The sequence below is a fragment of the Coloeus monedula genome (genome assembly GCF_965178545.1).
Source record: "Coloeus monedula genome assembly, chromosome: 12".
Lineage (NCBI taxonomy): Eukaryota > Metazoa > Chordata > Aves > Passeriformes > Corvidae > Coloeus > Coloeus monedula.
Window position 1 is genome coordinate 4029952 of NC_138792.1, and position 60948 is coordinate 4090899.

The 60948-nt window shown below is 55.5% G+C and overlaps 1 protein-coding gene across 1 annotated transcript; it reads left to right on the forward strand.

Annotated features, from left to right (window-relative positions):
* Positions 1-28186: 28186 nt before the first annotated feature.
* Positions 28187-59173, forward strand: FRMPD3 (FERM and PDZ domain containing 3; the record flags this gene model as incomplete). Its single annotated transcript, XM_082289632.1, has 15 exons — positions 28187-28305; positions 31692-31849; positions 32092-32194; positions 32553-32598; positions 33736-33840; positions 34874-34981; positions 35507-35638; positions 36171-36290; positions 36421-36557; positions 37356-37479; positions 38085-38174; positions 39562-39741; positions 49553-49697; positions 54683-55504; positions 56310-59173. The coding sequence occupies 15 exons, from the start codon at positions 28187-28189 to the stop codon at positions 59171-59173; spliced, it is 5253 nt and encodes a 1750-aa protein (XP_082145758.1).
* Positions 59174-60948: the final 1775 nt, after the last annotated feature.

Sequence of the window (60948 nt, forward strand, 5' to 3'; positions counted from 1 at the left end):
CCAGCCTTGTTTCATGACAACTGCCAAGCAGGCATCAGGTAGTCGTGATTTCTCCTACTCCCTCTGACTTGGAGCGAGGGACAGAGTAGGAGGGGCCTGCTCTGCTTTTCTTGTGGAGGAAAGAAAACCCAGGTGTGCACAGATCTCCTTCTCATCAGTCCACCTTACACAAGTGTGACACCCGTGCTCCCCACCTTCTCCCCTCATCTGCTCCCCCCTGGGTGCTGTTCCTGGGGCAGCGAGGGTTGTACCATGGCAGGTGTTCTTGCAGCTACAACTGGTACCACCAGCATCACTGGTTTGATCCGTGGCTGTGCCCATTGACTGGCTCCGTGATACCTCTGCCACATGCTGGTGTTCTCTTCCTTTACCCGAGCCTCCAGCACTGGGGCAGCCACGACTGCTGTTACTCATTTCTTCAGAGAACAGGAGCCCCATGGAAGTGTGTTTCTTGCTTGCCATGAGCTCTGTGGTGTACATTTGTTGTCTTGGTCTCACCTCCATTCTGCTGCTCTTTCTGACTATCAAAAGCCCCTGCAGAGTGTCACCTGAGGTTCTCCCAGTGCTGCAGTGAAACTCTCACCTTGTCAACACGGACAGCAAGAGTCCCTGGGGGGAAGGCAATAAAGCTGCTGACTCCCTAAGGGCTCATCCAGCACGGAGCAGCAGCGTGGAAGAGTGGCAAGTGCTGCAGTGCAAACCCAGCAGTCTTTGTCCCATCCTGCAGCACGGAGCTGGGGACACGCAGCAAAGGGCAGGGCACCCATGGGAAGGCGGTGTGTGGTGATGGCACTGTGAGATTAGGAGATGCCAGTGGACGGTCTCTGAATTAACTGTACCAGGTAGGGAGTCTTAAAACATTTGAAGAGGGCAACATATAACCACAGAGGAATGATTCAGGTGCCCAAGGAAAAGAAGTAAATTTGTGTTTCCCTCGCAGGAAGTGCACAGGATAAGGAGCAAGTTGCTCATGTTACAGTTTCCCACTGCTTCCCAACTCTCACCCAACACCAACTGCACAACAGTTGTCTGGCAAATAAGCTATGCAAAAATAAGGAAACTTTGCCAAAAACGCAGCCGAAAGAGTAAAACTCTCACAGATGATACTGCTGCTCAGAGGCACTTGCCTCTTGCCTTTAAGCAGGCTTTATACCAGCATCCAAACACAAAGAAAGAAAATCTAACAGGTGTATATAAGCAGTTGGGCACAAATGAACAAATCCTCAAACTCCACAGGGAACAAGTTATGTTTTGTGGGGGATGTCTTCATGTACAGACATTTAGAGAGAGGGGTGTTTTATTTTGTGGAATAAGTTCTGACATTGAAATCTAGAAAACCATTTGAGCTTTGCTATATCTTCCCAATCTTCATTCTGGGAATACTCTTTTGAATTTCACAGTTGTATCTGTAAAGGGCCAAAAAATGCAAACAGGTTTAAAATAGATATATAAAGGAGACAATTAGATGTCAACAGACAACCTTCAAAGGTGCGTGCTGTGTCAAACAGGGAAAACAGGAGAGGATATAAATTTGGGATGAGACAAGTTTTAAGGTGTGACATGCTAAAATCATAACATGTATTGAAGACTATGCCAAGGTCATTTAGAAGAAAGGCAGCCAGTGCTGTGCTAGATTCTTGTGTTTCTGTGGCTGCAAAAAGCTCTGACATAAGGGCATCACATAAAACTGAAATTAATCCCTTTACAACAGAATCTGCCATGGACGATGTTGGAAAATTCACATACTCTGCCCTTTCCTATAGCAGATAAATCTAAAGAACTCTCCTAAACCAAAATGTCAGAAAACGCTTTTGGAAAATACTGATGAGATGGAGAGCAAGAGATTGCCAGGACTAGGCAGGATTTCCCTACAAGCTCTAGAGGAGGAGCAGCGTGGAGTTACTAAACTACCAATGGGGCTGGGTGCCCTGCTCCCGGGCTGAGCACTGAGATCATAGAGTCAGGAGGCAGCAATTGTGACTGCAATTTCTGTAAAAGCTTAGAGCCAGGAAACTATATCCAACTTCTGTACAGAGCAAGTGAGTTGCTTAAAGCTCTGATAAAGAATAGAATGGGAAGATGTGGCAAGTCATATGATGGAAGTCAGTCATATTTTCAAAGGAGGAATTCGTGGCTTGCAAATCTATTATTCTTTCTTGAGTACGTTAGCCAGCTAATAGTGTACTTGAATTCCCCAATTCCATGGTAACCTAACTCCCAGCCCTTGCTTCTCAATCTATTTGTAAGAAATGCACACAAGCCTCCTTTCATGCATTGATAATGTAGTTTCCTTAAGAGGTTTTGTTTATTTTTTTTCCCCGCCAAGACTGGGAGGGTGGTTACCATGGAGTTACCTATGGACGGGCGGGCAGACAATCCCATGCCTTTGGAAAAGGGCATGAAGAGTATGGTGACAAGGTTTGCACATCATACATGATGTCTAAAGGTAATTAACAAAAAAGCTAATGAAGCACTGCAGAAGGGGTTCATGACGTTTAGCGATGACAACATGGCAAGCGGCATTCAAGGAGAAGTGCCACAGGCAGAGGGGCTTGCAGGGCAGGCCAGTGGCGGCCCGAAACTGGCGGCCGCTCGGGGAAGGAGCCCCTGCCGCGGCAGGCGGGCGCCCGGGCAGGCTGGGGGAGGCACTCGGCTGCCGGGAAGGGGCGCGGGAGGTGCGGGGGTTTGCGGTGCCTGCCCGCCGGGCCGCCTCCAACGCCGCGGGGCTGGAGCGAGGACACCCGGCGGGAGACACGGCAGAGATGCTGCGGCTGGGGACGGGGCGCGAGGAGGTGGGCGAGGGGCTCCTCCGATGACCGCTGCCGAAATCCCGGCCCTCCGGTAGCCACCGAGAGCGCCCGTCCGTGCGCACCCCGCAGGGAACTCGGGGGCGATGCCCGCCGGTCCCGGGCGGGGCGGGCGGGGGCGGGAGGGCTCCGCAGCCCCCGGCCAGGGGGGGGGGTCCGCCCGCCTCCGCCCGCCCCGCGTCCCGCCCCGCCCCGCCGAGCCGCCGCCCGCCCTCGCCCCGCAGAGCCGCGCACCGCGCTCGCCGCCGCGGGCACGGGAGCAGCGGGCCGGGCCGGGCCGGCATGGCGGGGACGGGCGCTGCGGGGCGGCGGCAGCAGCGGCGGAGGGCCCCGTCCGAGCGCTGAGGGCGGCGGGCCATGGGGGCGGCGGCGGCGGGGGGCTGCGGGAGCCCTGCCCTGCCCGCCCGCCGCGCCGCCCGCCTCACCCGCGGGGCTTCCTGAGGGAGCGGCGGCGGCGGAGCCCAGGTGAGCCCTTGCCGGGGGCGAGCGCTGCCCGCCGCGGTGCCGCGGGCTCGGGGCGGGGACACCCGTCTGTCCTGCGCGCCGCACGGGGAGTTTCGCCGGCTGCCCCGGGATGCTCCGGCGGGACCGAGGGGATGGCGAGAGGCGGGCGCCTGCCGCCCCCTCCCCGGCGCCTCCTCGCGTCCCGGTGCCCGGCCGCTCCGCTTCTCCCGAGGCGTGTTACAAGGGATGCCCAGCTCCCCGGGCGCGGGCTGCCCAGAAAGCCATCGCTGGCGTGGAGGAGCTGGAGCAGAGCTCTGTCTCGTCCTCCGCTGGGAGCTCAGCACGCAGGGTCAGCTGGAGATGTGCCTGTGGCCTTCTGCTGGTGCCGGGGTGGTGATGGGGTACCCCGTTCCTGGCCGTGCCGTTGCTCCGTCTCCCTGTCGCTGTCTCGGTAGCCCTCGAGCGGTGCATCCGCGGGAGGTACGCGCCGAGATGCACGGGAGGAGGAATCTGGCTGGAGGGGCTCGCGTGATCTGGGTCGGATCGGTGCGGCTGAGCACCGCACGCACTTGAGATGGCTTTCCCAATCGCGGGGCCCTGGGCAGGGCAAGGCTGAGCAGAGAAAGTGGGGCTCGGGGCAGGGAGCTCTGCCACTTCCCCCTCAGGTCACCTTGGCATGCTCCTGGGTGACAATGTTCTTGCTACTAGTCTGGTATCATGGCAGTTGCCATCATGAAGCGTGCCTGATTGAGCTGAAAGAACAGAGACGAAGGCACTTGGCTTCTGGCTTGAGGCTTGTTTGGGTTTGGTTTTTTTCCCTCATTTTCCTATTTTAGAGCAATTTGGATGGGATGAGTTTTCCTCCTTGTCGGCAGCAGTACTGGTAGAGGGATGTGGCTTGCTTTTGAGGAAGTGCAGTTTGAAAACATTCTCACCTTTCTCTTCTCTGATGACAACCAGTGGGCTGTGTGCCACCTTCAGCCTTCCAGTGCCTCAGTTTCCCCATGTCTACAGTGGAAAGGTCGAGGAGAGAAATGCTGGTTTGCACCATGGGATGTGTGTTCTGGTGTGTGAGAACCTCTGCTGGCATGAGATTGCCTGGAGGGCAGAGTGGTTCTGGGTCAAGCCCAAGGGAGGCTGAGCCCGTGGCCCCTCTTTGGGAGGAGGAAGGTGCTGAGTGCAAGGGAGGGCTGGCACTGCCTCTGATCTGGGCACAGACCCTGGCAGGGTGCTCCCCAGGTTTAGCAGCCCTCCATACCCATCTGTAAGCTGCTGGCATCCATGTCGTCCTGCAGTGAGGAGTTCATGCTGCACCTGAGCAGCAAGAAAAACAGCATCCTTTTTTTATTTTTCATAACAAGTTGGGGGTTTTTTGGCTCCCACATCCCCTGTGGTCATTTCCTGCCCAGGCAGTGCCCTGTCCCTGTGCCTTAGAGCACCAGCGTGTGGCTGAGCCTGCAGCCTCCTGCTCTCTGGCTGCTCTCTGAGGACCCCCATGATGCTGAACTTTCTCTGGCGTTTGCTGCCATGCTGCTGTCTCCTTCCACTGTGGCTGTCACCTCACAGCCACCAGGACAGCAGGGACCAGCCATTGCTCGTGTGTGTAAACAGCTTCTGGCTGGAGCCGGGCTGTGACAGTGCAGGGCTGTGGAGTGGTGGGGAGCATCGGGGAGTGCCTGGTGCTGAGAGCAGCTTTGCTCCTCAGGCTCTGTGATGCTGCTGCAGGAGCCCGTGGGGGAAATCAGCCCCTTGGGACTCCCTGGCATGGGTTGATACTGTGGCTGCTCTCCTGGTTTGACAGTTCAAGGTGCCAGCTGGCCACTGGATTGGCATGGCAACAGCTACTGTGCTGCAGCTCCACTTGCAAGCCACAACTTCAGCATTGCTGCAAGACCGACCCATGGTGGGGGCACAGGGCACTGCTGGTTGGGTGCTCCACCACAGATAGCACTGAGCCACCAGCATCCCACAGCTGGAGCACATCTGCCCCTTCCCAGGGCTTCAGCACTGCTGGCACCGAGGGCTGTCCCTGCCAGCTGACAAGCTGCTGTGGCTTGTCCTGGTGTGAAGTCCCCAATCCTGTCCCCAGGGACCAGTGCTGCTGGCTGCCCAGCAGCTCACTCGGCTGCCCAGGAAGCTTGATCAGCTCAAGGGAATTGAGATCACTTGTTGCGGATGGATCCGTGGAGCAGACGCAAACCCACGTCCTCTTTGCACAGGGGCAGGTGTGGGGAGCACAGTGAGGATGCAACTGAAGTGGGCTCAGGCCTGGTGCCTCTCTGTAAGCCAAGGGGTGCAGTGCTGGGGATAAGGCTGGGGAAGGGAAGAGGTGCCACAACATGTATTAGGGAGCACAAGGGACCTGTTGGCCTCAATCTTCCTAAGGCAGGAGGGCAGCCACATGCTTACAGTTAACAGCAGTGAGCCTTGGAGCTCATTTCTGCCTTAGAGCAGGCCGGTTGGAGCTTTGAACTGGAACTGAAAAGCATAGAGCCCTGTCTAGCACAGGAAAAGTCCCCGAGAGGGAAGAAGTCAGGAGAGAAGATGCTGTTTGCACCAGCCACCTTCATGTTCACCACCTGAGCTCCTGGGAGCTGACCTGCAATGCTGGGGCTGAGCAGAGCTCCGGGACTTGCCTGTGGATCTGCAGAGCTGGGATTTTACCTCCAGTCACAGCCCCAGGATAGCAGGAAGATGCTTTTATCGTTTGCTTGGTGGCTGCACCCTGACACTGAAGGACAAATCCTCAAATCCTCAGCTTTGCCTTAGCACTGGTCCTTCCTCCATCACACTGAAATCAGTAGCAAGCCTCTTTCCTGATTCATACCCATGAGTTCTGTGTCCTTTTCCAGGGCAGCTCCAGCACTCAGGCTCCATGGTTTCGTAGTGAAAAAAAGATAAAGATATCTTTTAGATAAAGATCAAGTTGGGTGCTGCCTTGAGGAGCATCCAGCCTGGCTGGAACAAGGCTGAGATCATGGGCTGAGAGCGGGCCCCCACATCATCACTGGGGCAGCAAGGCTGCTCCCATCTCTCGCACCGTGGGGCAGAAACAGCCCACATCTCCCAGGGCTGAGATGCTCTTCGATGCCATCCTCCTCTCCCAGGACATCCCTGGGTGATGTCTTGGAGCCTGCAAAGGGAAGAGGGTGATGAGCTGATGTAACGGGGCCTTTGGCTCCCTGACAGAGCAGGGCTTGTTTGGGTGTGCTCCTCCCCAGTCACAGCACCGATGGGTTGCTCCAGCTTTGAAAGTAGGGGACAGAGGCATGGATCCACATCAGCCAGGGAGAAGCACTTTGGAATGTGCAAGGAAAAATGGCACCATCAAGTCGTGCAGCTCATCTAAGTGGTGGCTTTGGGGACTGGAAGCTGCCTCTGGCTTGTTGAAGGACACACCTTTTTCCACTTGATCCACCTAAAACAGAGTCTTTCTTCTTCTGTGGCTCCTTCTGGGGGTGTGTTCAGCTCCATGCACCTTGGAGGGCTGGAAATCTCTGATCTGGCTGAATTTTAATCCTTGTAAGGGGTGGCTGTCCCCACAGGGAAGAGAGGGATGGCTGCTTCACAGCCTTCTTCTGTGAGGCTGAGTGAGCTCTGCTCATCCTCTGCTCTCACCTGTTATGGTGGGACTTGTCTTCCCTGAAAATGGAGAGCCAGGAGAAGGCTGGGGAAGGCCCTACATGTACCTGAGCAGAGACTTCTGCAGCCAGGACAGGAACATGATGGCCAGGAGCCGTCTCTGAGGACTTGGCAGTCAAGAAGCTCTTTCATGCCACTTGAAGTGATGACCAGAACACCATGGCTGGGTGCAGGATGGTTGAGGAGCCTCAAACCTGGCTCAGCCACAGCCAGACTGAGGGAGCACCATGCTCAGTTTTAATTTCTGCTCGGTACTGCGAGTGCTCACACGCATTCACAGATGGGCCTTTTGTCTCCCAGGAGTGCACAGATCCTCCACTGTGTAAAATTCACTGTGCTTCTGCCATGCCATACCTCCATCCCTGACCCCCCCATCCCTGCCTGCACAGCCTGAGCACGCACACGGATGCCTGGTGACGTTGGGAACGCTTCCGAGCTCCCTCGCCATTCTCCCTCTCTTTTAAAGTAAGCAGGAGCTGGGCTCAACAGCCAGTCAATAGCAAGACTTACCTCTTAAATAGCATTATTGATTGCCCAGGAAGCCTGGTTTTGTATCAATAGATACATACACACACACAGGCGAGTCTTGTGCCAGGTGCTGGTGGTGAATGGCACAGAGGAACGTGCAGAGATGGCTTGTTGCAGGTGGGGACACACGTGTGTCTCCATGTGAGGCAGATGCAGCTCTCCACTGGAGAGCAAGGTGAGGCACCCTGGGGTCTTTGATTATGGGCCTTTCACATCTGACCAGCACTATTGTGCTGCCTTGACCACACTTGAACGTGTGTCCCTTTCTTCCTAACACGTGACACTGATGCAGGACCTCTGCCAGCTTGCTTTGCCTCTGCGTTTGCAGGGAGGCCTCTGCACTCTGCCTTCGGAGAAGATGTGCAGATGTCTGCCCACAAATTGCGTGGTCTCCTCAAAGGTCACTGACCCAGCAGGGATTCTTCACGTGGGAGACTTGGGATAGATGTGCAAAACTCAGTCTGCTGTAGACTGTTTGGAGAGGAGGATGGATGAGACAGGCTGGACCCGTCCTGCCAGGGAGGGCCTTGCCTTGTGTCCTTGTGTCTGGTGGTGCAGGCTGTGAGCTGACACATGTGGGGAGTGTGGTAGGACCTGGCTGAGCTCCAAGCAGGTGGAGCCATGGGAGTGTGGCAGGGAGGACAGCTCACTGCCATGCCTGCTCGGGAAAGGCAGTGTGCTGCTGCTCTCGAGCTGTCTCCCTTCAGGTAATGGACAGTGGGTGCAGGAGAGCTCCCATGGGCTGTGGGGCTTCACTGGCTTCATCTCCTCAGGGCTCAGAGTGGCTCTTGCCCCTCAGAGGTGGCAGGGTGCTTGCAGTAGCCAAGTTGTGGCTCGCTGCTCAAAGCTTGAGTTGCCAAGGCACTGCACGTGCCTCCATAGCGTGGAGCCAGCCCCTCATGTGGGGAGAGATAAGAGAGAGCCAGGGGCTGGAGCTGAGTGTGAACAGAGCTGCGTCCCTCCTTTTGTGCAGCACACTACTCTCCCTGGAGCGGCTCGGTGTGCTGGGAGCCCTGGCTGCTCTGTCCTCCAGGGTCGTGGAGCTCAGCCAAGGTGCAGTGATGCTCGTGAGAGGAATTGCAAAACCTCCTGCCAGGTTTGCTGTAGCAAAGTTTGGGCTGTGGCAGTTTGCACTGGTGCTGCAGAGCCCCGTTGCCCAGCCTTGCCCAGGGCTGCCACAGCAGCCAGCCTTGCTCGCCTGGCCACGTGTGCTAACTCACACTCACTCTGTGACAGAGCACAGCCCCATGTCCCATACCTGGCGTCCAGCCTTGCTTTGGACCGTGCTTCCTGATGCTCTGCTCTCTCCTGGGATTAGCTAAGGCCGAGGAAAGCATCGGCTGCATTGTCACAGGCAGCTGAAACAGCTCAGATGATCCGTGGGGTCGGCTCGCCGAAGCCTGGCAGGCAGGGGCTTGTAAACCTTTGTGAGTGTCACTGTTGAGCTGATCAGTGGGCACGGGAAGTTCTTGGGTGTCACTGCTGTGTGTCCATGCATATAAATGTGTGTGTATATGTAGCAGTCTGAGATCTTGCTCCTGTTTGGACCCTCTCAGCGTTTTTCTAGACAATGCCTGCCCGCAGCGAGCGCCGGTTGCTTGATCTTAGCCAGCCAATCTATGCAGGGATCTCGGGAAAGAACAGTTGGGGTTTTATGAAGCTGGCATAATTTACAGCTAAAATAGCACACCAGATATATGTCCAATCTAATCTCCTTTGTAATCTTGTTTTCATTTAAGCCTCCAGGGTGGTGATGGGGGGAGTAAGGCAAGCAAACTGCGAAGGGAGTTTATTACCCGTGCCAGGGAGATTTGCGTGATGCTCTCTACCAAGTGACCTCAATTTGCAGAGGTTAAAGCTGGCTGTGGTGGTCTGTGGCTTGGAGGGGTGTCTCCTGCCTGTGCTGGGGGCACTGAATGCAAATCCTTCTGCAGATGGCTGTGGGTGTGTTCAGGACCATGCACACTGTGAAGCCATCCCAGTGCCTGCTCCCGTGACCAGGCAGGAAGAGCGATGCGATGCATCCGTGTCACCCTGACCAGCTCCACAGGAAAAGGAATGAAATTATCTCTCTGCTGCTGCCTTTGCGGGTTGTATTTCTCTTTAGTTTTCAAACCACATATTGTCCCAGATCTCCTGCCAATAGCAGGGAGCAAACTGATAATGCAGCTGCTATTAATAAAGCAGCATCGTTACATATTCATATCAATCAGACTTCTAATTCCACAATATTTTTTCAAGAAGAAAAGGCAGTGCTTCACTGGGGCGATGGAGGAAGCTGTCAGGTGGGATGGTGTTGGAGATGCCTTTCAGCAGCACTGGCAGAACCTGCTCCCCTCACATTTTTTCTCTTGGGGATTCCTGTACTGAGCTGGCCCTGGGGTTCTCATCCACCTCCCCTTCAGCTTTCCTTCTCCCTGGGAGTGCTGAGCTAAAAGGTGGGATCCCCAAGGCAGTTCCAGGATCCCTGGAGCACTGTCACTGTGGGGAAACACGAGCGGTGCGAGACGGAGAAGCACTGAATTCCAGCGGCTGGATTTGGCAGGAGAGGCTCCATGCTCTTCTCCATTTTATATAGAAATTTTCGCATATTATGCAAATTTCAAAGCAAAGTATGGAAAATCTGGGTATAAATCTGGGATGTATGTGTGTTTGTACAGCCATTAGAGAGGGAAGTATACCACAGAATCCTGGCCGATGGATAAATAGACTCACACTGCCATTCCTGCAGTAAAATATGCTTTTTGTCATTGCTATAGTATAAAAAAAAGTACAGTCTCCAAAACTGTAGCAGCACTTTATGGTATGCTATAAATTGGAAGAGATACCTGATTATTCGTAGAGTATTATGGAGGTCTCAGTGACTTCACCATTAAGCCCACACCAATACTTTGACCATAAAGCAAAATCCTCTCTCTCACTCCTTTATGATTGAATTCAACATCCAGATTTGACCAAATAAATCTTGTGAGGCTGAGCACGTTTTTCCATGAATGTTGTTCTGGAAACTCGCCCTTACCCTCGGGCTGGGAACGTTTTGAAGCCTTAGCTGTGGGATCTCCAAGTCCTAAACCAAGCCTCGCAGCCCTCGAGCCTTTCTGAGCTCTCTCATCCCTGGCGCATGTCAAAGCTGCTCCCAGCTCATCCCTGCTTCCTCTGGCTCCTGGCACATGCCAGGGAAGGGAGCGTGGCTGTTCCACCAGGTTCCGTGGTGGCAGCCCTGCGAAGAGGGCTGGCGTTGAGCCCTCCCGGCAGCAGCTGCCGGTCGCTGCAGCAAACAGTTTCCAAGCAACTCAGAGGCTGCCGGTCTGAAAAGACTCCTGCTAGAGGCTTGTAATATTAATGGGAGTTATGGAAAGGAGGAAAGCTAAGAGATGTGGGAAGGGCAGCCGGTGTGGTGTCCCCAGTATCCTCCTGCCGTCAGTGATGCTGCGATGGGATGCAGGGCGCTGCTGTCCTGCCAGTTCTTCAGCTGGTTGCTGGGGCAGATGTGGAGGAGGCAAAAGGTGCAGTCCCTGTCCCAAAGAGCTTGTGTCTCAAGCCTCCATCCAGCTTTGGCACCTTCTCTGAGCAGATCTGTTCCCCAGCATTGCTCGGCTGTGCCACAGCCTGCGGCGAGTGCTCTGCTCATCTGGCCTGGGGAGATGGGTGGTGTGTGGGCAGCTGAGGGGTTCAGGTGCAGAAAGCTGTGTGGTCATAGGAGGAGGCAAGCAGGATGTCTGCCTTCATCCCCATCAGCAAAAGCATGGAGAGGAGTGCAGGGACAGCTCCCTGCAGCCAGCTGATGTCAGTGGAAGAGGCCATCAGGGCTCCTGCCGAGGTTTCTGGACTCTCAGAAACCTGAGCCCAAGGGAGGAGAGACACCATGGTAGGGCTCATCAGGATTTGAGCTTTGACACCCAGAGCTAAGCCCTTTCCTTGGCAGAGTGAGTGTGTCTGGAGTGTGACAGACAGCTGGGAACAAGTCCACTGTGTCCACACTGGAGGCTGGACCTCCAGCCACCAGACAGGTCTGCACAGTCCTCCAGAAGCAGTCTCTGGTGTGCAGCCATGCAGTGGCAGCATGCAGGAGCAGTGTCCTGCTCTCACAGCACCAGCCATGCTGAGTGGATCTGCCACCTGGGTAAGGTTCTGTGCTAAGATAAAGGCTTGGCAACTCCTTGGATTCATCCCTACGTTTGGATGCAGGGGTTGTCACAGCAGCAGGGCTGGGATTTTGGGGGGAAGGAAGGTGGTGGAGCAGCCTGTGGGGTGTTGGATGGGAGAGAGGAGAGACCAGGCTGTCCCACGTGGTCACTTGGTCCCCAGCACAGTGTAACAGTGGAGGCCAGGCTTGTTCCATGCGAAGTGGGCAGAAAGTGAGGTTAGTCCTGTTGGTTGGGCAAGCCCCTTGCCCCTATCAGAGCACGGGATGCTTGATTTTGGGGAGGAGTAGGAGATTAGAGCTAACTGGGAGAAGTCAGGAGTTGTGTTGGTAGCAGGCAGGATTACTGGTGTCACAGGGGAGCTGCAAAGTGCCTGTGCTGTTTGCTGTGGTTCTACAAGCAGGAGGCATCTGGCTTTTCTTACCTTGTCTGTGAATTTAACTTTCTGTCTCTCCTGAGGTAGTGTGAGCTCAGGATGGGAAGGGAGATAAGGAAGAATTGTTTTTTTGCTGAGCAACAGCAAATCCAACACATATATCATTGTGAGCAATTACTGGCCTTGCAGGAGTGCAGAGGCCATGAACAGCTTTCTGTGGAAGAGAAGAGCTGCCTGGGCAGCCAGGCAGGGGCTTGGGGGTACCTGGGGAGGAGATCCATCTCTCCCTGTACATGGGAATAAACTCCTGGATATACCATTGGGGCACTTAAATCCAGAGATGGATTTCAAGAGAAAACAGCTGTCATGGTCCAAATGGGTGAAGTCCTGGTCCTCAGGCAGGCATTTCACCCTGGAAATGGAAAACAGCTGACTTGGCAGCTCTTCTGTGTTCTGGTTTGGGCTGAGCTCTCACCTGCTACCAGAACCCCCAGGGTGGCCATCTACACAGGGCACATAACTCCTGGGCAAGTGATGCCACCAGACTGTATCTGATACTGCCTATGTGTGCCAGAGCTGCACAAGGCTGTTTGCAAACAGGCTGAGCTGGGAAGGTGCCCAAAGAAGGGCTGTGCCAAGAGGAGGGAGGACAGGGTCATCCTGCAGGACTGGGAGGATGCAGGGCTGCCTTGCAGCACAGGATCCCACGTGCTGGGACAGCCAGGCCGTCAGGAGCAGATGGGCTGTCTGTCTGCTGCAGTCCAGCATCTCCTCTGGTGCTCCAGCAGGGCAAAACATGGGTCCCCACCTGCCCTGGAATACTGGATAAGTGCTGGGTGTCACCTCCCACCGGTGGGTGACCAGTGGCAGGGTGCTGCCCATGGAGACACTCTCCCTGGGGACTGGCTCCTGCCACAGGCTGCCACAGCAGTGCCTGTGCTATCATAAATCCGCCTGGCATCAGCGCAGAGAGCATTCCCGCTGACTTACGGCCTCTCTGCTCCACGAGGATAGGAAGCGGCGTCGCACGGCTGGCTCTGCTGGCATTTACTGCGTCACGAGCTCTCCTTCCTCCCCGTGCGACGTCAGCGAGACACGGAGAGCGGCTGCTAAGGGCAGGGATGGTGTGCTGGCAGCTCAGACCCCTGTGAGGGGCAGGTGGCTCCAGCAGCATGGTGAGAAGCAGCTGTTCCCACACCGGGAAGCACTGTGGTTATGGTTATCAGCTGCCACTCTTACCCCCGCCTTGCGCTGAGGAAAAGGTGGAGGCCAGGTGTGAAATGGTGCCACCCCTGCTGTGCTGCCTGATGGCTCTGGTCTCGTGTGTGCTACCCTCCACCCTTCCAAGTCACTGCTTGATCCTTCCGAAGCTGCCTTGCGTGCTGGGGTCCTCTGCCACCACCAATGATGGCACCACGCTTGTGGCCTGCTCTGCTCTCAGCAGTGGGGCAGCCACGTTCACCCCTGGCACCAGCTGTGCAGTCCACTCGAGGCCTTGGGGCTGCAAAACTGACCCATCATGGCAGTGGATAAGGCTGGGAGAAGCCCAGAGCAGCAGAGCACAGCCAGGGCTGTGCAGGGTGGCACCCTGAGCCCTGCTCCTCTCAAGCCAGTGATGCCAGGCCTGGGGAATGCCGTTGTCCCCATCCCAGGGAGGATGTGCTGAGGCAGGACAGTCGCTGCCTGTTGAAATGACACTCAGGGGGTTCCCCTTGAGCCCTACCCTAACCAGCCTTGTGGCTGCTGCTGTCCCAACCCATTCTGAGTGTTCTACAGAGGTTTTTGCCCCCAGTGCCATTCTCTGTTGTTGCCTCTCTTCACACTTCTGCTCCACACAAAGCCAGCTCTGGGAAGCCTGACCTGTCCCACCCCAGTGCAGTGAGTGTGGGGTACTGGGAAGCAGTGGGATACCCTGCTCTGGTCTTTGCAGCGCCTCAACCTCTTCTCTGCACTCTGGGTCACATTGGCCAAGTGCCTTCTGCTTCTGTGCCTCAGTTTCCTCGTTCTTGCAAGGGCAGTGATAGTAATGTTTCTGAAGTGCTTTGGGAGGAAAGGGAAATGCCATGCCCCATCTCTGTCCCTCGTGTGATGGTCACCAGGCTGTGGTGTTCTCCTAAAGCCCCTTTGTCCAGGGAGGTCCCTCTCCACCTCTCAGCACTTTAAATAGACATGATGCAGCTCTTGGCTAAACAAATTTTCTCCACAGCTCTTTTCTTTCCTGCTCAGAATTCAGGGAACATCATTTTGGTAACCAAGGTATTTGCATAATCAGTATTTTGTGGTAATTGCTCCCTTTCAGAAGAGGTGCTTATCATCCCATCGGGTTTTGAGGAGCTTGTGCTATCTTTGAGGCCAGGCAGGGAGGTGGTTTCCAAAGGGGAATGGCTGGGCTGCTGCCCTGTGGTTTGGGGGACGCCTCCCCCAGGATGAGGAGGATCAGAAGAGCCTTTTGCCTCTGGGCTTCTGCACCATCAGCGATCTGCTGCAAGTCCCTTCCTCCCCCTGTGCCTCAGTTTCCCCTTAGTCCCAAAGTCTCTGAGCTGGGAGGGAGGAGCTGCCTCAGTGCAGTGGGACACAGGGTCTCCATCTCTGCAGGAGCTGCCTTCCCAGGGCTGCTCCTTCTCTCCCTGATTGCATGGCATGGAAAAGCAGCCTTTGGGAATGCTTTGCAGTGCTTGAGCAGCTACCAGCCCGGTGGAGCAGGGTGGGAGGCATGGGGCTGTCATCCAGCTGCAGGAGATGCCGCTCCGTGGGGAGACCCTGGCTCTGTGCCCCGTGTCACTGTCACTGCAGCTCTCGGGGGGCGAGTGGTAGCCAGTGCCTGGCGTGCCAGCAAGCCACCCTCGCCCGCCCGGCAGCGTGACTCACTCCCTGAGTGGCAGCTCCCACTCGGCAGCGTTTCCAAGGAACCCAGGAGATGTCTCCCCATGGCAGCGGCTGGAATGGGGACCCCGGGACCCCGACCTCGGGGCTGGGCAGGGTGTGAGCTCCCTCCCTGCCCAGGAGAGCCGGGAAGCAGCCTGCACTGGAACAAAAAGCAGCAAAGCCTGGTGTTTCCCAGCACTGGCAAAGGCTGGAAAGGCCGTGAGGAGGGCGGCTGCTAGCCGGCTGGGATGTGGCAGCGAGCAAGGGAAATGCCCAGCTCTGAGGGCTCAGCCATCCCCAGCCCTGGAGGAGAGGCAGGCAGCCAGCTCTCTGCAGGCTTGCAGGCTGGCTCTCAGGTTTGCTGCCATTCCGCCTCTTCTGCTCTTCAACACTTCTGCCTTGCTCTTGCAAAAGCCCAGGTGTGCTGTCCACAGGTGCTGGGGTGCCTGTGGGTCTGGGACAGGCAGCGATGCAGGAACCAGCCCGGGCCGTGGTGCAAAGGTTAACCCATCCCTGTGCTCCCTGACTGCAAGAGGAAAAACAGCGTGTCCTGTTCCTGCGCCTGGGCAGCGTTGGTGCTGCCTGACCTGACTGCTAAGCAGGGGCTGAGGCTCCTTGCAGCACTGATCTCAGTGCTCGCCGAGCCATCCCTGCTTCCTTCTCTGCATCTGTCCCTGGTCCCCCTGTCCCCCCATCATTCCCGGGATGGCTCTGCTGTGCAAACCCAGCTCCTCTCTTGCCTTGCTTGTGTGCTGCCATCAGCCAGATAGCAGAGGCTGCTCCTGCCCCAGCACCGACTGTTTCCCCAGCTGTATTAAGTCTCTATTTATCTATATAAAATTTCATCGTCCTAAAAGGCTGGCAGGTAATTGTGTAATTACCATCCCTCCTATGGTGCTGGCCTCTCCTCTCTCCCTGCTAGTTGGGTATCCTCTTCAAGTTTAATCCGCTGGGAATTTACATTGTCTTTGCAATCCCCAAGGGAACGATGCTGCTAAATCCAGGTCCCAGAGCTGGCCTCTCTGGGAAGCCCTTAATTCCCTTTGCCATTAGCAGAATGCCCAATTAACAACTCCTTGTGGCTCCTTCTCACCACGGAAGTGGTCTGGGGCTGCCAGTGTGGGGTGTGTGGGCTCAGATACGATAGAGTCCATGCCCTCTTCCCAGACAATCCAGCCTGGGGTGCTGGGACGTGTCAGCAGTCTTTGCCCCACACCCTGCAGACCCCCTTCAATTCCTTCCAGGGGTAGGGAAGGCTTCAAACTGCTTTTCACCCAACACTTTGCCTCAGAGACTCCACAGACCCCCCAGACCCCATGGATCTTTCTCATTGCAGCCCCCCCAGGCCATCTCACGAGCAGGGTGGGTGGTGGGAAGCAGGGAGGCTGCACTGGAGCTTCTCCCAGGCTTGGGGTCTCGGTGTCAGAGAGCCTGTGCCAAGGGTCCTTCCTTCTGGTGACGTAGAGGATGCTTTGAAGCACTTCAGTGCCTGGTTGGTTTTTGTGCTTTGCGCTTTTTTTCCCCTTTAATGGGAATTGTATTCTGTGCATGGAGCAGCTGGTGATTCTTCTGGCTGCTGCCGCATCACCTTTGAGCTGCTCTCGTGAGACTCCTCTTTTCACCTGCTGTACAGAGAACTTGAGCCAATGAGCCCTGGGTCTGTTCCTGCTGTAACCCTGCTGATGAGAGAGACATTTCTGAGAAGGCAGGAGACACCTGGTCCTGCCCGGGGTGGGGACACAGGGAAGAGACCTTGGGAGCTGCATCCCCACCCCGTTAGCTGTGAGGGTTCACACGAGGGTCTGTATAATCACAGCCAGCAAAGCACAGTGCGTGCCCCACTGATGTGTAACAGCAATAAAATGCTGGGTTTTGATTTTTATTTTTTCTTTGAAAAGGTGCTTTCCTCAGTCAGAATCCTCTCGTTCCAAAGGGGAACAAGGCCTGAACTGGGGGAGGGAAGAGAGCATTCCCCAGGGAGTGGGGGCCTTTCCCGAGCTGTGGGTTCCTCCAGGAAGGAGGAAAGGCTGTGGGAGAGAAGCTGGATGCTCCAGTCTCAGCTCCCATCCCTTGGCTCTGTACGAGGAAGACGCTGGGATTTGCTTTGTTTCAGCTCTTCAGAGGAGATCTTTTTGAGGGAACACCTTCCCTTTGCTACCTGTTCAGGCAGGGGAAGATCCTAGTTAGATACTCTCTGCTGATGCTGATACTGATGACTTGCCTGTGTTTACCTGCCCCTGGCAGTACTCCTGCAAATGAGGTGTCAGCAGGGATGCTGGCGTGTGTGGGTTTTACAGGACCAATAAAGCAGGGCTGAGGCTTGTGGTCAGGAGGATTCGTGCTGGCATCCCGCCAGCGGCACGTGGGGACGTTTGAGCTGGCAGTGTCTCATCACTCGCTCATTCACCTGGCGCCTGTTCAGCAGAGGGGCCTCGTGGAAATGGCTTGAGCACCAGGTGTGCTGAGCACAGCTCCTGCAGGCCCCTCTGCTGATGAGGCAGCACTTTGTCACCCAGGCTCCAGCACAGGCTGCTTTCCCAGGAATCACCTGCTTGCCATGGAGAGCAGAGGCCAGGTATGACACCTGTGGGTCTCTCAGCCCCTGTGTGATTTGGGGGCAGAGCCCTGCTCCTGCCTGTCCATGAAGGAGCAGAGAAGTCTCTATCTCCCTGTCTTGCACAGGGTGCAAGTGATGCCCCCAGGACAGCTCTGAGGGGAGTGGGAAGCACATCTCCATCACCTACACCGTGTCTGTGCCTCAGTGGACCCAGGCATTATTTGGAAACTGCCCCAAGACCCTGAGCCTTGTATTGCCTGTAGCTTCCAATGTATCCTGACCACTCTGTCTGCAGCAGCAGGACTGATGGGGCTGTAAAAAGGTGACCAGAGACTTGGGAGCATCTCATCTCTGTCCTGCAGATTTGTGGTACAACCTGTCACTACCAAAATGCTGCTGGGTAATCCATCCCCTGTGTGTGCACAGGCTGGCACAGAGCCATGGCTCTGGGAGATCTGCTCCTCATTCCTCAGCCCCTGGCACTGGCGTCAGGATTTGCAGATGCTCTTGGTCAGAGGGCTTTGTCTCTCCTCCCTTTTAATTGCCACAAGGATAATTGGTTTTGTGGTTGAGCAGGGGGAGTCCATGAGCTCTCCTTCCTCCACAGCACCCATGCAGCTCCCTGCCAGCAAGCTGAGTGCTGAGAGGGCGCCAGAGCATCCCAAGGTGGGAGCTGAAATCCTTTCCACTCTTGCCCCACGAGCCCCCCAGCTTTCCCAGATGGATGTCCATCCTAGCCGCAGGATGGAGCTTGCAGCTCCTGTCCACCCATGACAATGAGCTGCTGGCAGCCAGGAGGAATGAAGGACCAACTGGCTCATCTGCTGAGAGCATTTGATTGATGTTGTTATCGTTTTAATTACCTTTTTTATAGGCTAACAGAAGGATTTTAACCTGAACAGTGAAGTAGAAAATGGGAGAAGCTGTGCCTGGAGCTTGACGAGGAGGTAGCAAGGGCTGGTGGCTCCTTGTCCACATCCCTGGGAGGTGGTTTTGGTGCTGTTGGCCAAACTAAGAGTGTCACATAGAGGCGTTCCTGGCCTGGTCTTACAGGAACTGCAGCTGCCTCTTGTGTTATGTACAACCCAGCTGGTGCCCAAGCAGCTTAACCCCAGCCTCACAGCTGCCCAGAGCCAGGCACTGCCTCAAAGCATCGGTCTGAGCCGGCGAAGGAAGGGGCAGCGAGCTCTGAGGCCAAGTTCAGCTCTCTCTGCCACTTCTTGTGACACAGGACAAAGTCATCTGATGTGTTGCCACCAGCGACTACGAATTGTCATTCTCCAGAAGTGCCAAGGTGACAGCTGTGGGGACCACGGGCGGTGGTGCAGATGGGGAGCGGTGTCGGTCCTGGCTCTGCGATGCTCTCTGGATGTGAATGTGGTGCTGTGAACACGCAGGGTGGGTTAGAGAGCTGCTGCTGCTGTGCTAACTGGGCCACCTCTCCTCTGGGGCTCTACCAGTGCCCTGCAGAGGGTTCAACCTGCCCCCAAATTGATTTGCTTGGGTCTCTTGGTGAAGGCAAAGCAGTGGTGCTGTAGGCAGATCTGTTTGCTTCACTCTCCAGCAGCTCGAGGGCACAGGCCAGGGCTGGTACAATGTGGCAAGGGAGGGGATGGTGATGGGAAGCAGGGCTGTGTCCCACGGGACTCACACAGCCCCACCAGTGTCTTGCCCCATGAGGAGTGTCTTGCCCCATGCCAAGCTCTCCATGCCACCACCAGATGGTTCCTGGAGGGCTGTCACGGTGTGGGTGTGAGGTGGGCTGGGGCTGTAACACGGTACCTCCATCTCCATCCTTCCCACCGTGCCTGCCCCGGCTCCTGGTGCTTGAGTGGCAGCCAGGTGGTTGTTTCAGCCTGATCCCATCAGCCTGTCATGGTCTGCAAACCCATGGCAGCAGTGTCCTGCTGCAGGAGAAGATATGCAAGGGGCCAGGTGACAAAAAGCAGTGGCTGGTACCCCTTGGCCAGGGGACTGCCCAGGGAGGTGATGGAGTGGAGGCAGCGCTCCCACACCCCAGGCTCCGAGTGCTGGCATAGCAGGGGTGCCACAGCCCCATGGCAGCGTGGGTTGCAGGGTGTTGTGCAGGAATGTGTTGCAGCTAATGCCGTGTGACAGTTTGACACGTCCTCCCGGGACAGCCAGAGCTGACATGTCATCTTCAGAGCTGTCACTCTGGCTGCCGCGCCACGGCGTCCGCTGTAAACAGGCGGCGCGGGGAACGTGTGTGAGGAGGGAGAAGGGCTCTGGTTTTATTTGCATGTCCTCAGAAAATGATCAAGTCCATGTCACTTGGCACTGGGATGTATTCTCCAGAGAGATGGAGCCAGCTGGAGCGAGGGCAGAGAGGAGGGGGAGGTCTAACATCCCCCTAATCCAAGGAGGTGATGCCGAGCATTTCCCTTAGAAGATTCTGGCATGAGCAGAGCATTGCCTGCCAGCCCCAGCCAGGGGTTTCACACCACCCCAGGCAAGCTATGGCTGCCACAGTGTGTGGTGCTCACAGTGCCTTGGCTGGGGAGCCAAGGGGATGGCACAGGCTCTTTGGGACTGGGATAGCCACTGACTCCTTGGGGATGCTCATGTGGGGCCCAGAGAAGGTGCTTGAGGCAGCTCCTGCCCAGCCCCATGGTTAAACCTGGAGCTGGATGTGGCAATTCACAAGTAAAGTGCAGGAGCAGAAGGACACCGTGCTGCCTTTCCCAGCCCCCTGAACTTCACCCAGGTTGTGCACAGTGTCCTTTATGAACAACTGTCCCCATGGCAGGAATTCTGGGGCGTAAGGTGCCCTCATGGACCAGCCCTGAGGGATGCTTGTGATCCCGTTTCTCTGCTTTGCCTGCTGCTTTTGATGCTCTTCAAGAATATTGAGGCTCACAGCGCTGAAACCCTTTCTCTCTCAGAGAGAAACAAAGGTGGCACACGCACAGTGGAGCAGAATTACCGGTGTGTCTGGAGAGGCAGGGAGCTGGAACCAGACAGGCTCTGACAGCTGCTTTCAGGAGGTCTGCAAGAGACCAAGCAGCGTGTCAGCCACGCACAGCTTGCCCTGCACAGCATCAGCCCCTGTTTTGCCTGGCTGCCTTTTGGCATGATCAGCCTGTCCAGGTACCAGGAGCTGCCTGGCTTTACCTGTCCTGGCTGTGAAATGTATGTGAGGCGAGTGCTGGGGTGGCAGCCATGGGCTGCTTCCTTGTGGGATGAGCAGTGGGGACGTGCCAGTCCTGGCAGTGGGACTGGGAAGCAGCATGTGTTTCCAGGCTGAGTCATGCTGAGGATTGTGTCTTGTTCCTCGTTACGAGTCCAGTTGCAATATTCACTTGGCAGAATCGGCTCATCCTCCCTCTCTCCACAATTGTGTGTCTGTCCGTCCCTCCCTCCCACCTCCTTCACGTAGCAGCAGAGTAGTACTTGTAGGGGGAAAAAAAAAATTAAAATCTACCTGGAAGCTCTGCAGGGCTGTAAGGTCAGGACAGCAAACACTGGTGCTTGCTGTGCAAAGCACAGAGCCAGTGTGCCGGGCAAGCAGGTACGCACTCAGCTGCAGCTGCCAGGGTTGGCTTTGCACTGGGATGGGGACTTGGATCTTTGGGAGGGGGGAAATGATGCCACCAGGGCCAGAAAGGGGTGTCAGGCAAGTGGGAGATCGAGACACACAGCTCCTGAGTGGGACTTGCTGTCCTCTCTGCCAGCCGGGCTGTGGGAGCTGCAGAGAGGGACAGGGCACCTGCACTGCTCTGTCCCCCCTCACTGAGCTATGTCTGCTCAGCTGCTCTGTGTCTAGGTTATTTTAGCTTTGATTCAGCTCTGAAATTGCCTTGGCTGAAACTCTGTCTCTATTGTTTTCAGTCTGCAGAAGCATCATTGAACGTGTCAAAAAGATAAATTAGAGGAAAAGAAAGGAAGAAAAAAAAAAGAGGAGTGCAGTGCAGTTGGTGAGGAGAGCCATGCTGGTTGTGGTTTCCCAGAGCAGCTGGCTGCTCCAAGCCCACACTCCCTTTCCAGAGGCAGCTCCTTGCAGCCCTGTCCCCTTCTCTGCAGGGCTCAGACACCCTTCCAGACATCCTCCTTCTGCCAGAGGGCTTTTCCCCCTTGGCAAAGCTCGTTTAGGCTTAGCATCTGCCCTGCCTGAGCCTTGTCAGGGAGCATCGTGAGCACAGTCTCCAAGACCTGCTCTCTGTCTCTGCCTTGGCTGGGGCTGAGACACCGAGTCCAGCCTGGTGGATCAGCCAGAGCCCCATAGCAGGGCTCTGGAGAGGAACAGAAAAGTAGGATGGGCAAGAGGGGTCCTGGGTGTGGGCAGGGGCTTGGGGCAGACCTGTGTGTGTCCCCAGGGGTTTCACTTGCTGGTGGCATTGTGCACACCTTGGGGTCCAGCACCAACACCTGGTCCAGGGTCCACAGAGCTGGGGAAGGTCTGTGCAGCACTGACCAGTCTGATGGTCAGCTCCAGCCCAGGCTCTCTCAGGAGTTCAGGGAGCCTCTGTCCCAAAGGTCTGAAGAGGGCTCGGGCTTCTGCATCCCTGGAAGGATCAAGCCTGAAGGATGAGTTTTGGGGTCTCTTTGGGGTATCATTTAGTGCTGGAGGACATGGTGCTGTCCAGGGGCTCCTGGAGCCAGCACTGGGGCTGTGGCATCAAACAGCATGGGGTGGGTTGCTGTGTAACACCTTCATAGTTGCTAATTACCTCCGGGAGGAGGAGGAGGCACCCGGGAAAGGAACTGGCAGTGTGAGTTATGGGAGGTTGCAGGAGTGGTTGTTGCTGCTGCTGCTGAGGACGCTGGGGCAAATGAATAACCTGTTAAATAAAATGTCAGCCAGGAATGGATGGGAACTGGCATTGCTTTTTCCACTTGCACTTTACAAAATGAATCTCCCTGTGCGTGGTTGATTTGCTTATTCAAAATAGGCCGTGGTGGAGGGGCTCTCCTGCTGAACCCACGGACACCAGGGGCTAAATTGTGTAAATTCCATTATCCAAATGCTCCTCTGAATGGCTGCAGTGATCTAAGGACATAATCCATTGCCACAGGAGAGGGGTTTCCAGAAACGATGAGAATGTGAGAAATGAAGCTGAGATTTGCCACTGAGCTCCAAGCTGCATCTGGTGCTGGGGCAGGTGAAACCATTCCCTGCCCCAATTGCCTTTCACACCTGAAAGGGGGAAGATCAGCCTGTGTGAAAACTCCAGGAGGCAAATACTGAGTGGGTTCCATTAGATAAGGCTGGTTTCAAATGGAAACTGATTTGCATGGGCTGATTAAGCTCATTACTACAGCAGGAACTCAGAAAATCATCAGATCCCTATGCAGCAGGAGTGCTGAGGTCTGCTGCGATGACGCTCTGTGTGCAGCACTCGCCAGCACTGCTGTGCCTTCAGCAGCATCTTCTGGGAGTGCACACAGGACGTGGCCAGTGGTCACTCTGGTGCCAGCACGAGCCTGAGCTGCTGCTCCCCCTCTCCTGGCAGGGGAGGCAAACTCACAGCACCAATATTTATAAATGATTGGGCCTTGTTTAGAAACCTATCGGGGTGTTTGTCTCCATTACAGGTGCTTTGAAAGTGCCGTGGTGAGTGCAGTGCTGCAGCCCCACAGAGCAGGGATGTGGGCAAAGCAAAGCTGTGGGCACCCACACTGCACGTGGGGAGTGAGCACCTTGCTCTTGTTGGTGCTCTGGTCCCATCTGGTACCCCAGGGACCAAAGGGCTGTGCTGGCAGCCCCTTCTTCTGCCACAGCCTGGGTGAGTGTGACCTTGGGTGCTGCGTGGGAGTTGTGGTAGGGGGGGACCAGCATGGAGTTTTCCCTTGGGCTTTCCCCTGGGGACAATGTGTGCGTGCATCCCACAGGGACCCTGGAGCACGCCAGTCAGATCATGCTGTGCCAGGAGCAGCTCTGTGTCCCCAAGTCTCTTTCAAACTGAGAGACAGTAGGTTTAGATTAGATACTAGGAAATAATTCTGCCCTGTGAGGTTGGGGAGGCCCTGGCACAGGCTGCCCAGAGAAGCTGTGGCTGCCCCATCCATGGAAGTGTCCAAGGCAAGGCTGCAGGGAGCGCTGAGCAACCTGGTCTGGTGGAAGGTGTCCCTGCCCATGGCAGGGGGATTGGAAATGGATGAGCTTTGAGGTCCCTTCCAACCCAGGCCATTCTGTGGTTCTATTCCTGCAGCATTTCCCCAGGTGAGCGCCCTGTGGTACCCTGTGGGTGAGGAGACATGGGGCTGTACACCAACAGGTGCCGTCTTCCAAGGCAGCTGCTGCTGCTTCTTCGATGCAACATTTGTACACCCACGTGTTGAAAACAGAGCCCACGTGGGCAGGTGTGCCTCTAAATTTATATACCTGGGAAATACACCGCGCTCATGAGCACTGCACGCTCCGGTTTGCAGAGTCCCCTCCTCGCCCTGCACCCCCAGGGGCACCCTGGCACAGACAGCTGAGCTGGCAGCTGATTATGAAGAGATTATAAAGAGGTATCAACTAAGCCTCTCTGCTAGAAAGGCCAGCAGCCTCAGGCTGGAGGTGTCACACGCAAAGGCTCCTCTGCTCCTGTGCATTTTCTCTTTTTAATGTTTTTTGCCTTTATCTTGCATCAGCTCAAGAGCTTTACTAAGCCCCGGAGCACGGAGAGGGAGCCTAGAAAATGCAGGGGTGGAGGGGGACTCCGTGAGGCTGTGTTTGTCACCTCCCATAAGCAGGTTCCTGCACAGCTTTTGTCAAGGCTGGTGACAGTATTGGGGGCTTGATGGGACCGTCCCTGCTGCCATGCAGGCGAGCTTGTGGGCCAGTTCTGTCACAGCTTGGGGGGCTCTCTTACCAATATTGTACTGCCAGAAGTGCTCCAGTGTTTGCCACCTGCTCTCTCCCTGGATGGGCTGGCAGGGCTGTGGGTTGCTGGAGCTGCTGGGTGAGCTTTGAGTCCAGCTCATGCTCCCTCTGCACCCAGGGGCTGTCACGCAGCCGTCTGGGCTGGGGATGCTGTTATCTCTCCTGCTGTCCTGCCTCCTCTGCCATTCCTTCCCTCAGGTCCCTTCCCTGCCCTGCTCTGTGCTGTGCTGGGTGGAGATAGAAGTCCAAGCCATCCACTGAGGAAATTGCTCCCTGTAAATCCACAGTGAAAGTCCTGGGATTCCTGAAGGCCCAGAGGAAAGTGCTTGATTGGATTTTCAATCCTCTCTGCCAGCTGTGGGAGAGGAGGGCTGACAGCCTCCCTGAATCTTCCTCACTGATGCCTGGGAGGGGATGCAGGCTGTGCCTGCTTGCTAATGGAATGTAAAGGATGTGTAAATCTCCTGCCTTATTTAACTCCCCCCTGAACTTTATATGCAGCGATAAATTTCTCCTCCTGCGAATCTGCTGGAGCAAGGTGGGCCTCGGGTGCCTGGTGCCCACGCAGGTGTGGGGGGAGCCATTCTGCTGCTGCTGGAGAGGAGCTGCTGTGCCATGCAGCAGCCAGACCCTGTCCCTGAGGAACACGAGGCTCTGGGGACACGCTGTGTGCACCTGGGGGCTCAAGCTGACCGTGCCAGCATGAGAGGTGCAGGAGCACCTGGGATTGGTGTAATCCCCTTCCTCCCCACGGGGCCAGGGGTGTTTGCCTCCAGTGCCACCAGAAAGCAAAGTTAGTAAAACACAGAGGTTTCCTGAGTTAAAACTGTAGCAGTAACAGGCAGGCTGAGAGTGGCCAGGCTGTGGTGGGGAACTGGTATCACTCCAAGCCCCCATCATGCAGCTGAGCATCGCACAAATAACGGAGAAAAATGCTGCAAATCTTATTCTGTTGCTCCTTATCTCTGATTAATCCTCTTATGTGTTCATCTCATTTTATCCCAGTGTTGACTGTCTGTTTATTGTATTTCTGTAGTCCTCACAAAGACAAAAATCCCTCCGAGTCTTGCCCAGCTGGGCAAGGGGGGGTTCCTGCCTTGCTGGCACCAGTGGAGCACCATAGAGGAGAGGACCAAGGTAACCTACCCATGGTCACCAGAGCAGATGCTGGCAGAGGAGGGGCTGGAAAATCTCCCAGGCCCTCGATTAGTGCCCAGCTGCTTGGACATCCCCAAATGTAAAGAAAGATAACCTAAAAGAACTGTCCCGTGGTGTGGCTTTGCAGCCCGTGCTCAGGGCATGCTCTCAATGCCCGAGAGGAGACAGGCTTTCCTCTTCACACCCCTCTCTCACTGCAAGCAGATTCGTTAGAGCCCTGCAAGGGAAGCCCTGCCTGTCTCAAGTCCCTGTTCTCCAGCTCAGGCTCTCTCAGTTTTGCCAGCAGCCCCGTGATCCTCTCCTTGCTGCTGGGTGAGTCAGGAGCACGAGCCTTCTGGGCCTGATCCTGTTGCTAAAGGATTTTGCTTTGATCCTTTTCTCCAGCTGGGGAGATCAAAAATCCTTTAAACAGCCAAAAATCGTAGGGAAGACTGGAGGAGAAATTTTTTACCTGAGTGGGAGCCTCTGGTTCAAACAATTTGGTGGAGGAGGATGGTGTTTGTAACAGCATAAAACAAGTTGGAGGAGAATGGTGTTTGTAACGTGGTGAAAACCTGCACCAGTGAGGGAACCTGCTGTCTTCAGGGGGCATTCAGACAGGTTCCACAGCACCCCAGCCTGTCCCCAGTTTGTGCAGGCATGGCCAGGCTGTGTGAGTGAACAACCTGGAGGTTGTCATCGTCTCACACTCAGCATCCTTCACTCCTGCAGGTGCTGAGTGATTGCCCTGGAACCCGAGGGCCTCCTGAAGGCATCCAGTGGCACACTCAGGCATGTGCAACTGGGGTCCCATCTCTGCCACACTCATGGGCACCTCGGGCAGCCCACGCACATGAACTGTGCCAGCAAGGTGGGCTCAGGTCCTCTCTCCTGCTGCACATTGATCAGATGACTCTTGGTTTAAATTCTCCCAAGATCTGGCAAGCTATAGCACGGGAACTGTGGAGGCTTCTGGCTTTAGTAGCTGCAAATTGCTTTTCAAACCCAATTGAATTTCCAGCCTCCCCAGCATCCTGTGGCAGGGAGCTCCTGGGATTAGCTGGCTCCTGTGTGCAAAGCACTGCCTTTCCCATGCATCAAACCTCATTCCACAGGTGCCTCCCAGTTCTCATGCAATGCCAGCCCCCTGCCCAGTGTCAGGCTGGTTTCAGGGACCATCACGGTCCCTCTGCTCCTTTCTAGCCTGGACATCCCAAGTCTTAGCTGGGGAAGGCAATGTCTGTGAGTGTTTTTGTGTGGAAGGTGGCATGCAGGCTGAGCTTCAGATTCTCCGTGGCGCATCTGGCCGTGTCTCACAGGGCTTGTTCCAGGACAGTCTCTCCCTGTGCAGAAGCTGTTTTTCCTGGTGACCTGAGCGTGGCTGGAGATTGTGGTGACACACAGGGTCTTTGCTAGCCATGCTTACACTGTATTTTCTGCAATAGGCATCATTACTTTGAGAATTTTTGGGCCCTTCTTGCCCCCCAGCACCTTGTTGAGCTGGCCAAGGGGGCAATAAGCCTGTCTCTGCCACCCCCAGGATATAACAGGTGCTGGATTTCCAGCTAGCCCCCAACCCTCCTGGCCCCTCTGCCTGTGTTTATCTCTAGGTGAGATGCCAGGACCATTTAAAAAGCTGCAGGCTGAGCAGCAGAAGGCTGCAGCTGCTGCCCGGTGCCAGGCTGCGGCTGCTGTTTCGTTATTTACAGCTGCCTTTGGCCGCTCATGAGCTTCTCCAGCAGCTCTGCTGGACACTGCTCACTGTCTGCTTGTCCCTGCACTGAAAGCCAGGGGTATTTGGGCCCTCAAACGGGTGCCATCTGGCACCCCACCTTTGTACCAGCAGCATTCCTGCCTCACCTGCCAGCTCAGGACAGAGCCAGCACCAGCAGCAGAGCTAACCCCTTTGAGGAGCTCTGCTGATTTTAAACTGCTTCCCAATATTGACAGCAAATCCAAGCTGGAGCACAGGGGGTGAAGTCGTGGGCCATATGGCAGAGCCATGTGCAGGCTGCACTCTCCAGGCTGGGTCCATGAAGGACTTCGCCCATGAAGGCCAGGGTTATTCTGCTGCCTTTAGTGTTGGTCTCAGCCAGGCTGGCACCCCTCAGTCCAGCTTTCCTCGCTTCAGTCAGCTGTTAACACTACCAGGGCAGGGGCAGCCTTCCCAGGTTGTCAGGCTCCGTGTGACCGAGCAGCTCCTCAGTGCTCTGGAAGTGCAGCATCTGTTTGCCTGTGCTGGGGACGTCTGACACGTAAACCTGGGCCAAATAGCATCTTCCAAGGTGACCAGATGCCTGCTGGGTGCTGGGTGCAGATGCAGGGCTGATGGAGCAGAGATGCACATCGTGGTGGGTCCCGTGCCAGCCAGCTTTGCCTGCTCTGCTTTTGTCCCCGCTGTTGGTCCCCACGCGCCCTGGCAGCTCCACGGCTCCATCTGAGATGGAGACCGGGGTGTGAGGCTGGAGCTGCCATATGCTCCCCATAAAAACACTTCTTGGCCCGTTCCCCGGCGTTTCCTGCCGCTGCCACACGTGCTCAGGATCCCACATGCCTCACAAGCCGTTCACCAACTGCAGCCTGGCAGATGGAGGAGCCGGGCATGGTTTTGCAGTAGGAGAGGCAGGAATCCACGGGCTCTGTTTGTTCTTGGGTTGTTCACGGCAGCAGACGAAGTGGGAGGAGAGCTGGCACCCACCCCTGCAAACTGCCCCTCTGCAGAAGGGGCAAGACCTTCCCATACCCACTCCCCATCCTGGAGCTGAGCTGTGAGCCCATCTTCAGCTGCAGAAAGTGTTTTCACCTGGTGCCACACTGTTTAAAGGCAGTTGGAAATGGTGTGAGTGTCCTGGGTAGATGGAGACCATCATTCCTCCCAGGCAGGTGGTACTGGTTTGTTTTGGTGGCAGATGGCCAGTCAGCATTAAGAGCAAAGGCAGAAAATCAGTCCTCAGAGGGAGCAGAGATTTATTGCAGTAGGAAATTAAAAATGTATGCATCAGCTTATGGAGCAGCTCCTGTTCTGCCTTTGTCTGTTTGGGGGGGATGAGGCTCCGTGTTCAGCGCTGCTCCGTGGCAGGGAGGTCTGAAGGTGCTCAGCAAGCTGAAGGCACATCCCTTGGCAGTGTATCATGATGGGCAGTGACTGGACAGAGCTGATGTCTCTCTTACCTTGGGTGGCAGAGTGTGACCAGATCAGTGTCAGCTCTGAGCACAGCAGATGAGTGTCCAAGCCTCAGCAGTGGGATATCTTCTTGCCATGTCAGTTGAGATGCCATGAAGAGCCAGGTGCTCCCACAGGGGTATGTCTGTGGTGGGCTCCTGCTGCTGCTGGGCACAGAGGGGTTTCTCCTGATGAGTCCTTTCACTTTGTGCTGAGCTGTTTTCCAGTGACTTTGTGCCTCGGTGGCATTGTGCCATGGTGGTCCCCGAGGGGATGCAGAGCAGGCTCTGGGGCTAAGGGTGGGCAGCAGGCAGGGTGGGGACATGGACATAAACAGCCACCTGCTCCCTGCAGTGGGATGGGGTCAGTGCTGCTCTGTGCCCACCAAGGGGGTGGTGGGTGTTCCCCGAGCACTGTGGCCCCAGGGTGAGGCTGGGTTTGGGTGCTGTTGATGGCACGGAGCTGCTGAGCTCCAGGGGTTGTTTCATAGCCTCAGCTCCCTGCTGTGAGAGCTTTGCAGCCCAGTGCACCTCTCTGCCCAGAAATTAAAAGAAAAAACGCAAAAGAATCAGGCTCCAGGGAAGTGATGGCTCCTGGGGTGCAGCCAATTACCAGAGTTAGGGAGAGAGTTACCTTACCCCGCGCTGCTGCTGGTTTTCTCTGACCTCTCGCTCTGGTCCAGGGTGAGCACACGTTATTCCCCAAGCCTGGCATGGGAGAGCTGCCGCAGGAAGGATGTTCAGAGCCTCAGCGTGGAGAAGGCATGTTGTACCTGCTGCTGAGCATATTACTGCTGCTCCAGCAGTGGATAAGTCCTGCTTACGAGGACACTCGTCCTCTTTTATTTAATTTCCTGGTAATGCTTCTGCAGCGTCCAAGTCTTATCAGGAGAGGAGCAGCTTAAGAGCCCGGTAAAGGAGTTTTTATTGTCAGTATCCATCTCTTTATTCCCCTCTTCCCTTTGACGCTGGATGGCAGGCTGGTTGTGGCTGAAGTGAGGTGTGCTTTCTTTTCCTTTTGTCTGTTAAAGCTGCCGAGATTTCCCGGCCAACCAATTCTGATGGTAATTGGGCTGCTGTCCCTGGTCCCTGGGCGGTCACCGGCTGTGGCTCAGCCGCGGGTTCCGAGGGGAGGAGTGAGGGTGACCCCGACTCCCAGACTGTACACAGAAGGACAGATCTGGGCACGCACCAGCCCTGACTGGGCAGCTCTGGTCTGGGACTCGCCATCCACTTTGCTGTGACTTGGTGAGCAAACCCCTGCCTCTGTTTCCCCAGAGCCATCGCACTGAGCTCAGCCCCATCTCTGAGGCATCCTCGCGTTCATCTGCTGCGGGGGCTCGTGGATTTGGGGGGGCTGGAATGGCTGTGGGCAGCAGGGGTGCGATGAAATAGGAGTGTCCCCTGGGAAGCCAGCAGCTCGGTGACTGCTGTCTCGTGGCAGCCAGCTCTGTCTCCGCGTTCTCCCTGGCCGTGCCGGGCGTGTGGAGACGCAGTGCTGCATTCAGCCGCCTTTTCAGCTGCACACAGTGGCCTTGGATAACGTTTGTTTGAGAAAATTGGTTGAGTCGTGTGATTCCTTTTGTTGTAGTTGTTACTGTTGTTCTTTTAAATGCTCATGGGAGTAGCAGAGCAGCTAATGAGGCGGCGCAGAGACAGTCGCTGGGGAGATGGTCTCGCCTGTGCTTCCCTGCAGCTGCATTCTCCTGGTGATGGAGCTGGCTGTGCTCCTGCTGGGAGCGCTGGTGGGTGCGGCATTCCTGTGCTCAAAAGGACCCTTCTGCTCCTCACCAGTTCCCTTCCCCAGGCCTCAGTGTTTTCTTCTCCAGCCATGTGCTGCTGCGTGAGGGAGGGGAAAGCCACGAGCACCCATCCAGCTGGGCTCTGGGAATGGGTCACCTGGCTGCGGTGACATCCCATCACCACAGAACACAGCTCACCCATGGCCAGTGCTGTATCCCTGACCCTGGGCAGACTCACCTGGTGCTCAGAGCTCTCCTGGCTCCCATGGCAGACATGGCATCCTCCTTTAGAGGATTTTGGGTGGTTACCTGGGGATCAGGCTCAGCACAGTGATGTCCTCAAGCCCCAAGATGTGTGTACTGGTGTGGAGCTGCCAGGAGCTCCTGTCCTCTTCCAGCCCCACGTGCTGTCCCTCTTGGCTCTGCAGCAGGTGACAAAAGTGGCACTGGGAGCAGGTGGGAGTGTCAGAAATGCAGACAGATAGCATTAGATGGATGATGCATCAAATCCTAAACTGATAAGAGATGGAACCATTAGTGTGTTGTCAAAAGGCCGGGAAGGATCTCTTTTAAAGAGACTAAATAGTCTGGACAGGAACAAGCAATGAGCAGCACAGAAACAACAGCACGTTCACCACTTTGCTTTTCTGGCTGGGCTGTGTGTGCTGCCATCTGTGCTGTGCTCCATGGCCACCCCGTGGTGCTGGGATTGCTCCCCCAAAGCAGGCTCACAGCCCTGCCCAGCAGCCTGGAGCCACGGCTGGCATTGCTCTGGGATGCCAAGGGCAGCTTTGACACGATCTTGCCCTGGGCTGGATCTCCGCATTTTCTGGTTGCCTCGACTCCAAGGAGTCCCTGGGCTGATGGTGCAGATTTGGTTGTACTGGCACAGCTGAGCCTGCCTTAATCCCAGTTTTTAGACTGGCTAAACTTGTTTTCACTCTATCTCTGATGTTGTTCAGCTGTGCTACACAGCACGAATAAGCCAGCGCTTGAGTTTGCTGTTAAAGCCCTGCAGAACAGCAGAGAGAGCTCTCTGGCTGTGCCAGGGCTGCTGAGGGTCTCCCCTGACCCTCATGGCGGTGCCATCCCTCAGGGAATGGCCAGAGCCACACCACCAGTAATTCATCCCACACAGATCTCCCATCTAATGAAGTGCAGTGCTGGGGCAGGGATGGGACAGCGAGGTGCTGGGAGAGGATGGGGTGATTTACCCTCGTGTGGCATCTCCGTGGATGTCCCCCTGCCTGAGCTGCTGGTGCTGTGGCAGGGACAGGCACTGAGCAGCACCGCTCTGAACGGGAGGACGGGGCCGTGCCTGTCCCAGGAGAGGACTGGGAGTGCTGGGAGCACTGCAGGGAGAGTGGGGCTGCCCTCCAGGTCCCCGAGGGCTCAGTGTGACGGTCAGGGCTGCGTGTTTGGGTGCATTACAGCCTGTCCCTGTGATTCCAGCGCAGCCATGTGATGCCGGAGGAGCGCGGTGGCGATGATATGGAATGTGGGCAGCTGCCTTCGGACACGCTCCGACAGGTGACGGTCCAGCGCCACCCCCTCTACGGATTCGGCTTTGTGGCTGGCAGCGAGAGGCCAGTGGTGGTGCGGTCAGTGGCAGCAGGTAGGGTGTGGGGGTGCTCCTGGACACAGCTGCAGTGTGCCGGGAAATGCAGTGGCACTTCCCCCTGGTGGGACCCCTCCCTGGGCTCCTGTCCTCTCCTGTCCCCTCTGGTGGGCCTGCAGGGTGTCCTCTACAGCCACGTACGTGGGCAAATGCTTTGGGGGTGCTTGGGACCCTCCTGCTTCCCCTCCACCCCACAGCTCCGGGATGCCTGGGTTGGCCCTGACCCTCTCTCCTGGCAGGCGGCCCCTCTGAGGATAAACTCCTGCCAGGAGACCAGATCTTGGCCATCAACGATGAGGATGTGAGTGAAGCCCCCAGAGAGAGAGTCATCGAGCTTGTCAGGTGAGGACAACACTTGTCCCTCATCGCCTCTGGGGAGGGGCTCATGCCAGGCTGCTGTGCCTGTACCAAAGCCTTGGGGTGTCAGTGCACACCCATGTCACCAGTGGTCACTGCTGGGGTGGGGAATTCTCAGCCTGAGCAGGGGAAGCGCCTTGGAGCAAGTGCCACAGCCATTCCCAGCTGGCCAAGAAGTGGGAAAGTATCCACAGCCATGTTGTCAAGCACCCCAAGGAGCCCACAAAGGTCCCGGCCACCACTGGGCTGGGAAGGGTGGGATGTGCTCTCAGTAGCCAGTTGCACGTGTTGAGGTCCATCACCATAAGGTCCCATCCATCTTCATCTCTCCTTTCTGTCACAGGAAGGCCAAGGACTTCATCATCCTCACGGTCCTGCACACCCACCAGGTGAGACTGGCAGGGCTATGGCCAGCTCCAGGGGAGCCAGGACAGGGGTGAAAAGGCCTTTTGGAGACCGAAGCGGGGTCCCTGGAGACCCCAGGAGACCACTCAGGCAGCTCAACTGATTTGTGACCCCTGTCCCACCAGCCCATGGCTCTTCCAAGCTGTCGGCTCTGAGAGCTGCCCTGGCCCCTCGGGGTCAGTGGGCGTGCAGCCATCTCCCTGTCCTTGTCACCAGGAGGGAGGGAGGCAAAATCCCCCCAAAGCCATGCGGTTTGCTGAGGGCGTCACATGTGTCTGATGGAGTAACCCATCGTGCCAGACGTGGCAGGGAGGGGCAGCTGCTGGCTCGGGAGTCCCTGGGGAGCTGGGAGGGCCGGGCTGCAGGTGGGCTGGAGGTGCTGCTGGTGCACTGGGGCTCGGTGCCTGTGGCCCTGGGGCAGAGTGAACTCTCACACCAGAGGCACCCTTTGTGCTTCGCCGAGTCCTTTGATGTCGGGGAAGGAGAGAAGTGTGAGAGCTCCCGTGTGCTCCTCTCTTCTCTGGGAAGGAGATGCCCCCACCCAGCGCTGCCACGCTCCAAAAAAGCTTTTTTCCTCCTGGTCTGGGACGGCCGCCAGCCAGGACAGGCGGCTCAGCTGGTGCTGGCACCCTCAGACACACGCAGCTCTGTGGCACGACTGTCTCTGTGCTGGAGTGTGTGCAGGCACTGCCACCAGAACATCCTGCAGGGATGCCCGGGGTCCTGCCATCTCCCTGTGGCTGCAAACCCACATCCAAGGGGTTCATCTCTCCCATCCAACCGGTGCCAGCGCCTCCAAGCAAGACCTGGCTGACATCTGCTGCAGCTCGGCCTGCACAGCGGTGCCAGGCACAGGTCCTCACTGGGGTGCAGCCTCCCTGTCACACTGATGCTGCTGGTGTGACTTCAGGGGCTGCTGCTCATCATTCTGGCCCTGCCTGCAGCGCTGTGTAACCACAGCCAAGGGGATTTGCTTTCCACCCTCCCCATTTCGTGGTTTGCTGCCCACTCCCCATCATCACGCTGGCTCCAGAGGGGTTTCCTCTGGGCCCCATGTCTGGCTTTCCCCACACCACAGCTCTGAGGGCAGGCAGGTGATTTACCCAGTGCTCTCTTTCCAGTCTCCCAAATCTGCTTTCATCAGCGCAGCCAAGAAGGCGAAGCTAAGGTCCAACCCGGCCAAAGTCCGATTTTCAGAGCAGGTGACAGTCGGCGAGACAGACCCAGTAAGTCCTGCCCTGCCTTCCTCCATGCTTCACTCCCCTGAGGTGTCCCCAGGGCCATGGGGTGTGAGGTGGTTGGGGCCCACAGGACTCCTCTCTTCCCTGCTTTGGGCTCTGCAGGTGAGAGCAGCTGTCTGGCCTGGGGAGCCCCACAGGGCAGATGCCCTTGGGCACAGTCAATGTGTTGGGTCACTGCTGGGGAGACTTTCTGTGATCCTCCCCTGTCCCTCTGATGGAGCCCCAAAAACTGGCCTTAGAAACCTGGTCTCAACTGAGTCCCCCTGCGCACCCGGGGAAGGCATCCAGGCAATGCCAGTGCCTGCCCTAAGGAAGGTCTGTGGCTTCCAGCCCGATGCCAAAGGCTTTGGAGTGCCTGTATTTGGGGCAGGGTGACCAGGGCACAGCTGCATGGCTGTGGAAGCTGAAGAGTTCCAGCCCAGTGCCTTTATCTCTTAATTGCAGAAAGGTTTTATTAACAACAAAACAAAATTGAGAAAAAAACCCTGTAAAGCACTTCTAGCACGTTCTATTTTTAAGCAAAATCAATTAGGTAATTATCTGATTGAAATGCTTCTCACTAAATAAAATCAGCCTTCTCCCCAACTTCCTGCTGAGGGGATGTGCAGGGTTGAGGGGGGATAGGTTCGGGGTAAGGGTCAGGAAAGGGGGATCAGCTCTGAGCCACCCCAGCCATACCTCCCCTCTGGGACACCAGCTGGGGAGCAGGACAGGCTGCCAGGCATGGGCACTGGGATGTGCTGGACAGAGCAGGATGCTCTGTTCCCGCTGCAGCTGCTGGGAGCCGAGGAGGTGAATCTGTCAGGCAGCTTTGGATTGCCTGAGCTCTGTGCTTCTTGATGGCTCAACAGAATGCTGGGTTTTCAGGGGAAATGTGCCTCTTAGCACAAAAGCCCAGAGCAGCAGAGGATGCCACGAGTGCTCCATCACTGACACTCATTCTCTCTGCCCACCTTCCCTCCATCTCTCCGTGCCCCCCACCCTCCTCACCTCCCCCTTTGCTGGCCCCACATGCCAGGACATGTTGAAGAAAGAAGCTCTCCTCCTCATTCCCAACGTGCTGAAGGTTTTCCTGGAGAACGGGCAGATCAAATCCTTCACGTTCGATGGCCGAACCACTGTGAAGGTGAGCCCCTGCACTCCCCCCAAGGCACCGTGGCACTCCTCTCCTCCCACCTGCCCAATCCATTTTTCCTCTCCTGCTTCCCGTGCACGAACACCACAGCAGCCCTGGGCTGGCTGCGAGCCGCTCTGGCATGATGGATGGCCCGTCTGCCTCCCCAGGCAGCACGCTTTGCAGCTGGCAGGGATCGGGGTTTGCTGGCTCTCTCCCTTCTCCTGACTTCTCTCCTTGCTCTGAGCCTGCCCTCCAGCCAGGGTGGATGCTCCTGTGAGTCCCCCTGTGAGGACCAGCTCCCTGCAGCCCCCCTCGGCACCACCATGGTGTTACCCGAGGCGCTGGGGGCCTGGCTGCTGGTCACCTCCCACTGCAAGGGCACTGGGTACCATCCCGTGGTTCCTCTCAGCACTGCTGGGCCTCATCCCAGCACTGCCCTGGTTGCCAGGGAGAGGTGGGCTCTCAGTGAGGTCCCAGCTCCCCCTCGGGAAGCAGCCAGTGCCTCGCACCCAAGCCTGTCCGTGGCGTTTGCAGGACGTGATGGTGACATTGCAGGACCGCCTGTCCCTGAGACACATCGAGCACTTTGCCCTGGTCCTGGAGTATTCCAGCCCGGAGCAGAGCCACCGCTTCCTGCTGCTCCAGGACAAGCAGCCGCTGGCCCACGTGAGCTGTGGGGTGTGGGAGGGTGTTGGGATGGCCATGGTGAGGGGCTGGGCACAGAGAGCCTCCTCTTCCCCCAGTGTGGGGCTTGGCTGGGGTTGTGCTGTGGGGTGGCACAGCCTCTCCTTGCCTCTGGCATGGTCCTGCAGGCTCAGGGGTGAAAAGGGTGGCCAAAGAGGGAAACAATCAGGGTTTTACCCATTGCACACTGACAGCACCATGGAGCTGCTCTATGCTCCAACCTGGGCAGCTGCAGACAGCACTCATGAGCATCCTTGGCTGGGAGATCCAGGAAGGTGGTGCTGCGCAGAACCAGGGATAAAATGGGGATCATGGAGCAAACATTAGGCTGAGTGGCATAAATCCTACAGCACCAGGCAAAGCTTCACACCAAGGAAGGCTGGGATGTTCCCGGGATGAAAGGTGATGCGTGGAGGAGAGAAATCAAATATCACCCCAGAAGAGAGGAGAGGGGGTGTCCAGCCCTGCAGTCAATGGTTCCTGGGCTCACTGCTCCCCTCTGCTCCTGCCACAGGTTGTGCAAAGAACACACTACCACGGCATGAGATGCCTCTTCCGTGTGAGCTTCTTCCCCAAGGACCCAGTGGAGCTGCTGCGCCAGGATCCTGCAGCTTTCGAGTACCTGTACATCCAGGTAGGGGGCTGGGAGCTGGTGGTGGTCATGGTCCACATGTCTGCCAAGGCTGGGCCCTGTGGAGGCACCCCTCAGGTGGCAGTGCCCTGTCCCTGTGGCTGTCTGAGGATGCCTCTTCTCCCTCCCGCAGAGCCGCAACGATGTGATCAGAGAGCGCTTCGGCACAGACCCCAAGCCAGAGATGCTGCTGGGGCTGGCTGCCCTCCACATCTACATCACTGTCTCTGCCACCCGCCCCAGCCAGAAGGTCTCCCTCAAGAACGTGGAGTGAGTCCTCCTCCCTGTCCCCAGGCTTCAGCACAGCCCTCCCTTGTGTCCCTTCCTTGTGCCCCTGCGCCCCTGGGGTGCTCCCAGCAGCATTTTGGGGTGCGGAGCATGAGATGCCCTGAGAGCCCCCCCTGGGCTGGGCAGTGGCTCAGGGGCTTGGCAGCAGTGCCACGCAGCCCCTGGGGTTCTGTAAGACCCCCTCACACTGACACCCACCTGCATGCAGCAGCCAGGGCTGGGGACATTTGCTGTGAGCCCAGGATCATTTCCATGGGAACCCCGGCTGATATTCCACCTGCATCCAAGGCAAGGAGAAGGCTCTGTGGCTGTGTAAGCTCAGCCTGTCACCAAGCTGTGCAGCCCTGGCTCAGCCCTCCCGCGGCTCCTGGGGGACCTGAACCCATACCCAGCCCACGTGTGTGGGTTTGCCTTGCCCAGTCGGCACAGGGAGGAAGAGGGAGGGGTCACCCCGAGAGGACCCCAAAAGAGGTTTGGGAATTTGCCCTGGATCCCCTAAGCTTCCTGTGAGGGTGAGTGGGAGCTGGGATCTGCTGCAGAGCCTGGCACTGCTGTTCCCCACCCTGATGCTGGGGAGCTGTGACACCAGCCCGGGGTCCCATCCCCTTGGGGACCCTTGGCTGGGAGCTGCTGCTGCTCTGTCTGTGGCACCAAGGAAGTGCTGGTGTGGCTCCAGCTCCCTCTGACGGCAGGAGCATGCTCTGGGACAGTTTTCTGTCCCTCTCTGCCCGCTGGCAGTGTCTCCGACCTGGCAGCTCATGCAGGCTTCCCTCCCCACAGGAAGGAGTGGGGCCTGGAGCCCTTCCTGCCCCCCTCGCTCCTGCAGCTCATCAAAGAGAAGAGCCTCCGGAAATCCCTCTCGCAGCAGCTCAAAGCCCACCAGCACCAGCCTGGCGGCACCAAGGTGAGCCCAGCCCACACAGCCCCTGTTCAGCCACCTGCCCTCCACACCAGCCTGTTGTCCCCAGCTGCTCGAGAACTCTTGTCATTAAATCCCCTGGGATGGGAGATCAATCCCAGGGAGCCAAGTAGACACTCTCTCTCCCGAACCTGCTTTCAAGAGCTGATCTGGATTGCAGGGAGTGCAGCGAGGATCAGGGCTGAGATCAGCTGAAGCTCGGCTGAAGTGGCACACATCAGTTCATTGTTATCTCTGCTTCTGGGCTCGGAAAGTTCTGGAGGCGGCTGCTGAGCCACTGCCTTGGTCCCTGCAGCCTTCACAGGGAGTGAGGGAGGGTTGTACATCTCAGGGGAATTATACATCAAGCACTGGGGCTCCTTCCTGGCTGTGCCTCTGCTCTGAGTTACCTCCCAACAGCTGCCCAGGATGGCAGGGGAGTGGAGATCTCCCTCACTCACGACTCAGACTCGCTGCCAGCACAGCCCACGCCCAGAGCTGTCTGAGAGCTTGCTGTGCACCCCTACTTGAGAGCCCCCACGTCCACCCCAGCCTCTTGCAGCTCTTCCCCCTGTGCTCACGGTGATCACCCCTGTGATGTGTTTTGTCAGGTCTCCACAGCCCAGGCAAAGCTGCAGTACCTGAGGATCCTGAACGAGCTGCCGACCTTTGCTGGGGTTCTCTTCAACACAGTGGGACTGGTACGGTAATTCAGGCTGGGCTGGGAGGTGCCTGCTCCTGAGTGTGTGCTGGGGGCGAGCCAGGGGGCATGTGGCTCCCACAGAAATGACTTCCCTCAGTCTCTTGCTCTGCCCTGATGAGCTCCAAGCCCACCCAGAAAAGCCTTTGGAGCCTCTGCTGTCAGTAGGTCAGATTTTCAGCTCTGCAGGGTCAGGATCTGCTCTGTTCTTGCCAGCCTGGTGGGCAACGAGATGACCTGCTCAGTGAAGTTGGAGTAGTTTCAGGCATGTGTTTGTAATTCCATCGTGCCCTGGGACATCCTGCCATCCATCCCAGAGGAGGGCCACTCCTGGCAAATGCCACCGTGTTCCCTGCTTGCCCACAGAGCCCTGGCTGGGCTTGCTGCCTCTGTCACAGGTGGTCCAGCCTGATCACTGCCACAGTGACCCTTCATCTCCACTGCTCACCCAAGCCACCTCACTTTCTGCACAGCAGGAGGAAAGCCACCAGCCCAAACAGGACCCACAAAGGCTCCCCACTGCCTGGCTCACCCCTTCATCCCTCTCACTCCACCTCCCATCCAGGGGTCCCCATGTAGGTGTGACCTCTCTGCCATCCTTCCCTTTACCCCTGCTCATGGTCTCAGCACTTCTCTGGCTTCCCGTGCTTTGCCTACTGGGTTCCATCTCTGGCAGCCTTCGGTCTGCTCTGCCCCCTCACCTCACAGCTCTAAGGGCTGCCTGCAGGAGATCAGTGCAGGCACAACCTCGTGGTGCCTGGTTGGTGCCGTGGCAGAGCAGTCAGAGCCTGCTCCTGACACTGAAAAACGGCATTTTTTTAAATCTCTGACACCAAAGCAATGCCTGTGACCCAGCCTGTGAGCTGAACTGTGCTGAAGTGGTAAAAGTATTCCCTTATTATCTTCTGTGATGGTCTGCCCAGCTCCTCTTCTCTTCCACTCCTGGCTTGAAGCATCCTTTTAGACCAGAGCAAGAAACATCCCAATTTCCAGTCAAGGCTTTGGTCCTTCTTTCCTGAAATACATTCACTCCCTCCTTTGCTTCCTTCTCTCGGAGGCAATGTGAGATCAGACAGGTTTGTAACATGCTCTTTCGTTAGTGTAGTGACACCAGTGAGCCTGAATATTTCATGTGAACAGTCAGTTCAGAGCTTTCCTTTTAAATAGCCTTGGCATCCTGCACACCACTCCCAGCTCTGCACAGGGGCCCAGGGAGGCAGGTTCATGGCACCAGTCTTGCCTACTGCTCTGCAAAAGCCATCCTGGACCTGACCAAGCTGCCAGCGTTGAGGCTGGGCTCCGTGGAGAGAGCTGGGTGCAGCCTGTGCAGCCCCGGGGTGTGTTTGTTCACCCTTGTCTTCTCTCTCTCCATGTGCCTGTGCCACCAGGACGAGAAGCAGCCAGCCACCACCCTGCTGGTGGGACCCCGGCACGGCATCAGCCACGTCATCGACCTGAAGACCAACCTCACCACGGTGCTGTCAGAGTTCAGCAAGGTCAGCAAGATCCAGCTGTTCAGGGAGAACCAGGGGGTGGCCCGGGTGGAGACGAGCATCCTGGATGCCAAGGTAGGCATGGGTGCTGTGGAGGCAGACACCGGAGAGAGGGGTGGAGATGAGGTTGGGGGTTTGGGGCCAGCCTTTGAGGGGATTCACGTCATGAGTGTGTGTTGGAGAATCTGCTTGGGGATTCCTAGAGACTCTGAAGCCCCTCTCACGCCGGCGCTGCAGCATCTCCCCTGCTGGTCTGACTCCTTGTTCCACACAGGCAGGATTGCTGCTGAGGGCCACAGGGCAGGCATGGTGGCATTCTGGCCATGACCCAAACACCTGTCTAATCATTCAAGCAGGGTCCTCGGGGCAGATGGGGGTGACACAGGCCAGGCAGGTAGCAGGACGCTTTGGAGGCATTGGAGACACTCCTTGGCATACACGCCCTCCTGAGCCCTGTGTGTTATCATCCCACATCCCCTGCTGGTTGTTGTGTGGTGTAGTGCTGGTTCTGATAGTCAATCCCATGGTCAGGCCCTGCCAGTCCTCCTCACCCCTCATGGGTCCCAAACCCTCCAGGAAAACTGTCAGCAGTACAGTAAGATCTTTATTTTCTTCTTTGGTGTCTGGCCCAGCAGCCACAGGATCCTAAAGACATCTTGCACTGGCCTTTGCTCAAGTTTTTAACAAGCTGGGACATGTCCCTGGCAGACTTAAAGGCAGGTAGCTGTGTGCTTGCTCCAGGGCATCCTCGATGTCACTTTGTCCCTGCACCCATGGGGAAGGACAGCTGGGAGGCAGAGATCTCACAGATAAAATACCAAGCCTCCTCTCCTCCCACTTTGAATTCAACAGGACAGAGTTAGGATTGAGTTTGGGTAAATTAGTCAGGGGCAGTACTTGGCAGACTGTCTGGCACAGTGGAGCCACACGGATGTATCTGCACAATCTCTCTGAGCCTTTGGCTGTGGGTCAGCTTTCCTGCCCCTGCATTCATCCCTTTTTCCCGTGAGACTGATGGAGCTGAGCTGCTTTGCCAGCTGTCTCTGTGTTTTCTCATCTCCTGTAAGGTCTCTAAGCCTCAGCCCTCCCTGCAATCCTTTCCTTGCTCTGTTTCAGCCGTAGTCTCACAGATGTAGCCATGGTGGATTTGTTTAGGATTCTCCTGCTGCCTCCTGTCCCGGTGGATTTTAGCACGTTCTCCCACCAGGCTCATTAACTGCTCCAAGTCTGTTTTCCTGCTGCTGCTGTGCCTGGTCCTGTAGCTCTGCTAACCTGCAGTAACACCCCAGTAGCCTCTGCCAGAGCCGTGCTAATCCTCATCCCCTCTGCTTCAGCTCTCCCCTCCAACAGCCTCATCGATGAAGCCCTTTTTTGGCATTCATCATTCAGTGGGTATTTGGTCAACTGTAACATTTTTAACATTCCCTTTTCTGCATCCCACCGAGGTCAGTTAAAGCCTTGGTGTTCTGCTGTGCATGTCCCAACCCTCCAAAGCCCTCACCTTCCACTTCTGCAGCCTGGGTAGGTGGAAGCCCTCCTTGCCCCTCCAGCTGCCTGGGCTGTGCAGGAACCCAGCGATTTACAGAGCAGGAATAACCAAGGGATATTGCCTGCACCATGAGTAACCCTGCTGGTTCCTCCTGCTGCCCACGCCCCTTGGATTTGTATGTATAAAATCACCATATTAATGCATTAATAATAGGCTGGTCATGACCTTGTAACTGCTCGTGGCTCACTGTGAGTGCTCTGAGCATGGCTGTCCCCACTGTCACCTAGTTTCATGGCACTGAGCTCTTGGGGTGCTGCTGTCCTCTCCCTGGCGTGGAAGAGGGCACTGTTCCCCCCAGCCACAGGAGGGACAGATGCTCTGGAGGCTTAGGTGATGCTGGCATCCATCTGCTCTAAATTAGGTGGCAATTCCCACGCAGCTTGTCCACAGATCCTGCAGTGCTGCTCCCCACAGCCATTCTCCGCAGCACAAATCCACTCTGTAGCACCAGCAGCCCTTTCCTGCTGCAGGGGTAGACTTTCTCCTGTGACCCTGCTATCCAGCCCCCCAAATGCTGGAGAAGAGCCAGCTCACTGGAGTAAGCCAGCTCACATACTTCCTGCGAGCACATCTGCATGCACGATGGCTTTATCTCCATGAGAAATTCCAGGCAGCTGCCTCTGGCCACCACAAGCCCCTTTGCCTGCCTGGAGTGGAGCAAGCACCGAATTTGTGGATCTCAGCAGGCTCAACAGCACCGTGCCAGGGCAGAGGCTGTTGTTACCTGTCTTCATTTAGCCATTATCCAGAGGGCTGGGTTTTAAAGCCAGAATGTCTGCTCCAAAATGAGGCATATGCTAATCCTACGCAGGACAGCGATGGATGAGGCAGGCTAAGAAAAGCAGTCAAAGAGATCATTACCTCACAGTGCTAATCTGCTCTCTGCAATTATTCTATTGCACTGAACGTTTCACTGGCTAAAGCCCTAGATTGCAAATCAATCTGTTTCTGCTGTGAGCTGCAAACCATTAGAGGGCTCAAAGTGGTGTCCTATTGCTCTGGGGACCTGTCAATTCCAAATCACCCTTGGGAGCCTGTCAGAGCTCCATGGGCTGCAGTGTAGGAGGGGATGTTCCCCCGGGCTATTTCACCCTGGTGCCTGGCACTGCTGCTGTCATGGGATGCTGGTGCTGGGGCAGCTCCCAGCCTGAATCTGTAGGAGGTGCTCGCTGAGTTACTGTGGAAACACAGATGGTCAGTGATGGTTTAGGGGTTTGTGCAGAAAGACCATCTTGAACTTCCAAGTTTAGTTAAAGTGATGGGTTAAAAAAGGGGTCAGGTCATGGAGCAGCCCTTGGCTGGGAAGTCTGAACACCCTGACCAAACCAGCCAGCACAGTCCAGACATCCTTATCTGCTGCTGACCTGCAGCCACAGCCCAGACTCACCTGCCAGGAAGGAGCTGGGGGAGATCTTCAGGTAACAAACAGGCTTGAGGAGATCGTAAACCATTTGCATTTATTTCAGGCGGAAAATAAATACTGTTTGTCTTATGAATTATTCACTAGGTATTTAACTGGTTTGTTTTGGAGCTTTTCCATCCTGGGCTTCAATTTCTGTTTAAAACAGCCCATTTGGGATGCAAACCCAGGGCTCATAGCTCTGCTTTGCCTTCTTTAGCTTTTTGCCACTCTGAGTGTGGCAAGAGCAGGGCAAATGCTGACAGAACCCCTCATAGAGGAACTGCACAACCTCGGGACAGAAGAACAAAAACCTCCAGGCTTTTGCTGCTGGTTCCAAGGATTTTTGTTCCCTGCAAGGTCTGTGAGAGCTGCTGGGAGGACAGGAGCAGGTTTTGTCTCAACAGTCACGGAGGGAGTGAGGCGGTTTTGCTTGGGAATGCTGAGAAAGTTCCCAGCCCACGGCTGGGGGCAGGACCACACGTCCCCAGCTGCACTGCAGTGGTGCAGGTGGTCATTCTGCAGGTTTTGGTGGTCATTCTCACCTGACAAAGTCTCCTTTCTGCTGGGGCTGTTGCTTCTCCATTCTTCCTCCTCATGTTGGGGCACTGATTCTGGAGCTCATAGATTTGCTGGGAGCAGGGAGGTGGCACAAGATGTTTCCTGTGATCTTTATGCTTTAAGTGCAGCTCACCAGGTTTGGGGGCCCTGCATCTCCCAGGGGCTTCCCCCTCCTGCTGGCACCAGCATTTGAGAGTGGCCAATGCTTCTGAGCATTCAGAGAATCGAGCTTCAGGCGTGCCTCTCCCTTCCTCCCCAGCGCAGCACTGCAAAGTCCTCTTCTACCTTCCAGTATCCCAGGAAGGACAATGTCAGCAGCTCCTGCCTGGCACCTGGACAAGCCTGGCAGTCCCGATGTGGCACAGGGGGGTGACTGCTGCCCCGGGTTCCCCAGTGCAGGAGGTGTGGGGGGAGCTGCTCAGCTCCAGGCTCCCCTGGCTCTGCGGCTCCGCAGCTCCCCCCAGGAGCCAAGGGTTTGTTCTTCCCGAAATGCCTTTTCCAATGGAGCATTTCTCCTTTCTGATTTACACAGCTGCACACCGCTGGGCTTTTTGTTATTAACAGCCTTGACATTGGAAGAAAAGGCTGCCGAAGCACTCTGAATACGAATGAAAGAAGAACGCTTGCGGGACAGCCGCATCACCTGAGCCTGGACAGAGGAGCTGTCCCAGGCTGTGTCCTGTCCCTCTGCCGGGCAGGAGCCCACGGCGCTGGCTGCTTGCCAGCCGCAATTCAGTCAAAGGCATCGGGCTAATTGCCTTTGGTCTCCCAGCAGGGCCTGCAGCCAGCCGGCGCTTAAGCCGAGATCAAGACTTGACAGAGGAAAGCAAAGGGAAAATTAATTCAGAAAGGTCCCTGGCTGCTGCTGTGCCTGGAATCTGGGCGCTGATGTTGGTGTCCCAGGGCCCCCGGCGTGCTGCCAGCCTGCCAAGGAAAAAAAGCACACCATGCATAGTAAAGGCTCAGCCCTCTCCTCTCCCCAAGGAAGGAGCCAAGGAGCCCCTTCCTCTCACGGGTGATGGGATGGTGACCCCTCTGAGCCTTGCCTGCTGGAGCCAGCCCCAAGTCTGGCTGTGCTCCCCTGAGCTGATCGTGGCAGGGATGTGCCGTGGTGCTGAGGCCAGGGCCCCATGCGGATTTGCCAAATTCTAGTCTGAAAACAATGGGGAGCCCCATCAAAGTCGCAAGGGCAGGCGAGGCTGACATTCCTCCTGCTCCTGCAAGCACTGGCTGAAGCCCCTGAGATTTCTCCTACAGGAAGAACGAGGCTTTGGAGTGACGATGGGCCCACAGGCTCTGGTTTCCTTACACCAAATTAACCTTTATTTGCATTAAGCCATTCTGAAACGCAGTCATCTCATGGGAGAGAGGGAGGGATGGAGAATTCCTTTGGCTCAGTACCTGGGTGGGAGGGACAGAGGCAGATCCCTGCCTGCAGTGGGATGTAAAGCGAGGGAATGGGATGTAAAGCGAGGGAATGGGATGCAAAGAAAAGCACTGGGATGCAAAGCAAAGCACTTCCCATCTCCAGTGCCACCCAAAGCGCTGCCTGCAGGTACCCAGGACAGCAGCCAGCCAGAACCTGAGAGGCAGACAACATGTGCAGAGGATGAGTTTCCAAGCCTGCAGAGCCGAATTTTATTTGTTCATTAAAAAAAAAAAAAAAAGTTAGAGAATTTTAAAAAGGAAAAAGAGGAGAAGAAACCCCAAACCCAACCAAAAAAAGCAGCCCTCTAAGGAAGGAGAGACCTGCAGGTCTAACCAAGGCAAGGCCCTTATTGATCAACTAGTGGGAAACAGTGGTGCTAGTCACAAGCAGCCTGGTATTGATAAAGCTGAGTTAATAATGCTTAAGGGGAGAGAAGGAAAGGTCAATGTAGAAGTGAAAAATTGACTGCTGCCTCGTTAGGCCCGGGTGCCTGTATTATTAAATAAAAACTTGGCAGTGCACCTCAAGTAAACCAAGGAACATAAATTATGTAAATTCATCTCCCATCTTTTTGCTGCACCGCATTAAAGGAAGCAGGGTAAGACCCAAAGTACATGATAAAGGGGGGAGATTAAAAGGAAATGCATATAAGCTTAGAGGTTATAGTATGAATAGATTGGGTCATAAATTAATTTCAATACGAGGACTGTTAAAATCATCTAGCATAACCCTGGCCAGCAAATTTCCTCCAGACCTTTGTCTGAACAAGAAGATACCCTCCAGAAGGACACTGAGGTCTGATTTAAAGGCAGGGCATAATAGAAAAATCACTTTATCATTAATAAGCAAATGCAAAAGTCATTTCTTCTATCCGGTGTAAATGTATTTTGTTTTACTTTCCAGAGATACTGGTTGCCAAGCAGGAAACTTTGAATGAAAAGGTGGCCTTTCCTCTTGAGGCTTAGAAAATCTAGGAAACCATTATGAGTGAAAGATCAAACCACCAATAATTTCAGGCTGATATTACACATTTAGATGTAGAAAGAGAATCCTTGTTAAAATTTGCTTCTTTACATGTTGGCACATTACAGGTCAGAGATGAACCTTTACCTGGGCATCCCCCTGGGAATGGTGCTGCTGCCCTGACAGAACACAGACAGGCATTTCTGTTTTGCCCTCCCAAGGAAGCAGAGCCCTGGAGGTGCTGTAGCAGCAAGAATGTGCCCGTGAGAATGAGGAAGAGGATGGCCTGGTGGGCATAAGACAGGCCAGAGGCATGTGGTGGGAGGACAGCCAGGAGTTATCCAGGTTGATAACTTGTTCCCCACCAGTGATCAACATCATCTCCTGATTAGCAGCTGGGAAAGAGGGTTCTGCACCTTGTGGCCACAGAGCTGCCAGGGCAGGCAGCAGGGCTTAGAGGAACAGCACTGCTTTTGCCCCTGCTGCATCCCTGCCTTCTGGCTGCCCACGGGAGTCTCTGCCCTACTGCACCACTGGGTTTAGAAAACTTAGGAAGATTCATGCTCTTTTTGCCAGGTTGGGTTGAGATTGAGCAGCGAGTTGGAAAAAACTGCAGGGAGACACAGGGATGTCACAATGAGCCCCAGCCCTGTGGGCAGCAGGCCACTCCTGACCACAGGCACGAGCCCTCATTGCCACTTGCAGGATGTTTCCAGGGAAAAGGAGGTGAATCCCATTTGCCAGAAGCCATGGGTGTTGCAAGGAAGCCCAAAGCTCAGGCTGCAGTCGTGAGTTGTTCTTATTTAGAGCAGCTCCCTGCAAAGCTGCCCTGAATTTGCCATCCCTCAGCACCATGAGTTGGAAATGTTTCATGCACCTCTTCACAAAGTCATTATTTGCTCAGCTCGCCCATGCCTGGCTGTCTCCACACCATCTCATTTGCCTTGCCCACATGGAACAGGGTGACCAAGGTTGCCAGTGCCTAAAAATAACACCTCCATTAGCTGCCACCCCTGATACCTCCTCTTTGTGGAACGATTTCCCAGCAGAACAGGGCTGCTGCAATCATGTTGTCTCTTTGCCTCTTGACCCCATAAATCACTTTCAGATCAGCTGGCCACTTTCAGGGGAATGTGGCAGCAGGGTGGACATCTCAAAGGCAGCTGAGCTGTTGCAATCTCAGTAAAACTACCCAGTGGAGTGGAAGAGGGAGAGTCAGTCTTGTAATCCCGTGTGGGAAAGGCTCAGATCCTGTGCCAGACCTCTGTTAGTGCACAGCAGAGAAGCCTCCAAGGGCAAGGGAGATGCACAGCCTGAGTGCAGCAGCTTTGCTCACAACCACAGCTCATAATCTATGAGCAGGACAGAGCCCCATGGCACTGTGGGCTCCCAGGCCATGGGGAGGCCCCCAGAGTGCTGCTGACAGCACGAGTGGATGGCTCCAAGCTGCACCTGAAGTGATTTAATCCCTAATAACAATATTGAACGCTTGACAATTGAAGAACTCTCACACAGCTTCCCTGTCAGTATATCAGGGTAATCTTCTCTAAGCTGTAATATTAATCAGGTTTAAGATTCCTCTTTTTCAGAGCAAAATGCCACAGTTAACCCCAGCCTGCCATGCATCTATTGCTGGAAGCCATTCTGGAGGCTCAGAGACCTGGTGGGGAGCTCACAGCACCCTGGTGTTTCATTTGTAGTCAAGAAACATCAGTCAGGGTTCCTGTATCTCAGTCCTGTCACCCTTCAGCACTGATCCAGGGGCTGCCTCTTGCCAGCAAGAACCTCCAGTCCCATCTCTGGATGGATGGGAGCATCCTGAGGCAGAGGTAGCTGAGCAAAGGTAGAAATGGGTCTCGGAGATGCTGGTCCCCATCTGGGCCACTGGGGCTGCCCTGAGGACTGCACGGTGAGTGCTGACAGGGAGGCAGTGAGGGTTCACAACCCTGTGCCACTCTGCCTTGGTGGGATTCACACATGGTGGAAACTGACCCCTAGTTTCCCTTCTGGAAGGGGATTCTCAGCCCAGCTTGGCCTCTTGGTTTGATCCCCCAGCAGTGGGTGTTTATCAGCCATTACCTCTCTTTGGGGTTTGCTGCTGACACTGCAAACCCTGCAGAACAGAGCAGGGAAAATGCACAAAAATGTCCTCATTCAACAGATGGATTGAAAAACCCAGGAGGGCTTAGCCCTGTGTAGAAGACCCTTGTTTTAAGGACGCTTCATACACAGAACACATGGTTTCCTTTCATCACTTATGTCAAGACTGGAGCTGGGCTAAGAGATGTCACCCCCCTCCCCACTGCATGCCTGCCTCCTTCGAGCTGTGTTGAGAATCTCTTCACTCCTCTCTCTTTCTGGCTTGACACTTCCCCTTTGATCTGTGTCATCTCAGGTTTATTTTCCAAGATGCAGAAGGAGCCTTGTCAAGTGGGCAGGGGCAGAGCCTCTCAGCAGAGGACGTTCACTTGTCAGGCTATTTCTCTTCCACATCAGCTTATTGCTTTTCCTTTATCTTACTGAACAGCAGCCAAAGAGGGAACTTTTTTACCCTGGCCCTGGGAGAAATCTGCCCCTGCCAGGGGCTGGCAGGGCTTGGGGATCGCGTGCAGCTCTGCCCAGGGCTGATGGCTTCACACCCAAGTGTCTTGTATGGTCCAGAGCATGACACTCTGGCCTAAGCTGGGCCTTCCTTTGCCAGAATTGGCTTGGTGGCTTACAACAGCAAATATTAAGCAGAGCACAAAACTGGCCAGTGGGTACCAGGAACCTCTTGTGGTTATAAAACAAGAAAACTAAAATAGCTTTAATGCTTTCCACACTGTGTAGGCTTAAGTGGTTTTTTTAAACAGCCTTGGTGTTCCCTGAATGTGGTAAATGAGTTCTCCTGAGTCCTGGAGGGCTCTCAGTGTGCAAGAGGCTGAGCGTGGCAGGACAGGCAGCCCAAGACAGCAGCAGCTCAGCATCCCCCAGTTGGCTCAGATACACCCTGTACCGAGGTACAAAGGTCCTTTAGGTAGAGGTGCTTTGTGCAAGGGGTAGGTGAGGGCAGGAGCTGCCTTTGCCATAACTATTGAAGGCACTGTCAATTCTTTTTCCATCTCATGGGTCTGTCTTGAGCAGTGCTGGGGGCTCAGACTGAGCATGGACCTCTCAGCTGAGCTGTGCTGCTCTGCCCAGCCTGGTCCCAGCAGTGCACAGGACCTCACTGGGTGGGTAAGAGTGAATCCCACCCCGACAGCTTCCCTGAGCTAGCTAACCTTCTCCTTGGGACAGTGTGGGAACTGAGAGTTGCACTGTCTGGTGCTAGATTGTGCTGTGAGGTTATATGTGTCACACAGACCATGTCTGAGTTTTATCTCTCTTTAAAGCAAAGATCTTTTTTAGCATGCAAATAAATGCTCTCCTAAAAGGGAAGGCACCATCTGCTCCTAAGCACAAATTTAATTTTCCAAAGGGTTAGGTTTAAATAAGATCCACAGTCTCAGAGTGGTAGCTGGGGGAACCTGCGATGGGGTTTGGTCCCTTTGGCATCTTGCTGGAAGCAGATGTTTTCATTTACGGGAGGGAGACACGGTGCCTGCAGTGAAAGAAGGGTTTGGCAGCTGGAGACTCCCCAAACTCCCTGCGGTCCTCCCGAGGCCCTGATGGTTGAACAGGTGCTTGCAGGTGGGCTCGGAGCCCTGATGTGCAGACAAAGGATCAGAAGGATGTTGTGTGGGGCCCTGCCATGCACAGCCTGTGCCTGGCGGGGCTGCAGCTCTTCCCTCATCCTTGGGGCAGTCAGCAAGCAGCAATCGCAGGTGCAGCCAGGCACTCTCCTGTGCAAAGCTGTGTGCCTGGCTGGTTTTTCATGTGGGCGTGCCGGTAGTGCCAGCAGCTCACCAGTTCCACCAGTGCAGGGCCCAGTGCAGCCCCTGTGGAGCTCTGCCGCCCCTCAGCTGAGCCAGCAGCCCTCACGAGCTTTACCTCTCTTGCCTTCCAGCCGCTGGTGTTGCTGATGGAGTGGCCTGAAGCCACCAACTTCGCCTGCCTCATTGCAGGCTACTGCCGTCTCCTGGTGGACTCCAAGAAGATGATCCTGTCCAGGGCCCCCAGCCAGCCGCCCCCACCTCAGATTATCAAGGCAGGTACGTTTCAGCCTCTGCTTTCTGTGCCAGCCCCTTCCCCAGCCTCCCTCCCCTCCCTCCGCTCAGGGCTCCCCAGCATTAGGAAGGTGAAGGGTTTCTCTGACGTCTCCCCTCTGCTCCCATTCACCCTGAGAAGCAGCAGACTCCCTCTTTAACCAGAAAGCAAGGAGCAGGGAGAGAGGTCCTCATTTTGGATCAGCCAAAATGACTTGTGGTATCAGCTCAGGCCCTAAACCCTCACCGTGAGTGTTGTGGCAGCTCCCCGAGGCCTTGTTTGAGAAGACAAAAAGCTGCCAGCCGAGCGCTGGGCCCTCACAGAACAGCCTGTGCACTGCTGCAGGGATGCAGCACACATTCCCTGGCTGGCATCCCGCTCCAGAGACCGACATGAGTGAGTGTGTGAACTCAGGGGAGTGCATTCCTGCTGCCTCTGGACACTGCTGCCTCTGTCCTGGGGCTCTGAGCCTCACGGGCAACCCTGTGAGTATGGCTGCTCTGCTGATTTCCTAAATCAGGAAGGCAACTTTGCTGTCCCGACTTTTCAGGGAGCAGAAGGCTGGTCTGGACACAGCAGGAGCTTCCATCCCAACAGGCACCAATGCTGTTCCTTGAGGATGGATTGCAGGTGTGAGTCAACTTCCAAAAAGAGCAATGATTCTCAAGAGTGATTTCAAACAAGAGCCAACCATGAGCTACATGCTGCTGTTCCATGCAGGTGTTCACATCCAATATATTTTGTGTAGGGAAATATAAAATATAGGTTCAGTGACTGGAGATGGGCAAAATACCAACCCAGCTGCCTCTGGAAGGTCACTCCCAGACCTCCCAAGTGACACTGCAGCTCCGGAGAGCTGTGACAAGTCCACAGTTTAGCTGGCAGTGTTAAAACTCCCTTCTCAAGATGGACCTGGCTTGGGGAGGTGGGAGGAGTGCAGAGAGCTCGCAGGGTCCTTGGGAAAGCACTTGCTGCCTTTGAGGAAGGCACCCGAACATGGATTTGGCACATGTGGGAGGACGCACTCACAAGAGGGATCAGGAAAGCATCTGCAGCAGCCTCAGTGAATGCAGGAAAGGCTGGGCGGGTGATTTTGGTGTAAGTATGAACAGTTTGCTCTCCCTTCTCCCCCTGTGCCTCTGACGGACAGCTGTCACTGCGCTCTGCCCTGGGTGCCCTGTGGAAATGTATTTCATCACATTTTGCTGTCAGCAGAGCGTGTTTGCAACTTAACTGCTTTGACTGTCATCAGAGTGGTCCTACCCTGGCTGTGTCACCCCAACATGGGCTACAGGGACACATGGGGCACGTGGCTGTGGGGAGTCAGAGAAGTAGAGAGCATCCCATACCCAGGGGCTTGGAAGGAGGCCGGCAGCACCCACAGTTCCTGGCCCCTCAGGGGATGTCTCAGCATGTGCAAGTGGTGTTTTCCCACACTCCAGCTACTGTGACAATAGCCAGAATTTTTTTCCTGAGATTTTGCTTCAGGGCCATGGTCCAAACCTCTACAAAAAAAAGGGATTGTAGGTCTTGCCCTGTTCTTGACATCTGAAGAAACCAATGTAGCTCTGCAGGGGCAAGAGTGAGTGTGAGTCACAGTGTGGGTAGGACAGCAGTGGAGCAATGGATTTGTGCCAGCCCCTCTCTGGATGGCCTGGTCTGTCCTCCTGGGTGCAATGAAAACCTCTGTGACCACTGGAGTGGAGCAGTTTCCTGCAGGCCCAGTGCACTCAGCCCAGCCGCTCGGGCACCCTTCAGAAGGAGTGAGTTTAGAGTGTATTGAGAAAACAGTCTGCTCCCAGTTCTGATCTCCACAGGGCTGCAGGCTGAGCTGTCAGGAGCTGGGCGGATCACAGGGAGCAGCAACTGCTGATCATTAGCACATCCTTGCTGGAGAAAGCCCCACTGGGATGAATTAAGTTAGCCCAGGCTTCCCAGGCTGCAGGCAGACTGTGCCAGAATTTTAAATGTGAAATGCAGCCTTGGCCCGTGCTTTTACCTAGAAGAGGAGCACATCCATCTTCCCTGAGGCCCATTAGAGCCTCCTGCTGAACAGCAGACATTTTTAGAAATGCACACGCCGTCCGAATGTTGTCAGTTAGATCCATCTCCCTCTGCATTTCCCTGCAGAGCCATATGCCAGAGCTTTGCCCTCCATTGTGCCATGCTGGAGCTACACAGGCAATTCACCTCCCTGTCCCTTCTTCTCCCCACTCCCACCATCAGCCATCAGCAGCTCTGTGCCCTTAGTTGCTCTCTCAGCTCCTTGTCAGGAAGTTTTCTCCCAGAGCATCCAGCGGCTGGATTTTGGATTTTAGGGGTTTGGCCCCATTCAGCAGCAGGCCTTGGCTTGGTGTGGGCAGCCAGCAAGGCTCTGCCTCAGCCCTTGCCACCCTGCTACAGCCCACACATGCCCAGCTCGGGCCGCCTTGTGCTCCCTCACACAGCTGTCATTTCTGAGCGCTGCCATGGCCAGGAATGAAAGAGATTTTGTTTTTATTGGGATTTTAGCATTGCAGGTGATGAACAGTATAATACAAACATGTGTTTGGGGAGACAAATTGTCCAATTTGTTGAGCTAATGAATTTAATTAGGATTTATTTGACTTAATTTATCCTTGGTAAGGCAGAACCTGCATCCCCTGGCAGCCACTCTTAGCACAGCTGCACGATCCAACCCATAATGCAGACAGATGCCCCTCCTGAGGGATGGACCACTGGCCAGAAATCCAAGCAGTATTTCAGCCACTTTCCTTGCACAAGGGAACAAGGGGAGGCTGTCACTGGGAGATGCTTAACAGCAAGAGCAACAGGCTCTTGCCCGATCCAATAGCTGTCAGCCAGAGAGAAATAACACATGGATGGATCATGGGCAGCGAGGGACAAGGGGCTGGGGGGTGTCTGTCACTTGAACACAGCCAAACTACAGTGGATGTCTCCCCAAACAGCAACATTGCTTCACTTTTAGTAGTCTCCTGAAGAACACTGCTTGGTGTGGCCAACATTACCCAAAAATGGCAATTCCTTCTTGCCATGTAACGTGTGAGCTGGCAGGCTGAGGCTGGAGGTCCTTGTTGGAGCAGCCAGGCTGCTCCTGCTGCCCTCTGGATACAGCTGGTGGATCACTGATGCAGCACCCACATCCCTGTGTCTCAGTGTCAGCTGTGCTGGCCAGCCCTGCTCTGGCTCTGCCCCCAGCAGAGGGATCAAGCTCAGGGGCCTGTCCTGGGACCAGGATTGTTTAACATCCTCATCAAGAACACAGCAGATCGAGAGCAGCCTCAACAAGTTTTCGGATGATACCAAGCTGAGTTGTGCAGTTGAAATGCCTGAGGTGACACTGAACCGTGCCATAAATCAAGTCTCTCCTGATGGGAGAGAATTTCCTAAAAGTCCTTTCAAGGAGTTTTAAAGATAAACCGAGACTTTTCCTTGAGTTTCAATGCTTCCAGATCGTTGTTTATTAAATCTTATCAGAGGAACAGAGCCACTAGCGTGACCCAGGTACAGCACAGAGCACAGAAGAGCAGGAGTAAAGGCTCTCTATCAAGATTTACGCAGCCTTTTAAAGATATTTTAACCAATAGCTACTAAAAATGTACATTATTTTCACTTTCCTACCAATTATTCAGTAACACGGGCAGGAACTGTGGAATTCTCTATCCAGTCATTCCAAACTACTTCTACTGCAGAACATGGAGTAGTAGAAGAAGGAGAAGAAGGTTTAGAGAACAACAAGAATTCTCCATTTTGATATTTTTTACTCTTATCTATTTACTACAAAGAGAAGCCCAAAACCTCTGAATTTTTCACCCTGTGACAATCTTACATAGTAGTCTATCACCTAATTCACACCACTGTATTTTCTAGTTCTTGTCTGATCGTTGGTAATTTTTTCCAAGGTTGGAGGCTAAAACAGTGCTGTTAAGGGGGGTAAGAACCCTTAAAAACAGGCAGAGAAATATTATTGGCACTCTGGGTTCCTACATTGAGGGACAGAGTGACATCCAGAGGGACCTGGACAAGCTTGAGCAGTGACCCATGGGAATCCCACGAGGTTCAACAAGGCCAAGTACAAGGTGCTGCACCCAGGGCAGGGCAACCCCAGTATCAATCCAGGATGGATTGAACAGCTGGAGAGCAGCCCTGCAGAGAAGGACTTGGGGGTGCTGGTGGAGGAGAGGCTGGACATGAGCCAGCCATGTGCACTCACAGCCCAGAAAGCCAAGTGCGTCCTGGGCTGCAGCAAAAGCCCTGTGGGCAGCAGGGGAGGGAGGGGATTCTACCCCTCTGCTCCACTCTGGTGAGACCCCACCTGCAGCGCTGCCTCCAGCTCTGGGGTCCCCAGCACAGGAAGGACATGGACCTGTTGGAGTGAGTCCAGAGGAGGCCATGAAGATGATCAGAGGGCTGGAGCACCTCTCCTAGGTGAGAGAGTTGAAGGTTTTAGTCTTGAGAAGAGAGGGCTCCAGGGAGGCTTTTTAATAGGGCTTGTAGCTGTAGGACAAGGGGCAATGGTTTTAAATTGAATGGTTTTAAATTGAAAGATTCAGATTAGATACAAGGAGGAAGGGTTTTATGATGAGGGTGGTGAGGTATCGGCACAGGCTCCCATCCCTGGAAATATTCAAGGTTTCCTTGAATGTTGGACAGGACTCTGAGCAACCTGATCTAGTTGAAGATGTCCCTGCTCACTGCAGGGGGATTGGACCAAATGGCCTTTAAACATCCCTTCCAACCCCTTCTGTGGTGCAGGACATTTCTCCTATGCTCATTCCTGGCAGACAGGCCCAGCAGGTTTTCCAAAGGACCAGCCAGGTGGCCTGACTGTGCTGGGGGGAACACGGGTGTCCCACTGCAGTCCAGCGTGCTGAGGGCTGGAGGGCAGAGAGCACACGGGTGCTTCTCCAGGCTGAGCAGGAGCTTCCCCAGGCTGTTTTCCCTTCGTCCGGGTGCTGCTGCTAACGTGCCTGTTGTGGTTTTGGTTTAGATTACATCAACGCACACAACTTCCACCGGCCTGCCACGGCAGGGCACATGGGAAAGAAAGAGAATGGGCTGGTGGGTGGCTCTGCCACTGTCACCGGAGCAGCCGGCGCTTCGGCCACCAGGGCTTCGGACTCGGAGCTCATCCGCTTCTGCTACCTGCACATGCGAGAGCAGAGGAAGGAAAGAGAGAGCGGGACGGATATCAATGAAAACCTGATTTTTTTTGAGGAAACTCGTCCCAGGACCAAATCTGACCCCACTTCCAAAAGCTCTGGCCAAGGCTACAACGGGGCAGCCAAGGAGTATGACCCGGATGGCCTTGAGCAAGACAGGCAGGCGAGCAGGGCCAGGGCACACACCATCGACACCCACCTGCGCAGCGACACCTCCCACTTCTACTGCGAGTCCTGCCAGGCCAAGATCAAGAGCCGGCTGGCCTCGGGCACGGTGGGCAAGCCTGGCAGCACCCGCGACAACATGGTGGACTTGATGTCGCTTCCCCCTCCCGGGAACGACGAGGAAGAAGACGAGACAACGTCCCTGCTCCCCGCCATCGCCGCCCCCCCTCCTGGCTTCCGAGACAACAGCTCCGACGAGGATGACCCCAAGCGCCGGGCAGCTGCCCAGAGCCAGGAGCAGGGCCGGCAGCTCTGTGGCATCCTCTACGACGAGATCCCGGTCACGCTGATTGACAACGTGCAGCCACGGACGGTCCGAGACCATGCCCAAGAGCTGGATGATGCCCTGGTGTCCACCCTGCAAGCGCTGGAAGCCCTGGCTGCTTCAGAGGATTGTCCACATCCCCCACCACAGCAGACAGCAGGTATTTCAGTGGCTGTGACTCCCTTTTTTCCCTATAGCCTTTCTTTCCTATTGTACATCCTTCCCTTTAGTCTCCTCCCATCCTGTAAGTGACTGTGAAGCAGCTTCTAGTAGAAACTATGTTGTGGCAACAGGCTCTAGCAGGAGCAGCCAAGTTGCTGCTCAGAAGATTTCTAAGAAGCTGAGGTGGGACTCCTCTCCCTGACAGTGGCTGAGGGAGTCTCATGGTTATCCCATATCTGCCACAGTCCGCATGCCACGATGCTGGGGCGAGTCACTAACAAACCAGTACTGTGAGCATGAGTTCCTCCCCACTGTGACCCCACTCTGCTGGGGCTTTTGGCCATCGGTCTTTGCAGGTTCCCACCCAGGTTTTGCAGTGTGTGAGCCCTTCACAAGGCAAACCAGCTACCAGATGGGTGACTCTAGGACCAGCCTGCTGGCAGCACTGTCCTTTGTCCCTCTTTCCTCCTTGGTTGCCCTACTCACTAGGGCAGAGTACCTGTTGCCCAATTTTCCTTCCTGTGCCAGACACGTCCCTATAGCTCTGCTACCACCAACAATGGAAAGCTTCACAGGATCTTTTCCTGGGCCAGAAGCTCTTGCTGAATTGAGCTATCAAGCCAGCTCAATGCTGACAAGTGATCTCCCTTACAAGCCTTAACTCTTAGTTGTGAGAAGTCACAGAAGTTTCTCCAATGTGCCCTGCATTCCTGGGACCCTCCTGCTGCAAGGAGCTCCCCTCTCCTCCACACAGCACTGTGGTGTGAGGGTTGTTGTGGGGTTTTCTTTGTGTCCCTCCTCAGGTCTTATTGTCCTGGCTGCCATCACTCCTGAGTCATCCTTGGACTCTGGCCACGAAACGAACTCCTCAGAGCTGACCGATGTCTCAGAGATGGTCTCTGCTATGAAGCAGCATCAGAACGCAGCCTACTTCCTCACTCAACACATCAACAAAGAAAACCTCCTGGCCAGGAAGGACTTGCCTTTCCGAATCCAGAGCTGCGCTGCCCAGGCTGTTCTCACCTCACCCCACCCCCTGAGCCGCCAGGACCCGAGCCCTTCACTGAAGGCAGCCTTCTCTACCCAAAGTCCCAGCCTTACAAACTGCAAGAGCAAGCAGGAGCAGCAGCATGGGGAGCGGAGCTGCACCTCAGCTGCTCAGCCGGGGCTGACCCCCCAGCTGAGTGAGCAGAGCAAGGGGGCTTCAGTGCCAAGCTCTGAGTGCAAAGGTGCAGGTCACACAAAAGCTTCCTTTGAGGTATCTCTGCATGCCACAGCAGCCCCAAGCAAGGAGCAGACACAGGATCTGCAAGAGAAGATGCCCAAAGAGGTGCAGCCGAGCTCCAAGCTCCTCCTGGATCAGAAAAGCGGTGTAACTCCAGCCATCGTTTCAGCTGCTCTGCAGCAGGTGGCAAATGCAAAAGCCTCAGTTCCCCAAGTGGTATCAGCCTTAAAAGAAGACCAGAACATGAATGGTACCAGCAGCTGTGCACCAGCCAGCAGCAAGCCTTTGACACATAAAGGAGGTCCACAAACTGCAGAGACATTATGCAACTGTCAGCAGCAGCAGCAGCTCTCTCCGCAGCAGCACTGTGAAGTTTCTCCAAGTCCTAAAGAAGCTCCTGGCAGTCAGGCTGAAGCGTTCCACCTCACCTCAGCAGGTGAGGAAATTACGTCCAGTAAGACTTTTGCCTCTAAAAGCTACCAGCAAAAAGTGAGTAGAGATGCTCCAGGAAAAGCTGCAAGTGGAGAGACAGGTCAGAAGGCAGGTGGGGAAGCCACAAGCCTCGTCTTGCAGAAACACACAGCTCCTTCAAACCAAGGACAGAAAGTACAACAGGAAAGCTCGGCCAAAATCTTAAAAGCTGAGAGCAGCAATGTGCACCCTCCAGCACCTGGTAGCACTTTCAGGAGCACCAGTGAGGAAGCCAAAGGGCCAATCCAGCTGATGCCCAGATCCGAGAGCCTGCAGATTAGCACTGTGCCTTCCAAAAAAGTAGAAAAAGTCCTGGAGGTGACCCAACAAGATGCTGATGTCCCAGCTAAACCCAAAGCCCCAAAAGCTCCCTTCAGGCTTAGGAACCTGTTCTCTGCAACGTTTCCCACCCGTCTGAAGAAGGAGACGGACGAGCGGCAGGCCCAGCTGCAGAAGGTGAAGCAGTATGAGCTGGAATTCCTTGAAGAGCTGCTCAAGCCAAAGAGCAAAGGTGACCTCCCACCACAGGAATATCTGCACCCCCCTGCCCCTGGGCGCTGCAGCTGCCAGCTGAGGAGCAGTCCAGTGCAAAAAGTCCCAGGGATGTCCAGGGAGCAAAGGCGCAGCTGTGACTGCAAGCGGATTTGCAGGGGAATGAGGCCACCCCCCAACCAGCTGGTGATGCCAGAACTGGAGAGGCGAAGCAGGGATAAAGTTGCAGATGACCAGAAGCAGGTAGAAGCCATTAGGCTGACAAGCATGAGCAGCCCTTCCAAAGGCAAACGGATACGATCCACAAGTTTAGAGTCCAGAGACTACCGGTCAGATCCAGAGAACGGCATGTCCTGTTTGGCAACGTGCACCTCCCGAGGGGAGTGCATGGGTGCACCCCACTACAGGAAGCTCTTGCGTCGCTACAGTGTCAGTGAAATAGATAAGACTGATAGGACATCCTTGTCCTCTGACATCTACCAGAACATCTACACAACCAAGCAGAAAGGTCCCCAGAAAGAGCCTGAGCCCAGCATCCTCTGTCCTGTTCTGAAGAGCAAAATCCAGGAAGCCACTGGAGTGGCTGACCCCTCCTATGTCCAGATAGCACAGGACAAAAAGAACCACAAGGGTCCAGCAGTGTTCTCTGTCCAGGAGGAGATGTACCCAAGTCCTGCTGAGCTGCGGGATGAAGACATGGAGGATGAGAAGTGCTGCTCCATCCGGTACTGCTTCTACTACAGAAAATGCGATGTTGCAGATGATGGGAGTGAGAAGGATGAGCTGTCCTATTCCATCCCCATGCAGATACTCCCGGGAATGAAGCTGGACAATCAGATGGTCCCAGTCATGAGCAGGACTCTTCAGGTCCTAGACGCAACAGCCTGCAGCAGTCCCAATGAAAGCCAGACCCAGGAAATAGATTTAAGGACCTCCAGTTTTGAGGGGAGCTTGGCAAAGATCAACACCCTTCGAGGCCATGCCTACAGCTTCCCCAATGGGTTTCTGCAAGTGCAGCTGGACACCAACGAGCTCCTGACCATCCTGAGGCAGTGTGTGCTGAGCCCTGAGGTCCGGGACTGCAAACCCTACATCTCCCAGCTGGCTGAGTACAAGCAGGAGCTGGCCCTCAAGTTCAAGGAGTTCCGGGCGTCCTGCCGCCGCGTGGCCGCCGTCGACAAGAGTCCCACCCACATGCTCTCCGCCATCACGAGCAGCTTCCAGGTGCTAAGCAGCCTCATCGAGACCTTTGTGAGGCTGGTGTACGTCGTGCGCTCGGAGTCCCAGCGCCAAGAGCTGCTGACGAAGGTGGAGGAGGTGGTGAGAAACTACACCTTCCTCCTGAAGGCTGCTGAGGAGTCCACGGCCAGGATGCTGAGCCACCAGCAGACTGTGGAGCAGCTCGCCCGCCAGTCAGCCACGGTCGCCACTGTCATGAGCACTCTCACACGCTCGCTAAAGACGTTGATCAATAAGTAAAGCCAGCTGTGAAGACCAACAAGCCAGTGTGTGCCCTGCCATGCTCTCAAATCTCACAGGTCTGGTGAGGATGCGATATCTGCAGGCCCACGTTTACCGGGGTTTGCGGTAGCCAAGACGCTCTTTGATCTCTGCAGAACGGATGGTTGTGTTGGTGATGGGTTTGAAGGGTGAATCCGTGCCCTAAAGCTGTGCAATCAGCTGGTCAAGGGGCTCAAGCAGCTTCTCTGCTTGTTCTCCCACTCTGGCTTGTTGGTGACGGTACTTGGGGGGCACAGGCACCCCACCTCCACACTAGTTTGGTTCCATGGGGTTCTGGGCCTCGCTCGTGCAAAGACCTTTGTCAGAGTTTGTGGTGGGCCAGTGAGCTACCAGGAGCTGAGCTGAGATCTCCTGGCTTCTCTTGGGCAGTCTGGAGCCAAACCTGTGTCTTGCCACGTAAACAACTCTTCTGCCTCCAGGATCTCCCTGGCCCACAAACACAACGTAATTAGCAGCAGAAGGGATCTCTGGGGTGCAAGTCCATGCTGCTATGCTAGGGCTTGGGAAGTAGTCCTAGCATGGGCAGGTTGCCATAATCCTGAGACAGAGCTAGGGCACCCTACTGGGCTCTACTCTCTCTTCTTAGGCACCAGTGCTCTAGTCCTGAGCACAGGCACTGCCTTTGCCAAAGGCAAGGGCTTAATGCCTGCAGGTGGGGAGGATCCAGGGAACTACAGGCCTGTCAGTCTGACCTTGGTGCCGAGAAAGTCATGGAGCAGATGATCTTGAGTGCCATCACACATACAGGACAAGGAGATCAGGCCCAGCCAGCACAGGGGAAAGGCAGGTGCTGCTTCACCAGCCTGGTCTCCTTCTGTGACAAGGGTGATTCAGTGGGTGAAGGAAAGGCTGGGGATGTTGTCTGCCTAGACTTTAGTAAAGCCTTTGGCACTGTGTCCCACAGCATTCTCCTGGAGAAACTGGATGGATGGACGGCCCAGAGAGTGGTGGGGAATGGAGTTAAATCCAGCTGGGGCCATCACCAGTGGTGTTCCTCAGTACTGGGGCTAGTCCTGTTTAGTATCTTTCGAGGGCACCCTCAGTGAGCGTGCAGATGACACCAGTTTGGGTGGGGGTGTTGATCTGCTGGACAGCAGGAAGGCTCTGCAGAGGGATCTGGACAGGCTGGGTCCATGGGCTGAGGCCAGTTGTACGAGGGTCAACCAGGCCAAGTGCCGAGTCCTGCCCCTGGGTCACAACAACCCCCTGCAGCTCCAGCCTGGGGCAGAGGGGCTGGAAAGTGTCCGGTGGGAAAGGCCCTGGGGGTGCTGGTCAAGGTGGGCAAGAGGCCAGTGGCACCTGGCCTGTCCCAGCCATGGTGTGACCAGCAGCACCAGGACAGTGACCATCACCCTGACTGGGTACTGGTGAGGCCACTCCTCAAATCCTGTGTCCAGCTCTGGGCCCCTCACGACAAGAAAGACATCGAGGGGCTGGAAAATGTCCAGAGAAGGGAATGGAGCTGGGGAAGAGTCTGGAGCATGTCTGATGGGGAGCAGCTGAGGAGCTGGGGGGGCTCAGCCTGGAGAAAAGGAGGCTCGAGGGACCTTATCACTCTGTAACTCCCTGACAGGAGGGTGCAGCCAGGTGGGGATTGGTCTCTTCCCCCAGGTAACAAGTGACAGGATGAGAGGAAAAGGCTTCAAGTTGTGCCAGGGGAGGTTTAGATTGGATGTAAGAAAAATTTCTTCACTGCAGGTGGTCAGGCTTTGGAACAGGCTGCTCAGGGAAGT